The 72,089-nt window shown below is 46.0% G+C and overlaps 2 protein-coding genes across 2 annotated transcripts; both read left to right on the forward strand.

The window, feature by feature from the left end:
* The first annotated feature begins 257 nt into the window (after positions 1-257).
* Positions 258-52,246, forward strand: LOC141173114 (uncharacterized). The gene is made up of 7 exons (XM_073657756.1): positions 258-310; positions 31,807-31,956; positions 32,086-32,187; positions 32,271-32,391; positions 32,474-32,562; positions 32,759-32,849; positions 51,543-52,246. The coding sequence occupies exons 2-7, from the start codon at positions 31,876-31,878 to the stop codon at positions 52,103-52,105; spliced, it is 1,047 nt and encodes a 348-aa protein (XP_073513857.1). The 5' UTR covers positions 258-310; positions 31,807-31,875; the 3' UTR covers positions 52,106-52,246.
* LOC141172883 (uncharacterized) lies at positions 33,188-36,899 on the forward strand. Its single transcript, XM_073657506.1, has 2 exons — positions 33,188-33,195; positions 35,706-36,899. Exons 1-2 carry the CDS (start codon positions 33,188-33,190, stop codon positions 36,541-36,543), a joined length of 846 nt encoding a protein of 281 aa, XP_073513607.1. The 3' UTR covers positions 36,544-36,899.
* Positions 52,247-72,089: the final 19,843 nt, after the last annotated feature.

A 72,089-nucleotide genomic window follows, 5' to 3' on the forward strand; every position in this document is an offset into this window, starting at 1 on the left:
TCTGGTTATTCTGGAAACTATTCTGTTTTATATCATAAATTGGCACATGTGTAGATTTTTACTAAAAGGTATACAATCATGGGTTAAAACATACCAGAATTTGGCTTCAAATTTAAAGCCAAAGGTAATAGGAAATGAAGAGCCATTTTCGGAGCCAAAAGAGCCGGCTCACCAAAAAATCGCATTTTACCCATCACTACCACTGAGGCCCCTGATCATGTGACCCCTGACTCCTCCCCTCCTGTGACCTCATCACAGCTCCTGTGCGCACACAACAGCCATATATGTGGTGGCGGCTCAGCAGGTGGAGGTATGTGGAGACCCCATTACTGGGCGCAGGGGGCATTAACCCCTTCAGCACGGAGGCTCTCTGGGGGTCTTGTGTTGCCCCTTTATAAGAATCATAAGGTTTCTGTTTCCTGTAATAGATATATACGACCCAACTATGGAGACAGGAAGGGAGGAAACGTATTGTTCTCAGAGTACAGGACCCCCTCAGTGTAATGCCCCCATTATGCCCCTTATGCAGGATGTATGATGCCCCCACACAGTGTAATGCCCCCATTATTCCCCTTATGCAGTATGTATGATGCCCCCACACAGTGTAATGCTCCCATTATGCCCCTTATGCAGTATGTATGATGCCCCCACACAGTGTAATGCCCCCATTATGCCCCTTATGCAGTATGTATGATGCCCCCACACAGTGTAATGCCCCCATTATGCCCCTTATGCAGGATGTATGATGCCCCCACACAGTGTAATGCCCCCATTATGCCCCTTATGCAGGATGTATGATGCCCCCACAGAGTGTAATGCCCCCATTATGCCCCTTATGCAGGATGTATGATGCCCCCCACAGTGTAATGCCCCCATTATGCCCCTTATGCAGGATGTATGATGCCCCCACACAGTGTAATGCCCCCATTATGCCCCTTATGCAGGATGTATGATGCCCCCCACAGTGTAATGCCCCCATTATGCCCCTTATGCAGGATGTATGATGCCCCCACACAGTGTAATGCCCCCATTATGCCCCTTATGCAGTATGTATGATGTCCCCACAGTGTAATGCCCCCATTATACCCCTTATGCAGGATGTATGATGTCCACACAGTGTAATGCCCCCATTATGTTCCTCATGCAGGATGTATGATGCCCCCACACAGTGTAATGCCCCCATTATGCCCCTTATGCAGGATGTATGATGCCCCCCACAGTGTAATGCCCCCATTATGCCCCTTATGCAGGATGTATGATGCCCCCACACAGTGTAATGCCCCCATTATGCCCCTTATGCAGGATGTATGATGCCCCCCACAGTGTAATGCCCCCATTATGCCCCTTATGCAGGATGTATGATGCCCCCACACAGTGTAATGCCCCCATTATGCCCCTTATGCAGTATGTATGATGTCCCCACAGTGTAATGCCCCCATTATACCCCTTATGCAGGATGTATGATGTCCACACAGTGTAATGCCCCCATTATGTTCCTCATGCAGGATGTATGATGCCCCCACACAGTGTAATGCCCCCATTATGCCCCTTATGCAGGATGTATGATGCCCCCCACAGTGTAATGCCCCCATTATGCCCCTTATGCAGGATGTATGATGCCCCCCCACAGTGTAATGCCCCCATTATGCCCCTTATGCAGGATGTGTGATGCCCCCCACACAGTGTAATGCCCCCATTATGCCCCTTATGCAGGATGTATGATGCCCCCCACAGTGTAATGCCCCCATTATGCCCCTTATGCAGGATGTATGATGCCTCCACACAGTGTAATGCCCCCATTATGCCCCTTATGCAGGATGTATGATGCCCCCACACAGTGTAATGCCCCCATTATGCCCCTTATGCAGGATGTATGATGCCCCCCCACAGTGTAATGCCCCCATTATGCCCCTTATGCAGGATGTATGATGCCCCCCACACAGTGTAATGCCCCCATTATGCCCCTTATGCAGGATGTATGATGCCCCCCACAGTGTAATGCCCCCATTATGCCCCTTATGCAGGATGTATGATGCCTTCACACAGTGTAATGCCCCCATTATGCCCCTTATGCAGGATGTATGATGCCCCCACACAGTGTAATGCCCCCATTATGCCCCTTATGCAGGATGTATGATGCCCCCCACACAGTGTAATGCCCCCATTATGCCCCTTATGCAGGATGTATGATGCCCCCCCCACAGTGTAATGCCCCCATTATGCCCCTTATACAGTATGTATGATGCCCCCACACAGTGTAATGCCCCCATTATGCCCCTTATGCAGTATGTATGATGCCCCCACACAGTGTAATGCCCCCATTATGCCCCTTATGCAGGATGTATGATGCCCCCACACAGTGTAATGCCCCCATTATGCCCCTTATGCCGTATGTATGATGCCCCACATAGTGTAATGCCCCCATTATGCCCCTTATGCAGGATGTATGATGCCCCCCACAGTGTAATGCCCCCATTATGCTCCTTATGCAGGATGTATGATGCCCCCACACGGTGTAATGCCCCTTATGCAGGATGTATGATGCCCCCACACAGTGTAATGCCCCCATTATGCCCCTTATACAGGTTGTATGATGCCCCCACACAATGTAATGCCCCCATTATGCTCCTTATACAGGATGTATGATGCTCCCACACAGTGTAATGCCCCCATTATGCCCCTTATGCAGGATGTATGATGCCCCCACACAGTGTAATGCCCCATTATGCCCCTTATGCAGTATGTATGATGCCTCCACACAGTGTAATGCCCCCATTATGCCCCTTATGCAGGATGTATGATGCCCCCCACACAGTGTAATGCCCCCATTATGCCCCTTATGCAGGATGTATGATGCCCCCCACACAGTGTAATGCCGCCATTATGCCCCTTATGCAGGATGTATGATGCCCCCTACAGTGTAATGCCCCCATTATGCCCCTTATACAGTATGTATGATGCCCCCACACAGTGTAATGCCCCCATTATGCCCCTTATGCAGTATGTATGATGCCCCCACACAGTGTAATGCCCCCATTATGCCCCTTATGCAGTATGTATGATGCCCCCACACAGTGTAATGCCCCCATTATGCCCCTTATGCCGTATGTATGATGCCCCACACAGTGTAATGCCCCCATTATGCCCCTTATGCAGGATGTATGATGCCCCCCACAGTGTAATGCCCCCATTATGCTCCTTATGCAGGATGTATGATGCCCCCACACAGTGTAATGCCCCCATTATGCCCCTTATGCAGGATGTATGATGCCCCCACACAGTGTAATGCCCCCATTATGCCCCTTATACAGGATGTATGATGCCCCCACACAGTGTAATGCCCCCATTATGCTCCTTATACAGGATGTATGATGCCCCCACACAGTGTAATGCCCCTATTATGCCGGATGTATGATGTCCCCACACAATGTAATGCCCCCATTATGCCCCTTATGCATTATGTATGATGCCACCACACAGTATTATGCCCCTTATGCAGGATGTATGATGCCCCCACACAGTGTAATGCCCCCATTATGCCCCTTATGCAGAATATATGATGCCCCCACTCAGTGTAATGCCCCCATTATGCCCCTTATACAGTATGTATGATGCCCCCACACAGTGTAATGCCTCCATTATGCCCCTTATGCAGGATGTATGATAACCCCACACAGTGTAATGCCCCCATTATGCCCCTTATGCAGTATGTATGATGCCCCCACACAGTGTAATGCCTCCATTATGCCCCTTATGCAGGATGTATGATGCCCCCACACAGTGTAATGCCTCCATTATGCCCCTTATGCAGGATGTATGATGCCCCCACACAGTGTAATGCCCCCTTATGCCCCTTATGCAGGATGTTTGATGCCCCCCACACAGTGTAATGCCCCTTATGCAGGATGTATGTGTAGTATGAATATGAAAAATGGCTATTTTATATTTCAAATCCATATTGAAATAAAATAGGAATCAGACATGTCAGCATTTGTAGGTATCTTACCTCCGTAGACTAGGTAGGGGTCATTAGTCCTGACATACTAAAACATAGCTTTAGTTTAAGTTTGCTAACAGTCTGAGGTTTAATCTTTATTACTGAAGGGTGTTAGCCTTTTGTATATGCTGTGTTTGCTAGAACCAGAGACCGACGATTGCACAATATTGTAAATAAGACTACAGGCATATGGCTTAAGATGAAGAAGCTTATTGTAGGACCAAAAATATAAGTGGCTATCTGAAACCCATTATGATGTATCCAACCTTTAATTAAATATTCTTATATATTGTGTGTTAAGGTATACTTTATCTGTGAATGTATCTCACTGATACATAGCTTCTTAACACAATATACTGTCTGGGAAGAAAACCTTGTTCTGATTTATAACCCGGTGTAGAATTTACTCTTATCATATGTAAACATTATGACAGAAGTAGAATGGTCCGTGAACAGCATTGCTTATCTGTGATAGCTGGCCACTGTCACAGGATTGGAATGCTGGACAATAACCTATGAACTTTCATGCTTACGTAATATTAGGTTGGGTAAGCCTTTTTCTAAAATATAAAAGCTGTTGAAGAATTCAGTTATGGCAGAAGCATTGTGGACCTGTGAAGAGGATGCTCTTCACAGTGTAGGACCTAGGATGCATTCTCTGCCCATCGCTGAACGCTTCTCCAGCTGAAGTTTCCAGACAGATGATGTACATGCTACTAGGGAAATCTTTTTCTTCTGCTATCTAATAGTAAGTATGTAACCTTTAATCTACAAAAGTGTACGCAATATCATAATATCATACTATTCCTTTGATTCTGTATTTTATCTTTCAAATTAAATGTTATAAATAAAATTGCGTTATATTACAAGTGGTTGCCTTCTTTAACCCCTTCGCAACCTTGGGTTTTGTCGTTTTTGCTTTTTCGTTTTTTGCTCCCCTTGTTCCCAGAGCCATAGCGTTTTTATTTTTTGGACAATATGGCCATGTGAGGGCTTATTTTTTGCGGGACAAGTTGTACTTTTCAACGCCATTACTAGTTTTACCATATCGTGTACGGGAAAATGGGAAAAAAATTCCAAGTGCGGTAAAATTGCAAAAAAAGTGCAATACCACAGTTGTTTTTTATTTATTTTTTTTACCACGTTCATTGAATGCTAAAACTGACCTGCCATTCTTATTCTCCAGGTCATTACGAGTTCGTAGACACCAAACATGTATAGGTTCTTTTATATTTAAGTGGTGAAAAAAAATTCCAAAATTTGGTAAAGAAAACTAAAAAAAAATAGCGCCTTTTTCCGAGACCCGTAGCGTCTCCATTTTTCGTGATCCGGGGCTGGGCGAGGGCTTATTTTTTGCGCGCCAGGCTGACGTTTTTATTGATAACATTTTGGGGTAGATCCGATGTTTTGATCGCCCATTATTGCAATTTTGCGGCGACCAAAAAACGTAATTCTGGCGTTTAGAATTTTTTTCTCGTTACACCGTTTACCGATCGGATTAATTCTTTTTTATATTGATAGATCGGGCGATTCTGAACGCGGCGATTCTGAACGCGGCGATACCAAATATGTGTATGTGTTTTTTTTTTTTTATATTTTATTTTGAATGGGGTGAAAGGCGGGTGATTTAAACTTTTATATTTTTTTTATTTTTTTAATATTTTTTAAAACATTTTTTTTCACTTTTTGCTTGTTTCAATAGTCTCCATAGGAGACTAGAAGCAGCAGTTGTCTGATCGTCTCTGCTACATACAGGGGACGAGCAGATCCCCTGCATGCAGCAGAAATGGTCCTGTGCTATGAGCGCCGACCACTAGGTGGCGCTCATAACGACCAGATCATGATAACCACAGGCGTCTGCTGCAGACCCTGGGTTGTCATGCCCACCCATCGGTGACCCGCGATCACGTGACGGGGTCGCCGGTGGGCGGGGCTTATGACGCGCAACCCGGAAGCGCGCATTAAATGCCGCTGTCGGAGATTGACAGCGGCATTTAACATGTTAACAGCCGCAGGTGGATCGCGATTCCACCCGCAGCTGTTGGGGGCACATGTCAGCTGTAAGAATCAGCTGACATGTGCTCGGTTCAGTGAGGGCTCAGCGCAGCAGCCCTCACTGAACCGGGGTACGCAAATGTGCGTACTAAGACGTCATGGGTTGGAAAGGGGTTAAAGTCGTATCCGAACCTTATTGCTAAAAACTTGGCAATACAGTATGATGCCCCCAACACAATATAATGCCCCCATTATGCCCCTTATGCAGGATGTATGATGTCCCCACACAGTGTAATGCCCCCATTATGCCCCTTATGCAGTACGTATGATTCCCCCACACAGTGTAATGCCCCCATTATGCCCCTTATGCAGGATGTATGATGCCCCCACACAGTGTAATGCCCCCATTATGCTCCTTATGCAGTATGTATGATGCCCCCCACTGTGTAATTCCCACCACACAGTGTAATGCCTCCATTATGCCCCTGATGTAGGATGTATGATGCCCCCCACACAGTGTAATGCCCCCATTATGCTCCTTATGCAGTATGTATGCCCCACACAGTGTAATGCCCCCATTATGCCCCTTATGCAGTATGTATGATGCCCCCACACAGTGTAATGCCCCTATTATGCCCCTTATGCAGGATGTATGATGCCCCCACACAGTGTAATGCCCCCATTATGCTCCTTATGTAGTATTTATGATGCCCCACACAGTGTAATGCCCCCTTTATGCCCCTTATGCAGTATGTATGGTGCCCCCACACAGTGTAATGCCCCTTATGCAGTATGTATGATGCCCCCCGCACAGTGTAATGCCCCCATTATGTCCCTTATGCAGTATGTATGATGCCCCCCACACAGTATAATGCCCCCATTATCCCCCTTATGCAGTGTGTATGATGCCCCTACAGTATCGCCTGAGGTCCTGCAGTTGGAATAATCCCTCTGGAGTTGGTTTTCCCTCTGCCTGCTCCCCTCCATGTATACCCTCGAGCATGTATACATGCATGTAGGGGAGCAGCCGGCCTTACTAGATATCGAGGCTTTGTACAGTAATATACGGCCTGAGGATGGTATCAGAGGAGTAAGACATTTCTTTTAATCGAGATCAATACAGTGTAGCAGACATAATGACTTCATGGAGGATCTTCTAAAATTCACTCTTACTTATAACTTCTTTCTTATTGACAGGCAGTACTTCCTCCAGCTCAGGGGTACTGCGATGGGGAGCCCCTGTGCCCCCTCATGTGCTAACTTATCCCTGGACTGGTGGGAGGAAACCACAATATTCTGAGATGATTATAAGTGGTGGCATCCATATACTGGGGTATGGTAGAAATATATTGACTACATTTTTATCATCTGGTCGGGGACGAGTGAACAATCTTTTTAATTTGTCGGGGAACTCAACATCAATAGAGTAGGCCTTAGATTTGCATCTGAATTTAATTATAATAATAATTTTTATTTTTTTAGCACCAACATATTCCACAGCACTTTACAATTTTAGGGAGGACTTATACAGACAATACAGACTTTACAGAATAAGCTTAACTCAGATGTTAAAAGGAGTGAGGGTCGCAAGCTTACAGTCTATAAGGAAATAGGGGAGACACAAAGGTAAAATGTACATATATTCTATAATACAGCCTTAATATGCTAAATAGGGTAAGTACATAACACTATATGAACTGGTCGCCAGCCAGTATGTGTACAGTACAGAGGCTAATCAGTGCATGGATGGTATGAGCATGATTTTGAAGAAAATTTTAATATGGGCCAAACTGGGACAGTTAGATAAGTGTGTTGAGGCGATGGGCGAGTCTAAAGAAATGGGTTTTTATGGCACGCTTAAAACTGTGGGTATTGGGAATTAATCGAATTGTCTTCGGTAGTGCATTCCAAAGAGTTGGTGCTGCACGCGAGAAATCATAGAATCATAGAATCATAGAATCATAGAATGGTAGAGTTGGAAGGGACCTCCTGGGTCATCTGGTCCAACCCCCTGCTCAAAGCAGGATTCACTAGATCATCTCAGACAGATGTCTGTCCAGCCTCTGTTTGAAGACGTCCATTGAAGGGGAACTCACCACCTCTCGTGGCAGCCTGTTCCACTCATTAATCACCCTAACTGTCAAAAAGTTTTTTCTAATATCTAATCTGTGTCTCCTCCCATTTAGTTTCATCCCATTGCTTCTAGTCTTTCCTTGTGCAAATGAGAATAAAGATGATCCTTCTACAATGTGACAGCCCTTGACATATTTGTAGACAGCTATTAAGTCTCCTCTCAGTCTTCTTTTTTGCAAGCTAAACATTCCCAAATCCTGCAACCGTTCCTCATAGGACATGGTTTGCAGACCAGTCACCATTCTGGTCGCTCTTCTCTGAACTTGCTCCAGTTTGTCTATGTCTTTTTTAAAATGTGGTGCCCAAAACTGTACACAGTATTCCAGATGAGGTCTGACCAAAGAGGAGTAAAGACCGATAATGACTTCACGTGATCTAGACTGTATGCTTCTGTTAATACATCCCAGAATTGTATTTGCCTTTTTTGCTGCTGCATCACACTGTTGACTCATGTTCAGTCTATGATCTATTAGTATACCTAAGTCTTTTTCACATGTACTGTTGCTTAGCTCTATTCCTCCCATTCTGTATATGCTTTTTTCATTTTTATTGCCCAGATGTAGTACTTTGCATTTTTCCCTATTAAAAACCATTCTGTTGGTTGCTGCCCACTGCTCCAGTTTATTTAGGTCTTTTTGAATCCTCTCTCTCTCTTCTCTAGTATTAGCTATCCCTCCTAGCTTTGTGTCCTCAGCAAATTTAATCAGTTTACCCTCAATTCCTTCATCTAAATCATTGATAAAGATGTTGAACAATACAGGTCCCAGGACGGAGCCCTGTGGTACCCCACTTGAGACATTCATCCAGCTGGATGTGAAGCCATTTACAACCACCCTTTGAGTCCGATCACTAAGCCAGTTATGAATCCACCTAACAGTTGCCTGGTCCATTGCATACTTGGTCATTTTTTCAATAAGGATGATGTGAGATACTTTGTCAAATGCTTTGCTGAAGTCAAGATATACTATATCTACAGCATTTCCCTGATCCACCCAGTCAGTGATTCTGTCATAGAAGGAAATTAAGTTAGTCTGACATGACTTGTTAGTTACAAACCCATGCTGACTCTGGTTAATCACTTCATTCTTATCCATGTACTTACATACATGTTGTTTAATAATTTGTTCAAAGATCTTTCCTGGTATAGAAGTCAGACTCACCGGCCTATAGTTCCCTGGGTCCACCTTCTTCCCCTTTTTGAAGATAGGAACAACATTTGCTCTTCTCCAGTCTTCTGGGACTTCTCCTGTTCTCCAAGAATTTTCAAAGATTATGGAGAGTGGTTCTAAAATTTCTTCTACAATCTCCTTCAGTACTCTGGGGTGTAATTCATCTGGACCTGGAGACTTGAACTCATTTATGTTAGCTAAATATTCCCTCACAATCTTTCTGTTTACTGATAACTTGGATTCCTCTATTCCTTTAAAAGGACAGTGAAGATCAGTTGATGTTACATTTTCTTTCTGAGAGAAAACAGATGCAAAATAGGAATTAAAAAGTTCGGCCTTCTCAACATCCTCTCTTACCATTTCTCCATTTTCATCCTGTAAAAATCCTATAGCATCTTTGACTTTTCTTTTACTTTTGACATACCCCCAAAATCCTTTTTTATTGCTTTTGACATCTCTTGCAAGCCTTAATTCATTGTCAGCTTTAGCTAACCTGATACGTGCCCTACAGGATCTGCAGACTGCATTATAATCTTCTTTAGATATGCCTCCCTCTTTCCATTTAATAAACATTTCTTTCTTTCTTTTTAGCATGTGTTTAAGTTCTGTGTTCATCCATCCTGGTTTCCTTAAATGCTTCCCATTCTTCCTACTTTTCGGGATTGTTAACGATTGTGTTTTGAGAATCTCATTTTTAAAAATTTCCCATCCTTCCTGGACATTTTTGTCCTTAAGGACATCCAGCCATTGGATCCCTCCTATTCTCTTTCTGAGTCTCTTAAAATCTGCCTTTCTAAAATCTAACCTTGAAGTTTGAGTCTTCACATGTCTTCCTCCTCTAGTTATCCAAAATTCTATAATAGCATGATCGCTGCCTCCTAGGGTCCCAGCCACCTTTACCTCCTCAACCATTTCCTCCCTGTTTATAAGAATTAGATCCAAAGTAGCAGATCCCCTTGTTTTCTCCCCTACCTTTTGGAAGATAAAGTTGTCAGCAAGAGAGGATAAGAATTTGCTTGACCTGTTAGTTTTACTTGAGAGAGATTCCCAACAAATGTCTGAATAGTTGAAATCTCCCATGACCACTACGTCATATTTTTTGGAGAATTTGGTCATTTGATACATAAAGAGTTCATCCATATCTTCAGCTTGCCCAGGTGGCCTGTAGTAAATGCCTACAATGGTGTCCTTTCCGTTGTTCTCTCCTTGTATTCTTACCCAAACAGTTTCCACAGAACTCCCAGTCTCTGAAGCTTCAATCTCTGTGCAGATATACGCTTTTCTAACATACAATGCAACACCTCCTCCTCGTTTATCAAGTCTGTTTCTTGCAAATAAGTTGTATCCTTTTAGCCTTTTATTCCAATCATGTGTATCATCCCACCAAGTTTCAGTGATTCCAATGACATCATATTCCTTTTCCTGCATTAGTAGTTCCAATTCTCCTTGTTTGTTGCCCATGCTTTGTGCATTTGTATAAAAACATTTTAGTTTGTGATTGGTTTCTCTTCCTCCCATATTTTTATTATTTAGATTTTTTTGTCTTTGTTCTTCTTTTCCACTTCCAGTAGCAGAGATCTCAATAGTATTTGTCAGCTGTATGGCTTTTTCTGGCCTTTTGCTTCCCTTCCCACATTGTTCTAGTTTAAAGCTCTTCTGATGAGTGTAGCAAGGCGACTTCCAAATACATGTTTTCCAGTCTTCGTAAGGTGCACCCCATCTCTAGCAAGTAGTCCATCGTATAGGTAATTCATTCCGTGATCCAGAAATCCAAATCCTTGTTGACGGCACCATCGACGTAGCCAGTTGTTCACCTGTAGAATCTTATTCCACCTCATTGTTCCGTGGCCATCCACTGGGAGGATGGATGAGAAGACCACCTGCGCTCCCAATTCTTTCACTTTCTTGCCTAAGTCTTCAAAGTCACTGCAGATGGTTTCCAGGTCCTTTCTTGCGGTGTCATTTGTCCCCACATGTATTAGCAGGAATGGGTAGTGATCTGTAGGTCTGAAGAGTCTTGATATCCTGTCAGACACATCTTTAATTTTTGCTCCTGGAAGACAGCACATTTCTCTTGAGGTTATGTCTGGTCTGCAGATAGCGGCCTCTGTTCCTCTTAACAGGGATGGAGATGGGAGTGGGAGGTTCGAATTATGGAGGCTTTTAGTTTTAAGTCATTGGCAGAATGGAGGGCACGGGAAGGGTGGTAGACTGAGATGAGGGAGGAGATGTAGAGTGGTGCTGAATCGTGGAGCGCTTTGTGGGTGAGAGTGATGTTTATATTGAACTCTGTATTGGATGGGTAACCAGTGCAATGACTGGCACAGGGAAGAGGCATCGGTGTATCAGTTGGTGAGGAATATGATCCTGGCTGCTGCGATAAGGATGTATTGGAGAGGGGAAAGTTTAGAAAGAGGGAGACCGATTAGTTAAGAGTTGCAATAGTCTAGACGAGAATGAATAAGAGCTACAGTAAGAGTTTTTGCTGAGTCAAAGGTAAGACAATTTCTGATTCTAGAGATGTTTTTGAGGTGTAGATGACTCGAGTGAGCGAGTGATTTGATGTGAGGAGTGAAGGAAAGACCTGAATCGAGTATGACTCCAAGACAGTGGGCATGTTGCTGGGGAGTAATGGTGGAGCCACAAACTGAAGTGGCAATATTGGGCACAGGTAGGTTAGTGGATTGAGGAAATACGAGTAGTTCAGTTTTTGACAGATTCCGTTTTAGATAGAGGGAGGACATAGTGTTAGAGACGGCGGAAAGACAATCACTGGTATTTTGTAATAATGCAGGGGTGATGTCTGGAGAAGAGGTGTATAATTGGGTGTCATCAGCATAGAGATGGTACTGAAAACCGAATCTGCTGATTGTTTGTCCAATAGAAGCGGTATATAAGGAGAAAAGAAGGGCGCCTAGGACTGATCCTTGAGGAACAATAAGGGGAAGGTGAGAGGAAGAGGAGCCAGCAAAAGACTCAGTGAAGGAGCGGTCAGAGAGGTAGATCCACAGCGTCGAATGCTGCAGAGAGATCCAGGAGAATCAGCAGGGAGTAGTGACCATTAGATTTGGCTGTTAGTAGATCATTAGAGACTTTAGTGAGTGCAGTTTCAGTAGAATGTAAAGGGTCAAGAAGGGAGTTATCTGAGAGATAGCGTATTAGACTGGAGTGGACCAGGCATTCCAGGAGTTTAGAGATAAAAGGAAGATTGGAAACAGGTCTGTAGTTGGCCGTGCAGTTCTGGTCGAGGGATGGTTTTTTAAGTCGCGGATGTATGCTGGCGTGTTTAAAAAAGGAAGGAAAAATACCAGATGAGAGGTAGAGGTTGAATATTTTAGTTAGGTGAGTCGTGGTGACAGCTGGAGACAGGGACTGAAGGAGATGTGAGGGAATAGGGTCAATGGTGCAGGTGGTAGAGCAAGAGGAAGCAAGGAGCCTTGTCACTTCTTCTTCCATGACTGGTTCGAAGTCAGAAAATGAGCAAGATGCAGTGTGGGAGGGAGGAGCATGCATAACATTTGGGAATTGGGAGAAAATTTCCTGTCTGATATGGTCAATTTTTTTCTTTGAAATAATTGGCCAGATCGTCAGCGCTGAGGTCGGTGGTCGGCCCTTGTGCTTCTTGACACTTTTCACTCTCTCCTTAATCAAACAGGTGTTTTGGCTTATTGGGCTGTGAGATGATGAGGTTGTTAAAGTAGGTTTGTTTGGAGAGTTGAAGGGCGGAGTTATAGGTTTTAAGCATAAATTTATAATGGAGGAATTCTTCGGGCAGATTAGATTTTCTCCACAGCCGTTCGGCACCTGGAGCACCCCTGGAGAAGACGTGTTTACAGCGTGTGCCAGGGTTGTCGCCGTCTGTGCTGAGTTGTTCTCTGTCTAGGAGGTGCGGCTTCATCCAGGGCTCATAGCGATATTTCGTTATAATGCTTCAGTGCAGAGTCAGGACATGAGAGGGAGGAGATTGGGGCCAATGATGACTGCAACGTTTTCAGAGATTTCTGGGTGTTAATGGATTGTATATTTCTATAGGTGTGGAAAGTGGGGGTGTCTTGAGCAGGGTGACAGTTCTTGACAGAGAATGAAAGAAGGTTGTGATCTGAGAGCGGAAGAGGAGCGTTCGTAAAGTAATGTATTAAACAGAGCCAGGCGAAGATCAGGTCAAGAGTATTTCCATTTTCATGTGTAGGAGAATTAGTAAGCTGTGAAAGACCGAAGGAGGAAGTTAGCGATAAAAGATAAGCTGCAGATGGGGAGAATGGATCACCAATTGGGATGTTAAAGTCTCCCATGATGAGGTTGGGGATGTCATAGGATAGAAAGTTTGGAAGCCAAGTGGCAAAATGATCCATAAACTGACGGGAGGGGCCCAGAGGGCGATAGACAACCGGCACTCGCAGGGAGAAGGGCCGGTAGAGTCTGACTCTGTGGTCCTCAAAAGAAGGGAAGATAAGTGAGGGTACTGAGGATATAACCTGAAAAGTACATTTTGTTTAAAGGAGCAGACCAACACCAATTATTACCACTTGCCGTTCCTGTATGTACTGATCAAGAAAGATTGAAATGGGACTCTAGGGACACTCATCTACCATAAACTTTCAAGCACTAATAAACTATTGAAGTGGGATAACCACCACCCCCATCCCCATACAAAGAGGAAAACCCAAGGGCCAATTTTTACGGTTGAGAAGGTACTGCTCGAATGTCACAGATTTTAATATACAGGCAATAGACCTGAACACCAGATTAAGGGATAAAGGGTACTCATGGTACATTTTCGATTCCGCAACATCGTTTGCAGAAAAATGGGAGAGAGAGACACTCCTCCATACCAATCCAAGAGACCAAGAAGAAGATTGGACTACACGAGTAAGAAAAACTTATGACAATCAGAGTGACTGTATCTTTCATATTCTCAGCAAACACTGGGATATACTTGTGGTCGACGCAGACCTGAGGGTGCTGTGAAATCTACTTCCACTTTCCACTTCTACTTCTACTTTCAGAAAGGGTTGGTCAATTAGGGACCGTTTAGTGCACAGTGTCTATAAAAAACCTGCACCCAAGGGGACTTGGCTAGATAGAAGAATATGTGGTTTCTTTAGATCTGGAGAACGTTGTACATGTAATTGGATGAGACCATGTAAATCTTTCTCAAGTTCCTCCATGGTTAAAATCTTTTTCCAGTGGGATTATTCCAGCTGTAAAACCTCAGGACTAGTATATATGGCCACATGCTCCTGCCCCCTAGAATATGTAGACAAGATCAAGAGGGAGTCTAGGAGGAGAGTAGGGGAGCATTTGGGCGATATACGCCATGGTCGGGAGATCCCATTAGTGAGACACATGAACAGTGCACATTGAGGTGAACCCGGAGACCTCTCCTTTTGTATCATTGTTATGGTTAAACCCAATGTGAGAGGAGGTGATCACAATAGATCTATCCTCTGAAGGAAAGTGAGTGAATTGCTAGACTGGATTCTCGAGCCCCTAAGGGACTCGATGAGCAAATTTCCCATGCCTGTTTTGTGTGAATACAGCCCCATTCTGGATTATATTTTTGGATTTTATGCTCTACCCATTGCTAGTCAGTTCCCTGTGAATGGGGTTCACATATTGTTGTACTTCGCCGAGATATCTGAGCTTCTATATCAGAATTATTACTTATCAATTATATTCCACTTATACTATTTCGTCATTAACAAGTGTGGTGATTCTTGTGTATTTCTAACTGTGCAATAGAGGTCAAATTTGACCATTTAGGAATATACTGTGGACCACCATCCCATATTTTTTGTGGTGATAAAGTAGATCTACATGCCTATTACATGATGGGAGGATGTGCAGTACTTGTTTTTAGTCTCCCATGATGCTGATCTCAGAGATAGGATTTTATATGTTGGCGGTATGCAATCCAATACCATATGCGATCCGACGTGGAACGCATGCTTCCGGACATGCTCATGCGCAGGTAGGAGACCGTGATGCCCTCCGGCATGGAACGCACATGTCCGGGCACGTTTGAGCTTTCTGCCCGCCCGTTGTTTTGTGCTGGATTGTGGGGCGTTCTTGAGAATTTATTTTTGTTCCATCTGTCTTTAGTTGATCCCACTGATGCATCAGATAAGTCCTCAGAGGATTATAATTAGAGGAACCCATGGACACATTAGGATTTGTGAAGCTGACCTCCGCTCTCCTCTATTTCCTTTGAATTTATTGTGTGACCTGTACTTCAGAACAGTAGCTCCTGGTTTGTTTCATTTCCATGTGCAAATTGAATTTGACTCGTAGTCTTTGATATCTCTCTCAATCTTAGTTTTTTGATGTATGAGATGGCATCCTCCAGACTTTGTAAATACTTTTGCATATTTTAGTTTTGCATCCAAAAAGGCTTCTACACCAGGTGGAATAAGCAAGAAACAAGTATCAAACGCCATGTAACTTGGTTATCCTATAAGGGGTTTTTTAAATGTGGACATACACCCTGTAAAGCATGCAACTATGTTAATAAAACCGACACATTTGAAGAAAACCTAACGGTACACCAATTTCCAATACACAATTTCATCAATTGTAACACTATAGGGGGTCATTTATTTAATAGAGTGTATAGAGAGTTAACTACAATACGTGGGATGCACGTCAGGTCCACTAAAAAAATGTATTAGAAGACCTTAATCTATTAAGATATTTGGCAGTCGGCACTACACAATCTAAATCACTGATATATGATACGGGGGGCAATGGTAACTGTGCAACAAAGCACATAAAGAAGTAGGTAGAGAAAAGCTTGCACAGTGAAATAATGCACATCCAAAAATAATAAGAATTACTACAAATAATAAATAAAATAGCAACTTTATTTCATGTAGGGTCACACAAGTGGTTAAATAACATACGACCCCTAACGAAGCTACTTTAGTAGCGATACACATAGGACATGGATACCTACGGAGGGAGTCCACTGTAGAGAGGTAAGCCCTACACGTATCGTTACTACAGTAGCTTCGTCAGGGGCTGTATTTCTCTTGCTGATCAAAAAGGTCATAGTATTTGTGTAACGGGTCTGGGAGGCGGAACCTCTGAGCTACTATACAAGGGGGCGGTCCTTGTAAGGGAGCGGGTGGCGACCAGGCAGGCAGTCACAGCAGGTGACCGGGACAGTCTCTGGAAGAACGGGCAGTAGGTCACGGCAAGTGACCGGGGCAGTCTCTGGATGAACGGGCAGAAGGTCATGGCAAGTGACCGGGGCAGTCTCTGGGTAAAGGGTTGGTACGACCTGTGGCGGTTGATGGTAGACGTGAGCTCCCAGGTGAGCAGGCGAGAGTCTCTGGATAAACGGGTGGTCACAGCATGTGACGGCGGAGCCTCCAGGAAGACCAACAGACAGGCAGCAGATGAGCGCTCCCAGGTGAGCGGGCAGAAGTCTCTGGACAGGCGGGTGGTCACAGCACGTGACGGCAGAGCCTCCAGGTAGGCTAGCAGACAGGCAGCAGATGAGCGCTCCCAGGTGAGCGGGCAGGAGTCACTGGACAGGCAGGTGGTCACAGCACGTGACGGCGGAGCCTCCAGGTAGGCTAGCAGGCAGGTAGCAGATGTGCACTCTCAGGTGAGCGGGCAAGCTGGTCCATAGACAGACTGACAGGGGTTGGAAGGCAGACCGTCGGACCTCAGGCAAGCAGGCAGGTAGCTGATGTGCGCTCCCAGGTGAGTGGGCAAGCTGGTCCTTAGACAGACTGACAGGAGTTGGAAGGCAGACCGTCGGACCTCAGGCTAGCAGGCAGATAGCAGAGTATCAGGCAGGAATAAGACAGCAAGCTGGCAGGAATCTGGCAGGTAACTGGCAGGTAACTGGCAACGGGACCTGAGGGCTGAAGCAGAGTAGTGAACAGTGCAACAACATTGCTCGGGCACCTCCATTTTGGAGGAGGTGCCTTATATATGGTGAAGTCCTCCGGCCATTGGCCGGGGACTCCTTAGGACGGCGCGCGCGGCCCCTTTAAGAGGGAGGGAGCGCGCGCGCGTGCGCCCTAAGCACAGTGGCCGGGAAGGAGCGCGCGCTGCCAGCAGAGCGGGGGGAGGACGCCAGGCTCGGAGCAGAGAGGTGAGGGGAACAGCGTCCCTGCCTAGCAGAGGGCAGGGACGCCGGCGCTACAGTACCCCCCCCTTTAGGCCCCCCTTTTTTAGGCCAGACAGAAATTTAGCAAGGATAAGAGGGGCATGGATGTTCTCCCGGGACTCCCACGTTCTCTCCTCAGGACCAAACCCCTTCCAATCTACTAGAAAAAAGGTCTTTCCTCTTACCCTTTTGGTGGCAAGAATGTTCTCTACCTCAAACTCGTCCTCAGCAGAAACCGGAGCAGGAGTGTCACGGGTGTGTTGCCACGAAGATCGTCACGAGTACACAGCCTGACTTCTCGCAGCTGACTTGTTGGTGCTTTGTGTTTCTCGGCAGTGAGGGAGTTAATTCTCTCTCTCTCTCTGGGCTAGATGAGGTCCAGCCTCACCCAGCTGCAATCAATACTTCTGTAGTGAGACTCCTTCATATACCTGCTGGTCTGTTTGGGAGGTGTCGGTGAAAGCATTTCATTCAGACTGACAGAGCGGATCGTGGTGTTTGGAGTTGCTGAGATAAGTGTATTTGGAAGTGTTTTTTCCCTTTCCTCGCTTTATCATTTATCTCCTTTCCCGTTGGTTTTCCCTCTGTTGTAGTTGAGAAGTTGTTTGTATGCAAGGTGGTTTTGGTTTTTCCCTTGTACTGTCTCGTTCGTCTAAATACTGTGTTTGGGCATATTATTTCTTGTTCCCTTTGGTTGTGATCGGGGTCCTTCTCAGGACTAGATTACTGAGGTGCAGGGATCTTCAGGAGGTAGGGGTTACGCTGGTGGCCTGGACCTCTGTACCTTTAACAGTACCTCCAGGTTGAGGGATTAGTCAGGGCCCCAGCTTAGGGTCAGCTTAGGCCTCCTACCTCCAGTATACTGTGACAGCGTGACATTTTCACCGACCCACTTAGTTTTTCTCCAGCTACTATGGATCCAGTAGCCGGTCTAGCTCGGCAATTGCAGAGTTTGTCCATGGAGCTGGCGGACGTTAGGTCCAAGGTTTGGCATCCTCAGGAGCAAGCCGGACCAGAACCTAAAGTAGCTCTCCCTGATAGGTTCACTGGGGGGCGGGACAAGTTTTTTGTTTTCCGGGAGGCATGTAAATTGTACTTTCGGCTGCGGCCTCGGTCATCGGGGAGTGAAGAACAAAGGGTGGGAATTGTCATCTCGCTCCTACAAGGGGACCCACAATCTTGGGCGTTCTCTCTTCCCCCGGGTTCACCGGCTCTCCAGTCAGTGGATAGGTTTTTCGCTGCCCTGGGACTCGTATATGATGACCCAGATCGGATCTCCCTTGCTGAGTCTAAGTTACGTAGGATCCAGCAGGGAGATCGTCCGGGGGAGGAATTCTGTTCGGAGTTCCGTAGGTGGGCCACGGACACCCAGTGGAATGACCCGGCTCTTAGGAGCCAGTTTTGTCATGGTTTATCCGACAAATTACAGGATGTGTTGGCACAGTATGACTCTCCCGTGTCTCTGGAAGCCGCTATGGCCCTTGCTATTCGCGTGGACAGACGGCTTCGGGAGAGGTGCGGGATAACTCTACCCCCTGTGATGACTCCACCTCCTACAAGGTCCCCTCATATGGTGGTTCCCCTGGTCAGTCCTGAGGAGCCTATGCAATTAGGAGGGACATCATTTCGGGGGAGGGGACCGGTGGTGCGCCATAAGGCAGGAAGGTGTTTCTTCTGCGGGAGAAAGGGACATTTTATTGGGGGGTGTCCATCCCGTCCCTTGCAGAGTGAAGAGTCGTCGGAAAACTGTTGATCCCAGGTTGTGTGGTGGACGGCAATCTGGGAGTAGGTATTTCGTCCCTAGGTTCGTCTCAGTTTCTCGTACCGGCGGAGGTGGTGGTGGGTACGAGAACTGAGAGGATATCTGTTCTTCTGGATAGTGGGGCCGGGGCTAATCTGGTTGATGCTCGGTTTGCCCGGGTTCAAGGTATGCGGTTGAGTGAGTTGGCTAAACCCATCCCCATATTCTCGATCGATGCCAGGCCTCTCGGGCAGGGAAGTTTTTTGCAAGTTGTGCATGACGTAAAACTTCAAGTGGGGGCAATACATAAAGAACTGTTGTCTTGCTACGTGTTGGAGGGTCTTCCCACTCCTATTGTGTTGGGCCTTCCTTGGTTAGCTAAGCATAACCCGGTTATTAATTGGCAAACCAGGGAGATAAGCCAATGGAGTAAATTCTGTAATAAAAACTGCATGAACACGGTCATTGGTGCGGTTACTCCTTGGGTCTTACCTCCATTTCTGGCGGACTTTGAGGATGTATTCTCGGAGAAAGGGTGTCAGGAACTACCTCCTCATCGCGTGTATGACTGTTCTGTAAAACTGCTCCCTGAGGCCAAGTTACCTAAAGCTAGGTTGTATAACCTTTCTGGTCCTGAGAGGCAGGCCATGAAGGATTATATCTCAGAAAGTCTGGCTAAGGGGCATATTAGACCTTCATCTTCACCGGTGGCTGCGGGGTTCTTCTTTGTTAAGAAGAAAGATGGAGGCCTACGCCCTTGCCTGGATTTCCGTGAACTTAATCGGATTACGGTCCGAGATCCGTATCCGCTCCCACTTATTCCGATCTCTTTAATCAGATCGTGGGCGCCAAATGGTTCTCTAAGTTGGATCTCAGGGGGGCGTACAATCTGATTAGGATGAAGGAGGGGGATGAGTGGAAGACGGCGTTTAACACTCCGGAGGGGCATTATGAGAACCTTGTCATGCCATTCGGTCTGACTAATGCCCCGGCGGTGTTCCAACACTTTGTTAATGACATTTTTCGCCGCTTGGTGGGACAGTTTGTTGTCATATATCTGGATGATATCCTAATTTACTCGCCGGATCTGGTGTCTCATCAGGAGCACGTTAGGCAGGTGTTACAGATCTTGCGGGATAATAAGCTGTATGCCAAATGGGAAAAGTGTGTGTTCGCCGTACAGGAACTCCAGTTTTTAGGCTTTCTGGTTTCAGCGTCCGGTTTTCGTATGGACCCTGGGAAAGTGCGGGCAGTTCTTGAGTGGGATCGGCCAGAGAATCTTAAGGCACTACAACGTTTCCTGGGGTTTGCTAATTATTACCGAAAGTTCATTCGTAATTTCTCGTCCATGGTTAAGCCTCTCACTGACATGACTAAAAAGGGGACGGATTTTTCTAGGTGGTCTGACAAGGCTTGTCAAGCATTCTCCTCTTTGAAAAAATGTTTTGCCTCGGCGCCCATACTCATTCAACCTGATGCGTCTCAGCCATTCATTGTAGAGGTAGACGCTTCCGAGGTAGGGGTGGGAGCAGTATTGTCACAGGGTTCGTCCCCTGGTAAGTGGCATCCGTGCGCCTTTTTCTCTAAAAAATTGTCGTCCGCGGAGAGGAATTACGATGTCGGCAATAGGGAACTCTTGGCCATTAAGTTAGCTTTTGAGGAGTGGCGCCATTTTCTGGAGGGGGCAGTTCATCCGGTCACCGTCATCACCGATCACAAGAACCTGCTATATCTGGAGTCCGCGAAACGTCTGAATCCCAGACAAGCTAGGTGGTCATTGTTTTTTACCAGGTTTAATTTTGTCGTTACATATCGTCCTGGGTCAAAAAATGTAAAGGCGGATGCCTTATCTCGTAGTTTCCCGGGGGCCGGGAATACGGACGACCCGATTCCTATCCTTCAGGAGGGGGTGGTGGTTTCGGCAGTATGCTCTGAGCTGGAGGAGGAGGTATTGGAGGCTCAGGGGGACGCCCCTGTTGGACCTCCAGGGAGATTGTTTGTTCCAGATCAGTTGCGACAAAAGGTGATCGAGGCACACCATAACTCAGTTTTTGCAGGACACCCGGGGAGTAAAGCAACTGTGGATCTCCTCTCGCGTCGGTTTTGGTGGCCTAATTTACATAAGGAGGTGGTAACTTTTGTCGCGTCCTGTGGGGTTTGTGCGCGCTCTAAGACCTCACATACCCGTCCGTCTGGGGCCCTCTTATCTTTGAAGATCCCGGAGCGTCCTTGGACTCATCTGTCTATGGACTTTATTACGGACCTCCCTCCGTCTTCGGGTAAAACGGTCATACTCGTTGTAGTGGACAGGTTCAGCAAGATGGCACATTTTATCGCTCTTCCGGCTCTCCCTAATGCTAAAACTCTTGCGCAGGTGTTCATTGGGGAGATTGTGAGGCTTCACGGGGTACCCTCCGAGGTGGTGTCTGATCGGGGGTCTCAGTTTGTGTCTAAGTTCTGGAAGGCGTTTTGTGCACGGCGGGGGATGCAGTTGTCATTCTCATCGGCTTTTCATCCTCAGACCAATGGTCAGACGGAACGTATGAACCAGAGCTTGGAGACATATCTCCGGTGTTTTGTGTCAGAGAACCAGGAGGACTGGGCTTCTTTCTTACCTCTGGCAGAGTTTGCTCTTAATAATAGGCGGAGCGAGTCCACTGGTAAGTCCCCGTTTTTTGGGGCATATGGTTTTCACCCCCAGTTTTGTACTTTCAGTGGGGGGGGCTCTTCGGGGGTTCCTGAGGAGGAACGTTTTTCTTCATCACTCGCTTCAGTATGGAGAGGGGTGCTGAAGAATCTGAATACTATGGGGAACCGATACAAACGTATGGCTGATAGGAGGAGAGTGTCTGGTCCGGACCTAAGTGTGAACGATCGGGTATGGTTGTCTACCAGGAATATAAAACTTAAGGTTCCCTCCTGGAAACTGGGTCCCAGGTTCATCGGGCCGTACAGAATCAGTTCTATTATTAATCCGGTGGCATTCCGTCTTGACCTCCCCCCTACGTTTAAAATTCACAACGTGTTCCACAGATCGTTGCTTAAGAGGTATGTGGCGCCGGTGGTACCGTCACCTTTACCTCCCCCTCCAGTGGTGGTCAATGGTAACTTGGAGTTCCAGGTATCGAGGGTCATTGATTCACGCTTTAATCGCCGGTCCCTTCAGTACCTGGTTCATTGGAAAGGGTATGGTCCTGAGGAGAGGATGTGGGTTCCTGCGTCGGATATTAACGCAGACCGATTAGTTCGGGCCTTCCACACGACTCACCCGGATAAACCTGGCCCTGAGGGTCCGGAGGCCCCTCGTAGAAGGGGGGGTACTGTCACGGGTGTGTTGCCACGAAGATCGTCACGAGTACACAGCCTGACTTCTCGCAGCTGACTTGTTGGTGCTTTGTGTTTCTCGGCAGTGAGGGAGTTAATTCTCTCTCTCTCTCTGGGCTAGATGAGGTCCAGCCTCGCCCAGCTGCAATCAATACTTCTGTAGTGAGACTCCTTCATATACCTGCTGGTCTGTTTGGGAGGTGTCGGTGAAAGCATTTCATTCAGACTGACAGAGCGGATCGTGGTGTTTGGAGTTGCTGAGATAAGTGTATTTGGAAGTGTTTTTTCCCTTTCCTCGCTTTATCATTTATCTCCTTTCCCGTTGGTTTTCCCTCTGTTGTAGTTGAGAAGTTGTTTGTATGCAAGGTGGTTTTGGTTTTTCCCTTGTACTGTCTCGTTCGTCTAAATACTGTGTTTGGGCATATTATTTCTTGTTCCCTTTGGTTGTGATCGGGGTCCTTCTCAGGACTAGATTACTGAGGTGCAGGGATCTTCAGGAGGTAGGGGTTACGCTGGTGGCCTGGACCTCTGTACCTTTAACAGTACCTCCAGGTTGAGGGATTAGTCAGGGCCCCAGCTTAGGGTCAGCTTAGGCCCCCTACCTCCAGTATACTGTGACAACGTGACAAGGAGGCGTACCTGTAGACTTGGAAGGAGTTAGGGATCCGTAAGTTGGCCGGGAGTTTCAATTTATAGGCCACCGGGTTGATCTGACTGATGACCTCCAGAGGACCGATGAACCGAGGCCCTAACTTGTAAGAAGGTATCTTGAGTCGGACATATTTAGATGAGAGCCAGACTTTATCTCCAGGACGAAATTGTGGAGGATCCAGGCATTTTTTGTCAGTGTGTCTTTTCATCCGTTCGGACGACTGAAGGAGTGCGGATCGGGTACTCTCCCAAATGGAGGAAAATTTGCTAACGAGAGATTCCGCAGCCGGGTTGTCCACAGAGGTGGAGACAGGAAAAGGAATCCGAGGATGCTGACCGAAGACTACAAAAAATGGGGATTTGGAGGAGGATTCGCTCTCGTGATTGTTATAAGAGAACTCGGCCCATGGTAGGAGATCCACCCAGTCTGAATGATGGGCATTAACGAAGTGCCGGAGGTAACTGGTCAGGTTCTGATTGATCCGCTCCACTTGACCATTGGACTGTGGGTGGTAAGCGGAAGAGAAGTCCAGGGTGACGTCTAGCAGTTTACAAGTGGCTCTCCAGAAGCGTGAGGTGAACTGTACCCCACGATCCGACACGATGTGGAGGGGCAGGCCATGAAGACGAAAGATGTGACGAATAAAGTCTTTAGCTAGCTCGGGTGCAGACGGGAGGCCTGGTAGGGGAACGAAATGAGCCATCTTGGAGAAGCGGTCAGCGACCACCCAAATGACCGTACAACCGGCAGATACTGGGAGGTCAGTTATAAAGTCCATTGCTATATGCTGCCAGGGGGCAGCAGGTACAGAAAGCGGAAGGAGGCGACCGGCTGGCAGATGTCTCGGAACCTTGTTGCGGGCGCAGGACACACAGGCAGAAACAAAGTCTATTATGTCCTTGTGCAGGGTAGGCCACCAGTAGTGCCGGGTAATAAGCTGGAGGGTCTTTTTCTGACCGGCGTGGCCAGCCAGTTTAGACGAGTGACCCCAGTGAAGGATCTTCTCCCGATCAGGTACTGATACGAACGTCTCTCCGGGAGGGAGACGATTTAGACTCACGGAAGCCACCTGCATTACTCTGGCGGGATCGATGATGTGTTTCGGATCTTCCTCGAGATCAGACACCAGAAAGGATCGAGACAAGGCGTCCGCCTTGACGTTTTTGTCAGCCGGGCGAAAATGAAGAACAAAATCAAAGCGAACAAAAAACAAGGACCACCGGGCTTGGCGCGGGTTAAGTCTCTGGGCATGCTGGAGGTAAGCCAAGTTCTTGTGGTCAGTGTAAATTATTACCGGGTGAAGAGCCCCCTCGAGCAGGTAACGCCACTCCTCCAATGCCAGTTTGATGGCCAATAACTCTCGGTCTCCTATGGAATAATTGCTCTGAGGAGGAGAAGAGTTTAGAGAAGAAGCCGCAAGTTACCATCCTCCCGGAAGATGATTTTTGAGTAAGTACCGCTCCGGCTCTAGAGGAGGAGGCGTCAACTTCCAGGAAGAACTGCTTGTTGCCGTCTGGGCGATGCAGCACCGGGGCAGAAGAGAAGGCCTGTTTTAAGGAAAGAAAGGCCTCCTCTGCTTCGGGCGGCCACTCTTTGGGATTAGTACCCTTACGGGTGAGCGCGGAAATTGGGGCAGTCCGGGAAGAGAAGTGTGGTATGAAGAGGCGGTAGTAGTTGGCGAAGCCCAGGAACCGCTGAATGGCCTTCAACCCCTCCGGTCGAGGCCATTTCTCGATGGCAGACAGTTTCTCTGGATCCATTCGTAGACCGGTCTGAGAAATAATGTAGCCCAAAAACGGAAGCGAGGTCTGCTCAAAGAGGCACTTCTCGTATTTAGCGAAGAGGTGATTCTGCCTGAGCCTGAGCAGGACCTGACGAACGTCCCTCCGGTGAGTCTGGAGATCCGGAGAGAAGACCAAGATGTCCTCCAGGTACACCACTACGCAGGAGTAGAGAAGGTCCCGGAAGATGTCATTGACCAACTCTTGAAAGACGGCAGGAGCGTTACAGAGACCAAAGGGCATTACCAGATATTCATAGTGGCCGTCCCGGGTGTTGAATGCCGTCTTCCATTCATCCCCCTGACGGATACGAACCAGGTTGTACGCCCCACGGAGGTCCAGTTTGGTGAAGATTCTAGCCCCCCTCAGACGATCAAATAACTCTGGAATGAGCGGAAGGGGGTACTTATTCTTCACCGTGATCTGGTTAAGGCCTCTATAGTCTATACAGGGACGGAGAGAGCCGTCCTTCTTTTTGACGAAAAAGAAGCCTGCTCCCGCCGGGGAGGTAGATTTCCGGATGAATCCCCTGGCCAGATTCTCCTCAATATATTCGGACAACGACCGGGTCTCAGCAGCGGATAATGGATAAATACGCCCACGGGGAGGAGTAGTACCGGGTAACAGGTCGATAGGGCAGTCGTATGGTCTATGAGGGGGTAGTGTCTCTGCCTCCTTTTTATTAAAGACATCAGCATAAGACCAATACGGAATCGGAAGTCCAGGTAGATTAGCTGGGGTAGGAGAAGGACGGACGGGAACCAGACAGGTCTTATGGCAGTCCTGTCCCCAGCGAAGGACTTCTCCGGTCTGCCAGTCAAGCACGGGTGCATGTCTCTGGAGCCAAGGTAGACCTAGCAAGAGGGCGTGAGAGAGTCCAGGCAGAACATGAAAGGAGATACTCTCAGAATGCAGCATTCCCACCTGCAGAGTAATGGATTCGGTGATGAGTTGGATGGGGCGTGGTAAGAGACCCCCAACCACGGCAGCAACAGACAAGGGTACAGCCAGAGGTTTGGTGAGGATGCGGTATTTCTCTACCAGGGACTGTGAAATAAGATTCCCGGCTGCTCCAGAGTCAAGTTGGGCTAGTTCGAAATAACGGTTCTCCCCGCAGGCGATTGAGACTGACAGCAGCAGAGATGGAGAGGATTTATTCTTGTCTAGGTCGACCTCTCTGAGCGAACCTAGACACAGGCGTTTCCCGATCTCTCCGGGCAGGCACGGATCCGGTGCTCCTTACTGCCACAGTAGAAGCAGCTCCCCTCGGCACGGCGTAAGTCCTGACGGGTTTTGACCATCTTGGTCTGGTCGACCTGCATAGGCTCAGGAGAGTGTACCTGGGGAGAGACGGAGGGAGTGACGGGTTTCTGAAAAGTAGGAGCTAGACGTGGAAACCTCCTCTCACGGGTGAACTCTTTGGCACGCTCCTGGAACCGTAGGTCAATCCGGGTGGCAAGAGTTATTAGGTCATCGAGAGTGGTAGGAATGTCCCGACCGGCAAGTTCATCTTTAATACGGCCGGACAGACCCTCCCAGAAGACGGATACCAGAACGTCGTTATCCCAGGCCAGCTCCGAGGCAAGGGTACGGAACCGTATGGCATATTGGCCCACGGTGAGACTTCCCTGACGGAGGCGTAGCAGTGATGATGCGGATGAGGTCTTCCGTCCGGGTTCGTCGAAGACTTTCCGGAAAGCCGTGAGAAAGGCAGGCAAGTCGGACACCAGGGGGTCTCCTCTCTCCCATAGAGGATTTAGCCAGGCCAGGGCCTCCCCGGTGAGATGGGACATGATGAAGGCAATTTTGGCCCGGTCGGAGTTAAACTGGTGGGACAGGAGTTCAAAGTGCAGGGTGCACTGATTTATGAAGCCCCGAGCCTGGGCGGAGTCGCCTCCGAAGCGAGGAGGTGCAGAAAGCCGGGGTCCGGGGTAGGATACCATGGTATTAGTGGGCAGCGGAGCTGCCGGATTGCGAGTCATGGCACTGGCGGAGGTTGTTGGTGGAACAGTCAGAGTGTCCAGGCGAGAATTGACATTCCGCAGGTGACCCAGGATGGACTCCTGTTGGGACCTCTGACGGGACAGTTCATGACACAGGTCCGAGAGCGAGGGAGCTTGGGTGCCACCGGGTTCCATGGCCCGAGCAAACTGTAACGGGTCTGGGAGGCGGAACCTCTGAGCAACTATACAAGGGGGCGGTCCTTGTAAGGGAGCGGGTGGCGACCAGGCAGGCAGTCACAGCAGGTGACCGGGACAGTCTCTGGAAGAACGGGCAGGAGGTCACGGCAAGTGACTGGGGCAGTCTCTGAATGAACGGGCAGAAGGTCACGGCAAGTGACCGGGGCAGTCTCTGGGTAAAGGGTTGGTACGACCTGTGGCGGCTGATGGTAGACGTGAGCTCCCAGGTGAGCAGGCGAGAGTCTCTGGATAAACGGGTGGTCACAGCATGTGACGGCGGAGCCTCCAGGAAGACCAACAGACAGGCAGCAGATGAGCGCTCCCAGGTGAGCGGGCAGAAGTCTCTGGACAGGCGGGTGGTCACAGCACGTGACGGCAGAGCCTCCAGGTAGGCTAGCAGACAGGCAGCAGATGAGCGCTCCCAGGTGAGCGGGCAGGAGTCACTGGACAGGCAGGTGGTCACAGCACGTGACGGCGGAGCGTCCAGGTAGGCTAGCAGGCAGGTAGCAGATGTGCGCTCCCAGGTGAGCGGGCAAGCTGGTCCATAGACAGACTGACAGGGGTTGGAAGGCAGACCGTCGGACCTCAGGCAAGCAGGCAGGTAGCTGATGTGCGCTCCCAGGTGAGCGGGCAAGCTGGTCCTTAGACAGACTGACAGGAGTTGGAAGGCAGACCGTCGGACCTCAGGCTAGCAGGCAGGTAGCAGAATATCAGGCAGGAATAAGACAGCAAGCTGGCAGGAATCTGGCAGGTAACTGGCAGGTAACTGGCAACGGGACCTGAGGGCTGAAGCAGAGTAGTGAACAGTGCAACAACATTGCTCGGGCACCTCCATTTTGGAGGAGGTGCCTTATATATGGTGAAGTCCTCCGGCCATTGGCCGGGGACTCCTTAGGACGGCGCGCGCGGCCCCTTTAAGAGGGAGGGAGCGCGCGCGCCCTAAGCACAGTGGCCGTGAAGGAGCGCGCGCTGCCAGCAGAGCGGGGGGAGGACGCCGGGCTCGGAGCAGAGAGGTGAGGGGAACAGCGTCCCTGCCTAGCAGAGGGCAGGGACGCCGGCGCTACAATTTGTATAACCCTGAATGCTGAATTCTATTCTTTTGGAAGCAATCATGTTTACTGTGCTAATGACAAATTGTACTAAGTGAGCTGAAAGTTTATTTACAACAGCCCCTGTGATACCAACTATGTAAATAGATTAGCTCAAACAATGATAGGTGATCCCTGAACCCTTACCTCTTTTACCTGGGCTTTATAACCTCACACAGATGTAAATATAAACAGGGGTGTCTGTAGTGCTGTAGACCGAATGAAATTTGGGACAGAGACTCACTGAACATCAGAAGGACTTTGGAAGGAGAATGGGAGACATCCTTCAGGAAAATAGATGGATTGCATGGCATCTAAATAGAGACAGATTTGTATTCTACATGATTCTAGTCTAAGGGTATCAGCCCTCACTGGAAAGTTTCAGATCTGCTCCATTAACCATTAGAGAGACCATGGATACTTTTGGGAAGTCCAGGAGAGGACGAAAAAGTCACTTGGCCCCATGGATATGCTGTTTTGGTGTTGCTAGGAGGGACCCACCGGGCACCTAGAACCCATGGAGACATTTGGAGTTGCCAGGAGGGACCCACCGGTCATCTGGTCCCATGGAAACTCTCGGAGAGGCCAGGATGGGACCATCGGGTCTCCTGGTCTTGTACCTCGATGGACTGTTGACTTCCTAAGCTTGCTGCTACCTTCTCTCTGTGGGGGCCCGCCAAAAGCGGAGGGCCACTGGTTGAGGTAGTTGGCCCTGAAAGTCTCCAAAGTCGCAGCTGTTCTATCCCAGGCGGGCGGAGATCATAGAATCATAGAATGGTAGAGTTGGAAGGGACCTCCTGGGTCATCTGGTCCAACCCCCTGCTCAAAGCAGGATTCACTAGATCATCTCAGACAGATGTCGGTCCAGCCTCTGTTTGAAGACGTCCATTGAAGGGGAACTCACCACCTCTCGTGGCAGCCTGTTCCACTCATTAATCACCCTAACTGTCAAAAAGTTTTTTCTAATATCTAATCTGTGTCTCCTCCCATTTAGTTTCATCCCATTGCTTCTAGTCTTTCCTTGTGCAAATGAGAATAAAGATGATCCTTCTACAATGTGACAGCCCTTGACATATTTGTAGACAACTATTAAGTCTCCTCTCAGTCTTCTTTTTTGCAAGCTAAACATTCCCAAATCCTGCAACCGTTCCTCATAGGACATGGTTTGCAGACCAGTCACCATTCTGGTCGCTCTTCTCTGAACTTGCTCCAGTTTGTCTATGTCTTTTTTAAAATGTGGTGCCCAAAACTGTACACAGTATTCCAGATGAGGTCTGACCAAAGAGGAGTAAAGACCGATAATGACTTCACGTGATCTAGACTGTATGCTTCTGTTAATACATCCCAGAATTGTATTTGCCTTTTTTGCTGCTGCATCACACTGTTGACTCATGTTCAGTCTATGATCTATTAGTATACCTAAGTCTTTTTCACATGTACTGTTGCTTAGCTCTATTCCTCCCATTCTGTATATGTTTTTTTCATTTTTATTGCCCAGATGTAGTACTTTGCATTTTTCCCTGTTAAAAACCATTCTGTTGGTTGCTGCCCACTGCTCCAGTTTATTTAGGTCTTTTTGAATCCTCTCTCTCTCTTCTCTAGTATTAGCTATCCCTCCTAGCTTTGTGTCATCAGCAAATTTAATCAGTTTACCCTCAATTCCTTCATCTAAATCATTGATAAAGATGTTGAACAATACAGGTCCCAGGACGGAGCCCTGTGGTACCCCACTTGAGACATTCATCCAGCTGGATGTGAAGCCATTTACAACCACCCTTTGAGTCTGATCACTAAGCCAGTTATGAATCCACCTAACAGTTGCCTGGTCCATTGCATACTTGGTCATTTTTTCAATAAGGATGGTGTGAGATACTTTGTCAAATGCTTTGCTGAAGTCAAGATATACTATATCTACAGCATTTCCCTGATCCGCCCAGTCAGTGATTCTGTCATAGAAGGAAATTAAGTTAGTCTGACATGACTTACTTAATTAGGAATTTAATTTGGAAGAATGAAACTGTGTAATGTACCATCTTGGGTATTTGCTGGACTGTTCTGTATGTTTAATGTCCGCTTTGTGGTTCAATAAAGTATTGCCACTCTGTTTTACCCTCACGCTGTGTTGTTTGAGTAGCGTTACGCCCACAGAAGACCCCGGGTCTTCACAGTCCCTGACCAGGGCGGCTCATGCTGTATTCTTCAGACAAGGTGCATTAAATAAACAGTGAGCTGACCTCCCTCTCCATTTTCTCATTATATGCATGTTTTCCTTATAGTGACAAATATTTATTTTTGCTAAAACTGTGATATTTTCACTTTACAACTTTTTTTAAACCTTTTTTATAAACTTTTTAAAATAACTCTCATTAGTGCGATCATACAACACAGAAGCCTTTGATTGCTCAAGTGATGCACTGTACTACTGTAGTGCCGTGTATTATCTCTGCCTGTCAGTGTAATACTAACTGCCCTATACACATGAGATAAGTGTTGGCTGAACGATCATTTGGCAGACGGCTATCTCTCCAGACTCCCCCATACACAAATATTCCAGCTTTTCTGTGGTTTGTATGACTGACTGCATCTGTAGGGAGGTCCCCAAATACATTATATAGTCGACCAAAATCAGTGCTTCCATGTAACTTAAGTCTAATGTTTATGGAGGCGTTAAAAAGTAAGTTATGGAACTCTGCCTCTGGCCCGGCCTAATAGACTTTTGTACATTACAGGCCCAGTACTTGGGGGAGGAGGGCATTCAGCCGAACTCTGTCACACCTTCTTAGATGCCATGTTTGCTTTTTGCAGGAGCAAGTGGTTAAACTGCCAGGGATTTTATTGCAGCCGCACCTCTGCCATCCCTGAGGTGTACATCTATGTTCTGGTGCCCAAAAGAGTTCATAACATGTTAAAAAATTACAAAATGTGTCTTCTGCTTTTTGCATTTTTTTTCTTTTTACAAGAATTGTTGGTGCAAGTTTTCTTTTGAAACATTTTAATATCTGCTTTTTTCTGTTTTTTTTCTTGTAATATAGGAAGGCCTAAGGCTAGAAATGAAACCCATAATACACTGTACATGTAGACTTTAGTATCAAATAATTTTTGTCCGCGGTGTTTGTGCAAACAAACCAGCTTTTATAAAAGCCTCAAACTTCTGTGTGTGAATCAGACCTGAGATCTAACTTGATAGAAGATTACAGTTCGGGGAAGACGGGAAACATTCATACAGACGGCCAGTGGAGATGTAGTCAGTGACGGACTGTCTCAAAATACGGTTTTAGATCCGTAGTAGAAGATGTTGCCTCATCATGAAGTAGTTATTTCTCATGTCACATGAAATAAATATCTCCTGCATTATTGCTAATGCCAAATCCAGTGACGGAAAATGAGACGAAAATTAGCGTTATGGAAGGTGAGTTTATGAGAAACGTATTCAGCTGCAGACTTCGAGGAAGAAACTGCTTGTTGTCTGTGGCCTAAAATTTGTAGGTTTTATTACTAGATGTAAAGAAAAACTAAATACTGAAAAATAATAAAGCTCCTCATATGTTTCCCCTTATTGTCTCCAGTAATTGTATTATTACACAGGATTTTTATGATGTTACATCGGCTCATCTTCTTCTCATTCAGGTCTCTACAATACCGGATCCTCTCAGTGAAAATCGTCTATATAAGAAAATTTTCCTGATTTACCCATCAATGATGGATATAGACAGGGACAAGATGGTGGAGAGGATATTACATGTCACCCTAGAGATCCTCTTCCGGCTTACTGGAGAGGTGAGAGATTCTGATGACGTCACATTACATCATTCTTATCTATGGGAATAACAGATGGACAGAACTGGAGAGGTGAGGACTCTGGAAATGTCTGTATTGAGATTTATTAATGTGTCTCTCCATAACTAGAGATTAATCACGGGGCCTCCACCTCACCCCCTGATACATGAGGACATCAATGACCAGATCCTAGAACTCGCCTACAAGATGATTGAGCTGCTGACTGGAGAGGTGACACTGCTGGGAATGCTGGGACATTATACAGTAACGCTATGGAGGGATCAGGGGGATGACGGTATCATTGTATGTGTCAGGTTCCTATAAGGTGTCAGGATGTTGCTGTCTATTTCTCCATGGAGGAGTGGGAGTATTTAGAAGGACACAAAGATCTGTACAAGATCATGATGGAGGTTCCCCAGCCCCTCACATCACCAGGTAATAGACAGGACTAAATACACACTGTCTATAACTATCTGTATGTAAAGAATGAATTCAGTCCTGTATGTGTTTCCTCCAGATCTATCCAGTAAGAGGACAACACCAGAGAGATGTCCCCGTCCTCTTCTTCCACAGGACTGTAAACAAGAAGATCCCAATGTTCCTCAGGTAGATAGAGAGAAGATGTCATGAGATTTCCCCTATGATGTGTAGACGGTTGTAAAAGTCATGTCTTCAGTCTTGTTTTATCCACCATTAATATGTTTTAGATTTGTGTAATGAGAACGTTGGAGATGACAGGATTAGAGCTGATCATAGATGTGACTTCTCCATTTGTCTGTGACTTTTATAATATTTGTTTCAGGGTGAAGATCTGACCCATATTAATACTACAGAGACATATGTGAGGGGTGATGAGCGGTGTAAGGAGGAGATTCCTACATATGACTACCCAGGTGAGTAGTGACCACTAAATGCAGAGAAGTCACAGATTCTTCTCAGTCACCGGCTGTGGCTGCTTTATCAGTCATGTAGTCCGGCCGTATCACAATCGTGTGATCACCATTTTGCCGCTAGACCACAACATTCTCCTGCGTCCGAAAATATTCAATTTACTTTGTGTAATTGTGAAAGCCCTTTTCTAGAGAACTTACAACCTGGAGGATCCACCTATACCACTGGGATTAGTAGATGCTGATCGTTACCTGCCCAGATCTGTAAACTACAAAGCCAAATGACAGCATACGTAGAAAGTGCTGACAAGTGAGAAAATCACTTGGAGAAAAATATTTTAATGAGCCTGTAAGAGAAAGCGGAGGGTAATGATGCTGTTGGCTTCCTAGATCCCTGATACCTTATTGGATGAATCTACCTTCTCTCCCTTCTGTGCTGCTGAATGTGCTCATATGGTCCCTACAAGACCAGGTCCAGCCTTTCTGGCCAAACTTCACTTTTTTGATCAACAACATTAAATGTGCAGTGAGGACCATGTGTGAATTTCTGTATAATAACAGAGTTTCCCTTTATACTTTTCAATTTCTTTTAAAACCGACTAACTTCAAGCAGGATTGCGATAACCTACACAAAAAACATTACACCTGTGCCATGATATATCTCTAAGCTGTGCGTGGCTGATGGCTGTAATATACATTTATTCACGCCTGTGGGAGATGTGGTGGCATGGCTCGAGCCCTGGTTTCATGGATTCACTCCACATCATAGTGTTGAGTGAATTTGTTCGGCATTTCAAATTCTGGTTTGTGTTCGGGGTTCCGGCTTGTTTGCGAACATCTGCGTGACAGCATGGCAAATCAGGGATGTTCGTGGGTGGAGCCGATTTTTTTGGCGCGAACAAGCCGGATCTCCGAACACGAACACGAATTTGAAATGCCGAACAAATTCACTCAACACTAATCAGAAATTCCATTATATTTTCAATCCTAAGGAATTCAGATTCCTGCACAATCGCTCCTGAAATGGGGGCACTAATACTTTCTCTACTCTTCTGGTCAGGACTCATCATACCTCCAATGGTCCACCATAAATGAGTGCATCTCCGGTTTAGTGTTGGATTTCTCCCTTCATACATATGTTGTGGTTGGGGATGTTACATGTTTATATATTCTTTCTTTTTTTTACAAGTTCATTCTGTATGATAGTTTGATTGTGGTGGGATCGGCCGGCCTCACTTATGTGTCTCTGTAACTCCCTGGTAGTCTTTCAAAAAGATCTCCATTGCCTCTTCCAAATGCCAGAGATCTAAATTTAAGACACCTCAGCTCTGCAGTATTGTAAAAAACTTCACTGTAAATGTCTAATATTTCTTCTTGACACTCATCCGACAGAAAATATTGTCCCTTACGATAGTTTAGATGATGAAGAGCCACCGAGCCCCAGACTCTAATTACCCCAGAGAGGTTTCTCCACTAGTTACTCTTTTTTCTCTGATGGAGACTGTTGAGTTTGATCATTTCAGTAGATGTTATTGTCTATACTCAGTTTTTGACTTCAGTAATCCTCTAGTTTAACCCCTTCCCACGGACAGTTTTATGTTCCTAATCAGGCCCCATTTTTCAAATCTGACGTGTGTCACTTTGTGGTGATAATTCTGGAATTCTTCACAAAGGATAATAGGAAACAAATGGACCTTACAAATTATTTTCCAACTTCTTTTGAATCTGACAATCCCCTATATACGGTTGTACACTACTGTCTGGGCACATGGCAGGGTAAGAAGGGAAGGAGCGCCATTTAGCTATTAGGAATGCAGATTTTCCTGGAATAGTTTGCAGACACAATGTATTGGGGGCGCTGTTCATGGTCACCTGGCAGCTCAAAAGATGGCCACCACAAACAGTCTTGTCACTATCTACCCTGTTTACTGATTTCACAAATTACTTTGCTCATCACCCTTTAACTCCTCTACATGGATCTGGACTTACACAGACCCCTAGGCTTGGGCCACAGTGTTACCTGCTGTTCTGTGGAGTGAGATGGGAAGAAGAATAGTCAGGTAGCCGGGTCAGAACCAGGAGCGCAGAGAAAGTACAAAATCAGAAGACACAAGAGTAGTCAGTAAACGGGCCGAGGTCACAACCGGAACCAAATACACAAGCCGGGAGCTGAGCACAGAGGACTGAACCAGAGGAGAACAAGGCTGGATCTGGCAGCTTCCGGCAATATGCTTCCAGCTTTAGTAGGGTGCGGTGCTTTCCAAATGGCTAAAGCAGGGAGCCGATTACTCCAGCTGGACAGCACACACACCCATACTGCCAGACTGAAGGGTACTACTGGTCCCAGGCTACCTAATCTTAGTGGCTGGACAGAGCCTGCGCCTTTTACTCCATATTTGGGAGGCAGAATGAACAAAGGTTGAACACCACGCTCCACTGGTTCATCCTATGAGGTTTTCTATTAGATGGTCATTGTCCTGGTGAATAAGTGAATTTTTTTTATATAACTTGCCTTTTTTTTTACAAACAGTTTAAGTAGAAATGTTCAAAAAGATAAAATTCAAGGCTTTTTTATTAAAAAATAATAATTGGTTTTATTCTTGGCAGATATCTGTACCAGGAGATCAGAGGGACAGCTGACATCTTCAATTTTCAAATCAGACGTTTTTCAGATCCCACAGGATACAATTGAAGTGAATGCCATTACTCCAGATTTACCATCATCCCTTCACAGCAAAGATCTGTCATCTGATCCTGTGAAACAGGTCCTGTCTTCTGATTCATTACCGACTACTAAGGAAAATCATAGTCACAAAATAAGCATTAAAAAACAAACTGCTCCTAATGCAAAGAATATAGAATTAGTTTTCCTCTCAAAAAGTCTTTTCTTAAACATCAAAAAATACACACAGTGAAGAATAGATTTTCTTGCTCCAAGTGTGGGAGATGTTTTAATCGGAAATCAAATCTTGTTAGGCATGAGATAACTCACACAGGGGAGAAGTCATTTTCCTGTTCAGAATGTGGGAAATGTTTTCTACAGAAATCAACTCTTATCAAACATCAGAGAACTCACACAGGGGAGAAGCCTTTTCCATGTTCAGAATGTGGGAAATGTTTTGTACAGAAATCAAATCTTATCGCACATCAGAGAACTCACACAGGGGAGAAGCCTTTTCCATGTTCAGAATGTGGGAAATGTTTTGCAAAGAAATCAAATCTGATCACACATCAGAGAACTCACACAGGGGAGAAGCCTTTTCCATGTTCAGAATGTGGAAAATGTTTTAACCAGAAATCTAGTTTTCTTAAGCACCAGAGAACCCACACAGGGGAGAAGCCTTTTTCATGTTCAGATTATGGGAAATGTTTTGTACAGAAATCATATCTTAATATACATCAGAGAACTCTTACAGGGGAGAAGCCATTTTCATGTTCAGAATGTGGGAAATGTTTTACAGACAAATCAACTCTTATCAAACATCAGAGAACTCACACAGGGGAGAAGCGTTTTCCATGTTCAGAATATGGAAAACGTTTTAACCAGAAATCTGATTTTGTTAAGCACCAGAGAACCCACACAGGGGCGAAGCCTTTTTCATGTTCAGATTGTGGGAAATGTTTTAACCAGAAAGCACATCTTGATAACCACCGGAGAACCCACACAGGGGAGAATGCTGCAACTACACACAACTAGTCTCTGTACAGACAAGAAAGGCCCTAGCTGCACAACTAATAACGCCACCACAGACCTAACTCCCTAATAAGCCTTTGAGGAGTTTCTCATACCTCCTGAGGAATCAGAGGGGAGGCTGCAACACGCTGTCAACAAGGGGAAAGTAAAGTATGAAGACCCATGACCTAGGACACAAACCCAGCTTTCTGACACTAGGCACTAAACTGTGACCCAAAATCCTTTGCTAATCTTCAGATTTCATGATGTCTTGCACACAGTCAAGGCACCTAGTGCCAGAGGCAGCAAAACAACCCCAAAACACCTTTGAACCTCCACCATATTTGACTGTATGGGTTGTAAATTTATTGATTATGCTGCGCACCTTGGACAAAGGTACATGCGGATCTCTAAAGATGGACTTATAACCTTGAAATTGTTGATATTTTTCAACAATTCTGGTTCTCAAGTCCTCAGACAGTTCTCTTCTCTTTCTGTTTTCTTCATGCTTAGTGTGGCATACATGTGCACACAATGCAAAGATTGAATCAACTTCTCCCTATTTTATCTAGTTTTAGTTGTAATTTTCATATTGCCCACACCTGTTACTTGCCATAATTGCGTTTGAACGAGCTTCACATGCTTGAAACAAAGTCGTTTACCCACAATTTTGGCAAGGTGCCAACAATTTTGTCCGGCCTATTTTGTGTGAGATTATGTTTAATTTGCCTTTTTCTCTCAGTTTTCTTGTGTTGTTCCAATACACGCAAAGGAAATAAACGTGTATAACAACACATGTAATTGCAATAATTTTCTGGGAGAATTACTTCATTTTCTGAAACAATTTCAAGGGAGCCAACACTTTTCACCATGACTTGTTTTTGTTGCCTTTTTAATTTGTTGCAGCATTTCCTCCTCTACGTGTTCAGCTATATTAGGAGACTTGTAGCAAAGTCCAGTTAGCAGCTTTCCATTATTTCCATGTACATTTACCCAGACTGATTCTACATCAGGAATGTAAAACTCAAAACATGAAAACTGACAAAGTCGTGGGCCAACCAGTATACAGTATAATGGGCCCCACATCCTCCTCCATACATAAGAAACCAGAGGAAAAACCTTCAAGTCAGAGTCCCATATAATAGTGAAAAAATTACTAAATGTTATTAATTATAATTTATACAGGAAAAAAATATGAATCGCAGAAACAGAGACAGTTAATAGTAAAACAATGGAGGAGCACTAATGAGGAGCATGAGACAAATTACCATGATTCTTTTCTGATGTAAATACATAATTGGGCTGCCAAAAAATAAGAATATATTGTTAAAATGCAGAGAAGCATTCAATAAAAGTGCAGGTGCTTATGAGGTAGGTCAGAAGTAGTTGCTATATAAGAGGTTAGTTATACCGCTGTCTATATATAGGTACTAATATAGATAGCTCATACTGGGGACAGCAGATCTTTATAAGTGGTATCAGTGCCCTGACTCTTAGGCTACAGGGTAAAAGTATATCCTAATACATATTAAAGCCTAGAAAATGCATCTAAGTAGGAAAAAAGATTAAAGAACGGCAGCAAAAAGAGTGTAGCATGAACCCTATAGAATACTTACAGCCAGTGGATGTGAACACGCTCCTCAATTGCGCTCACCCTGATGCGCGTTTTGGCATAGCTGCCTTCGTCAGGAGGTGGCGTCAATGAAGGTGGGTAGGGTTTAAAAAGGGCCCTTGAGCTAATAGAAGAGGGGGGTGTAGTCTCTCCGCCAATGGGTGTGGGGAGGGCGTGGCATGACACATGGCAATCACTGCTACACCGCCGCATCCATGACTAGCGTGTCATATGATCCATCATGCCGCAAGCACGTGGGGAACCACGTGATCACGCGTCATGGAGCACAGACTGATACGGCCAGCGAGGACACCATAGAGAACAGTGAAGCCATGCGTACCGCCCAGTCCACAGACATATAGTCAAATACAACCGGAGAGAAAAAGAAACAAGCATAATGGGGTAAACTGTCAATAATAGCATAGCCCAAATGTATATATGTATCTAAGGGCTATAGGCAATAGACAATTATATATAAGTCAGGGAAGTTAATTGGCCATGACAAAACAAAGTATATATTTAAGAAAAGCATGAAGTATAACATGATTATATGAGATCATAGTATAAATGCATAATAAGATATACGAAAATATCTCTCAAAATATCGATCTATAAATGCGAAATATATACAATAATAACTGGACAAAAGATGCCCACACAGAAAAAAAGTTACAGATCTTGAGAGACAATACAGTGCCAGCAATTATGTCCATGTTATCCAATAGCAGAATGGAAGTCCTCAACGTCATTGACAGATAGAAATTATTAACTACTACCCAACCATACTAGATAAAAAGGTAAGACAAATAAAATAGCTAAAACAATGTGGATATAGGTGATCAAAGTCCAAATCCATCTTCTCTCTTTCTGGGCTAATAGTTGGCTCACTCGACCTTCCCTAATATTAGTGGTGATCATGTCAATACCCCGAACTTTAAGTTTAGATGCGTCACACTTATGGTGTATTCTCAAATGCTTGGGAGTAGTTTTAACGTAGAAATATCCGTTTCATTTACCGCTGCTTCAATACCTAGGACGTGTTCACGTGTTCTTGTCTTAAGTTATCTAGTTATGAGCCTTCCATAGATTTTAGGACAGAGGCATGTCGCATAATAGACCACCTCTTTAGAGGTATAAGTTATCGGTTTGGTGATGTTATAGGTCCTAGAGCCCTGGAAATCTGTGAAAGAGTTAGCATGTTCGACATTAGGACACGCCACAGATCAACCACATGGTACACATCCATTTACTGGAGGTGGTCTTTTCAAAAAATTAGGGAGAGTGGTAGGATAATAGTGGCTTCTCATAAGATGATAAGAGATTTTTTCCCCTCCCCCATGACAGAACACCTTGAGAGAGGATCCGCCCCACCAAGGACAGGAAACCGTCTGAAATAAAAGGGCGGCACCTCTCCCTCGCTTCAGTTGGTTTCCTGTCCTTGATGGGGAACCTGTCTGGAAGAAAGAAGACTTACCTGGGGCTGTCCCGGTGTGGAAGAGCGGGCACTGGCCTGTGCACTGGGTTCAGTATCCCAGAAGCGCCGTCCGCAGCTTCCCCTGGGGTCTCTGCGCCGAGCGGGGCGCACTCGGTGAGGCAGGCTCTGTCCTCCCGGAAACCGCGGCGCCGTCCTCCCCCTGCAGTGTGGAACGCTTCCGGGTGTGACGCGCCTGACGTCACGGCGCAGGGCACGCTGGGAGCGGCGCGCTGGGTGACGTCAGGAGGCGGCGCCGATCCAAGATGGCGGCGCCCATCGGAGCGTCCCGGGCCGTTTTTTTTTCAACAGAGCTCCGGCCTGAGGAAGGGGGAGGGCCCACAGACCGGAGGAGGCTGGATGGCCCTGTATTTAAGGGGGGGGAGCTATCCTGGAAGCGTGGTGCGCTTCTGAGACATGGCTGATCCAGATAGCCAGGAGCAGCAGCTTACCCCCCCCCCACCTCAGCAACAGAAAAAGCAGAGGAATGCATCTTATACAGACAGCCGCTCGAGCAATCGTAGTGGCAGCCGCAGGAGTAAGGCTTCGAGTGCCTCGGGACCATCCAGAATGGAATCATCGGTTCCGCGACAGCCTCCGAATCCGGAGCCTAAGAAGAGTTAGTGCCAAGCAAAAGCATAGAATATGTGCCCTTTGCCAAGCTTCTCTCTCAGTAGAGTGGCAGAAACCACTTTGCCAGGGCTGTGTGACCAAAACCATAGCTGAGAATTCCCGGGATTTTGCTGCAAATTTAAAGTCCATAGTACATGCAGAAGTTCAGGGGTCCCTGAAAGGGTTCCTTAGAGGGAAGAAAAGACCCCGTAGAGAGGTTTCCTCTGTCTCTGATTCCTCCCAGTCTAAGGAGCAGTGGGATTCATCGTCCTCTTCCTCATCGGGGGGCGGTAGACCCTGCTTCCCCATTGAGAATACAGACAGACTGGTTAGGGCAGTAAGATCAACCATGGGTCTGGAGGAAGAGAGAGCATCTAAATCCTGGGAGGACATCATGTTTGCGGGCTTGGGAGAGAAGAAGAGATGCTCATTTCCGGTTAACAGTAAAATTCAGGGCCTCATTGACCGGGAGTGGAGGAGACCTGAGCGATCAGGGGCTTTACCCTCCTTCTCCAAAAGAAGGTACCCCTTGGAAGAGAAGGATGCGGAACCTTGGGATAAGATCCCCAAGGTGGACGGGACTGTGGCAAGGTCATCGAAAAGATCTTCCCTGCCCTTGGAGGACTCTGGCGTCCTAAAAGATGCCCTGGATAAAAGAGCTGACTTCTTCCTGCGCCACACGTGGGAGGCGGCAGCAGGCGGCCTAAAACCAGAGGTGGCTAGCACCTGTGTGGCGAGGTCCTTGATGGTGTGGCTCCAACAGCTGGAAGACCAGCTTAAAGATAAAAAGGTCTCCAGACAGACAATACTTGCAGAGCTACCTCTAATACAAACAGCATCGGCCTTCCTGGCCGACTCTTCAGCTGACTCGGTCAGACTGTCAGCTAGGGCAGCGGGACTATCCAACGCAGCCAGGCGGGCCTTGTGGCTCAAAGGTTGCCCAGGTGACCTACCTTCGAAACAGAAACTGTGCTCGCTCCCGTGTGACGGTAGACTCCTGTTTGGCCAAAAGTTAGAAGACCTGTTAGAAAAAGCAGGCGAGAAAAGCAAAGGGTTCCCGGGATTTTCGGGGGGACCAAGAAGATTTAGTTTTCGGAGGAGAAAATTTAACCGGGGTCGTCCTCCGGGAGACAAAAAGATATGGGAAGCAAACGGGTCTTTTAAGGACCATCATCAACCTCAGGAGTCTGAACCAAGTAGTAGAAAACCAGACTTTCAAGATGGAGTCAGTAAGCTCGGCAGTGAAGCTCTCACATCGCAACTGCTTTATGGCTGTAATAGACTTGAAGGACGCATATTATCACGTCCCAATCCATCCGGAGTATCAGAAGTATCTGAGAGTAGCCCTGTTTATTCAGGGGAAGCTGAGGCATTTTCAGTTTGCTGCCCTACCCTTTGGCCTCTCCATTGCCCCGAGAATATTTACGAAACTAATAGCAGAAGTGACAGCCTTCCTACGGATCAAGAATGTAGTGATCGTGCCATATTTAGACGACTTCTTGATAATAGGGAAAACAGAAGCCCACTGCTCCAATCAGCTCCTAGTGGTCACGGAAGTGTTGCATCAGCTGGGGTGGTTAGTAAATTTCCAAAAATCAAGACTAACCCCCTCCAGGACTCAGACCTTTCTGGGTCTAATCCTAGACTCTCGTCGCCAAACCTGCTTCCTCCCAGAGGACAAAATCTGCAGGTTGATTGCATTAGTCTCGAAGGCCATTCAAGCTCCAGAGATGTCTCTGAGAGAGGCAATGTCCCTCCTGGGTTCTATGACGGCCTGTCTCCCAGCAGTAATGTGGGCCAAGGGGCATATGAGGCGGCTTCAGTGGGAGGTCCTGTCCGCACAGAGGTCCTGCAACGGGCATTTAGAAGGCAGGCTCTCTCTCTCCCCAGAAGTAGTAGATTCCCTTTCGTGGTGGACAGTAACCGCAGGCATTCAATGGTCCAGACCAGTAGATCGGGTAATTACGACCGACGCAAGCAGTTCCGGATGGGGGGGTCATCTGGCAGAACTCTCAATACAGGGTCACTGGGCTTACCACGAGAGGGGAGCATCCTCAAACTTAAAGGAGCTTTGGGCAGTAGAAAGATCCCTCAGGGGCTTCCTCCCTCACATCCAAAATCACCATGTCCAGGTCAGGTCCGACAACCGGACAGTAGTAGCCTATGTGAATCACCAGGGAGGGACAAGGTCATGCCCTCTGATGGTGGTGGCAGACAGGATCCTTGGTCTAGCAGAGCGAAACCTCCTATCCCTCAGCGCCCTTCACATAAAGGGGGTAGAAAACATGAAAGCAGATTTTCTAAGCCGCCATACCCTAAGACAGGGGGAGTGGGGGTTGAACCCGGAGGTCTTCCATCAGATTGTCCAGTTATGGGGGCAGCCAGACATAGACCTGTTCGCCACAAGGGCAAACAGAAAGGTGCAGAGATTTTGCTCCCTAAATCCGGCAGAAAATCCTCATGCCGTAGATGCCCTCCAGATTCCTTGGGGGTTCAGGAAGGCCTATGCCTTTCCGCCATTAGTGATGATTCCAGTAGTGGTGAGGAAGATCCGGGAGGAAGGCGCCAGGGTGATTTTGATAGCCCCTTTTTGGCCCTAGAGGCCTTGGTTCTCTCTGCTTCGACTAATGTCGGTGTCAGATCCCTGGATTCTACCAGAGAGGCCGGACCTTCTCATGCAGGGCCCATTATTCCATGCCCAGGCCAGGGGGTTCCATCTTTCGGCATGGAATTTGAGAGGTCGCTATTGAGTAGCAAGGGGTTTTCACCAGGCTTAGTTTCTACTTTATTGGGGAGTAGAAAACCAATTACAACCAAGATTTATAGCAGAGTTTGGGGTAAATTCCTAGAGTTTATAGATATCCCGCTATCGAGCAAACCTCCGATTAGAGGGATCCTGGAATTTCTGCAAAAGGGGCGGAACCTGGGTCTAGCTACAGGGACCCTTAAGGTTCAAGTTTCAGCTTTGGGAGCACTCTACAATTGTAATCTGGCTGGGAATAGGTGGATCTCGAGGTTTATCAAGTCCTGTGCCAGAGCAGGACCGATTAGGTCCATGGGTGCTCCTCCTTGGGACCTGAATTTAGTCTTGAACGCTCTTACTAGTGAACCATTTGAACCCCTACACAAGGTTTCTCCAAAAATTCTCACCCTTAAGACCATCCTCCTAGTGGCCTTAACGTCAGCCCGTAGGGTGGGTGATCTGCAGGCCCTCTCGGTTAATTCTCCTTACACACAAATCTTTGAGGATAGGGTCACCTTGCGGCCAGATCCAGCGTACCTTCCCAAGGTGGTATCTAGATTTCACCGTAGTCAGGAGATTGTGCTACCCTCGTTCTGCAGCAATCCCAAGAACTCAGGGGAAGTCAGGTTCCATAGCCTAGATGTTAGGAGGTCCCTGCTACAGTACATTCACATGACTAGTCTGTGGAGGAAAGACTGTTCTCTGTTCCTGGCCTTTCAAGGGTGTAGGAAAGGTCACGGGGTGTCCAAGGGTACCATCTCTAGGTGGCTCAGGGAGGCCATTTGCTTAGCCTATACGTCCACAGGGGTTCCAGCCCCGGACAATGTGAGGGCTCATTCCACCAGAGCCGTTGCAACCTCCTGGGCAGAGAGAGCAAGCGTCTCGATCGAGCACATATGTAGGGCTGCTACTTGGTCTACACCATCCACCTTCTTTAAGCACTATCGGTTGGATCTGTCCTCTTCTGATCTCACCTTTGGGAGAAGGGTACTTCAGGCTGTGGTCCCTCCCTAGGGTGCTCATAAATTCTCCAAAATTCTCTCAAGGTGTGCTGTCATGGGGGAGGGGAAAACACCAAGGTTACTTACCGGTAGCCGGTTTTTCCTGAGCCCATGACAGCACCCGTAGTTTCTCCCCCTTATTTTTTCTATGTTTCTCACACCCTGGTGTGCACTGTTTGGGGTGGTGTGTATATGTATATTGTGGTGTTGGTTATGTGCCTAACCTGTTTAGGGAGGTCCTCTCAATGCTCTGTAAACAACTGAAGCGAGGGAGAGGTGCCGCCCTTTTATTTCAGACGGTTTCCTGTCCTTGGTGGGGCGGATCCTCTCTCAAGGTGTGCTGTCATGGGCTCAGGAAAAACCGGCTACCGGTAAGTAACCTTGGTGTTTTGCCTTTCTGAAGGTGATTTGCTATCTCTCTGGTAGATATTTTGCCAATATGGGGTCAGCCATTAAGATGGGCCATGATTTGTTAAGACAGTCACGTAATTCTGTAGCTTTAGAGTGGAATGTTGTAATGAACCGTAACTAGTGATGAGCCAGCATGCTCGCAACTGCTCGGCGCTCGCCCGAGCATCTCACTGCTCGCAACTGCTCGCCCGAGCATCTCACTGCTCGCAACTGCTCGCCCGAGCATCTCACTGCTCGCCCGAGCATCTCACTACTTGCAACTGCTTGCCCGAGCATCTCACTGCTCTCAACTGTTCGGCGCTCACCCGAGCATCTCACTGCTCGCAACTGCTCGGCGCTCATCGAGTATTTCCGGGGTTGCTCGGTGGGAGCTCTGGTCCCCTCCCTGCATGTTTGGCGCTCTTTAGAGTGCCAATCAACATGCAGAGATTGTCTGCCACACACTGTAAAGCCGCAGCCATGTTGGTTGTGGCATTACAGTGATTGGCTGGCCGCACAGGGTCATCAGGTCTATATCAGAGCTAGCGCCCCCATGCTAGGCAGGCAGGGTATATATCAGACTGCAGTGCACATAGCAAAAGGCTCCATTCCAGTTCTGTCTGATATTTGTAGAAATCGCCCCAGGTATTAGGGACCAGGAATCATTTTTTTTTTATCTTTATCCTGACTATTTGCTTAAAAGTCAATCCAGAGAACACCGTTTTTTCTGCACCATTTGCTTGTTGGCACTGCAGAATACAGCCAGGTCCTTTCCATATTACAGCGCTAAAAATCCTGCTATTTAAAACGGTGGTTTGTCCATCACACGGATCACATATAATTGCACTGAAAATATTGCCATTTCTGGCCTCCATTGAATTTTTGTTTCAGTGTGTCAGTGAACTTACTGACACAAGGTCGGCACTGTTAAAAATAGTTACCTAAAGGCCAGCTATTTAAAACTGTGGTTTGTCCGTCACACGGATCACATATAAGTTCGCTCCAAATTCAGCCATTTGTAGTGAGCGTGGAAGATATTGTCCTCCATTTAAAATGGGCAAGGCATGTGGCAACGGACAGGGAACTGGACATGATGGTGATGGTGCATGCAGAAGCCGAGACCGTGGGCAAGCTGAAATTGTGCCACAACAAACACCCACATCTTGTCGCTTGACCTTCCTGTCCCAATTAATAGAGGACCGCAGTACACCACTATTGAACACAGAGCAGTGTGAAAAGGTTATTGGTTGGATAGCACATAATGCTTCCAGTCACTTAGCCACCACCACCCTGTCTTCCACACGGTCAAGTCTCAGTAGCCGTAAGCCTGGACCGCATATTCCTCACCCTGATCCTCCTTCCTCCCACTATGCCTAGTGTCTGGAGACAACTGATCTCACACTTGGACACTCCGAAGAGCTGTTCACTTTTCCATTTATAAATTTGGGCCGCTTGCCTGGTCCACTTGAAGCGGGGCAAGAGCAGCCAAGGTCATACGAAGGCGGCGGTGGGAAAGTGTCCCAAGAGGTGGACAGTGATGAGACACAATTGCCAGAAAGTCAGGAGGAGGACCAGAGTGCGGAAGTGGAAGACAAGGTGGTGCATGATATAGTAACTGACCCAACTTGGCAGGAGGACATGCAGAGCGAGGACAGCAGCAAACAGGGGAGGGAGGTAGAGCACCCCAAAAGGCAAGAAGAAGCAGTGTGGTGGCCACAGACAGAAGGTGGGCAACCGTTCCCCATAACACCAACACGATGGAAGTTGCGAGTACAACTGTTAGATCTTCCCCAGTCTGGTTGTTTTTAAAGACTCTACCGATAACCCCAAAAAGGCCATTTGCACCACCTGCCAGGTCAGCATCAGCAGGGGTAGCAAAACTACCAGCCTGACCACCACCAGCATGATCAGGCACATGGCAGCAAAGCACCTGACTTTGTGGGCCGAACCCCAGGGTCCAGGAACAGTGTCTGCGGGTGGCACCATTGCTTCTCCCGCTGTTGTGCGTGCAAGCCAATTCCCTGTTCATGGTGCATGTGAAGATGCCTCCTGCCCTGCACCTGTCGTTACACACTCTCAAGTAGCAGCATCAGGAAGCACGTCCTTGTCCCAGTGCAGCGTTCAGTTGTCCATACCCCAGTCCTTGGAATGCAAGCGCAAATACGCAGCCAACGTCCCACAGGCCACACTACTAAATTCCCACATTTCACGACTGCTTGCGCTCGAAATGTTGCCTTTTAGCAACCTGCATTCCGCAAGCATTTCGCAACCTGATGGCGGCGGCTGTCCCTTGGTACTCGGTCCCCAGCCACCACTATTTCTCCAAGTGTGCCGTCCCCGCATTACACAAGCACGTGTCCCAAAACATTAGCTGTGCCCTCAACAACGCAGTTACCGGGAAAGTCCACCGAACCACGGACACATGGACAAGTGCTTGTGGGCAGGGACGGTACATCTCGCTGACGGCACACTGGGTTAACATACTGGAAGCCGGGACCCAGTTGGACCTTGGGACGGAACACATCTTCCCGATGCTGAGGATTGCGGTCCCTAGGTCAATCAGGGTTGCCCCCATGGTCTACAGCTCCAGCACCTCATCCTCCTCAGCCTCTTCCTCCTCTGCAGCCTCCATCTCCGAAATGACCGCATCAGTCACAAGCTGGAAGCACTGCCTTGGCCAAGCGGCACCAGGCTGTGCTGAAGCTAATATGCTTAGGTGACAAACCGCACAATGCTGAAGAGTTGTGGACAGCTCTGATCGACGATGGTAATCCAAACCAAATATTGAAACATTCACTCATCTCTAGTCATGAGATCTCCCCTATGATGTGTAGATGGCTGTGAAGGTCTTGTGCTCAGTCTTGTTTTATCCACCAGTAGTAAGTAACGCCTTTCCACTTGGCATTATATGCCCCTGTTCCCTAGCCCTGCTTACTACTGGTGTCCTGCTTCACTAGCAATCCATCTGATGAAGGTCATGGTTTAACGACCGAAATGTTACATTTATGTGGATTGCTCTTCTTATATTCCTGTTGCACTATTAACTATACAATTAAAATGACACTTTCTGCAATTTTGAGTGTTGGATTCTATCTTTGTGTGTGTTTGTTTTATCCACCAGTATTATATATTTTATACTTGTGTAATGAGACTGGTGGAGGTGGCAGGATTATAGCTGATCATAGATGGGACTTCTCCATCTGTCTGTGACTTTTACAATATTTGTCTCAGGGTGAAGGTCTGACCCATATTAATACTACAGAGACATATGTGAGGGGTGATGAGCGGTGTAAGGAGGAGATTGCTACATATGACTACCCAGGTGAGTAGTGACCACTAAATGCAGGAAAGTCACAGATTCTTCTCAGTCACCGGCTGTGGCTGCTTTATCGGTGGTGTAGTCCGGCCGTATCACAATCGTGAGATCACCATTTTGCCTCTAGACCACAACATTCTCCTCCACCCTAAACTGTTCAAATGACTTTGGGTATTTTAAGTCCCTTTCTAGAGAACTTACAACCTGGAGGATCCACCTACCCCCTGGGATTAGTAGACGCTGACTGTTACCTGCCCAGATCTGTAAACTACAAAGCCAAATGACAGCGTACGTAGAAAGTGCTGACAAGTGAGAAAATCACTTGAAGAAAAATATTCTGATGGACCTGTAAGAGAAAGTGGAGGGTAATGATGCTGTTGGCTTCCTAGATCCCTGATATCTTATTGGATGAATCTACCTTCTCTCCCTTCTGTGCGGCTGAATGTGTTCGTATGGTCCCTACAAGACCAGGTCCAGTCTTTATGACCAAACCTCGCTTTTATGATCAATAACATTAAATGTGCAGTGAGGGCCAAGTGTGAATTTCTATACAATAACAACAGAGTTTCCCTTTATCCTGACTTTTGAATTTCTTTAAAAACTGACAAACTTCAAGCAGGATTGCTATAAAACTATGCAAAAAACATTACACCTGTGCCATGATATCTCTCTAAGCTGTTCATGGCTGTAATATACACTGCTCAAAAAAATAAAAGTAACACAAACAACAGCATATAACTCCAAGTAAATCAAACTTCTGTGAAATCAAACTGTCCACTTAGGAAGCAACACTGATTGACAATCAATTTCACATGCTGTTGTGCAAATGGAATAGACAATAGATGGAAATTATTGGCAATTATCAAGACACTCTCAATAAAGGAGTGGTTCTGCAGGTGGGGGGACCACAGACCACATCTCAGTACCAATGCTTTCTGGCTGATGTTTTGGTCACTTTTGAATGTTGGTTGTGTTTTCACACTCGTGGTAGCATGAGACGGACTCTACAACCCACAGAAGTTGCTCAGGTAGTGCAGCTCATCCAGGATGGCACCTCAATGCGAGCTGTGGCAAGAAGGTTTGCTGTGTCTGTCAGCGTAGTGTCCAGAGGCTGGAGGCACTACCAGGAGACAGGCCAGTACACCAGGAGATGTGGAGGGGGCCGTAGGAGGGCAACAGGCCAGCAGCAGGACCGCTACCTCCGCCTTTGTGCAAGGAGGAACAGGAGGAACACTGCCAGAGCCCTGCAAAATGACCTCCAGCAGGCCACAAATGTGCATGTGTCTGCACAAACAGTTAGAAGCAGACTCCATGAGGGTGGTATGAGGGCCTCACATCCACAGATGGGGGTTGTGCTCACAGCCCAACACCGTGCTTGGCGCTTGGCATTTGTCACAGAACACCAGGATTGGCAAAGTCGCCACTGGCGCCCTGTGCTCTTCACAGATGAAAGCAGGTCCACACTGAGCACATGTGACAGACATGACAAAGTCTGGAGATGCCGCGGAGAGCGATCTGCTGCCTGCACCATCCTTCAGCATGACCGGTTTGGCAGTGGGTCAGTAATGGTGTGGGGTGGCATTTCTTTGGAGGGCCGCACAGCCCTCCATGTGCTCGCCAGAGGTAGCCTGACTGCCATTAGGTACCGAGATGAGATCCTCAGACCCCTTGTGAGACCATATGCTGGTGCGGTTGGCCCTGGGTTCCTCCTAATGCAGGACAATGCCAGACCGCATGTGGCTGGAGTGTGTCAACAGTTCCTGCAAGATGAAGGCATTGAAGCTATGGACTGGCCCGCCCGTTCCCCAGACCTGAATCCGATTGAGCACATCTGGGACATCATGTCTCACTCCATCCACCAACGTCACGTTGCACCACAGACTGTCCAGGAGTTGGTGGATGCATTAGTCCAGGTCTGGGAGGAAATCCCACAGGAGACCATCCGCAACCTCATCAGGAGCATGCCCAGGCATTGTAGGGAGGTCATACAGGCTCGTGGAGGCTACACACAATACTCAGCCTCATCAGGAGCATGCCCAGGCATTGTAGGGAGATCATACAGGCACGTGGAGGCCACACACAATACTGAGCCTCATTTTGACTTGTTTTAAGGACATTACATCAAAGTTGGATCAGCCTGTAGTGTGTTTTTCCACTTTACTTTTGGGGGTGACTCCAAATCCAGGCCTCCATTGGTTAATAAATGTGATTTCCATTGATAATTTTTGTGTGATTTTGTTGTCAGCACATTCAACTTTATACAGAACAAAGTATTCAATGAGAATATTTCATTCATTCAGATCTAGGATGTGTTATTTCAGTGTTCCCTTTATTTTTTTGAGCAGTGTACATATACATCACGCCTGCAGGAGATGTGGTGGCATGGCTCGAGCCCTGGTTTCATGGATTCACTCCATGTTATAAATTGCATTGTATTCAGTCCTAAGGAATTCAGATTACTGCAAAATCTCTCCTGAAATGAGGGCACTAATACTTTCTCTACTCTTCTGGTCAGGACTCATCATACCTCCAATGGTCCACCATAAATGAGTGCAACTCCGGTTAAGTGTTGGGGCTCTCCCCTCATACATATGTTGTTGTTGTTGAGCATGTATCATAGAATAAAAAAATGTCTCTTTTTTTACAGGTTCATTCTGTATGATAGTCTGATTGTGGTGGGATCGGCCGGCCTCACTTATGTGACTCTGTAACTCCCTGGTAGTCTTTCAAAAAGATCTCCATTGCCTTTTCCAAATGCCAGAGATCTAAATTTAAGACCCCTCAGCTCTGCAGTATTGTAAAAAACTTCACTTTAAATGTCTAATATTTCTTCTTGACACTCATGTGACAGAAAATATTGTCCCTTACGATAGTTTAGATGATGAAGAGCCCCCGAGCCCCAGACTCTAATTACCCCAGAGAGGTTTCACCACTAGTTACTCATTTTTCTCTGATGGAGACTGTTGAGTTTGATCATTTCAGTAGATGTGTTATTGTCTATACTCACATTGGCACTACAGTAGTTAGTACCCAAAATACTCTGATTTAACCCCTTCCCGCAGACAGTTTTTTGTTCCTAATCAGGGTCCAGTTTCCGAATTTGACGTGTGTCACTTTATGTGGTGATAATTCTGGAATTCTTCTCAAATGATAATAGGAAACAAATGGACCTTACAAATTATTTTCCAACTTCTCTTGAGTGTGACAATCCCCTATATACGGTTGTACACTACTGTCTGGGCACATGGCAGGATAAGAAGGGAAGGAGCGCCATTTAGCTCTTTGAATGCAGATCTTGCTGGAATAGTTCGCAGACACAATGTATTGGGGGCAATGTTCATGGTCCCTGGCAGAATGAAAATTGCAAATATGCCATTTTATTGCCCAACACATAGTGCCCAGATTGTGCTCCAGGAGACACACAGCGTAAATGAAGAGGGTTCTTCTCACTATAGTAATGCAAAATACATGGAGGCTAAATGTGGTTTGGGCGCACTGCAAGGCTCAGAAGAGAGGGGGAGATCTGACTTTTGGAGAGCAGATATTGCTGGATTGGTTTATAGAAGCCATGTTGCTTTTCAAGAGCCTTTCAGCCACTAATAATGTGGAAACCTCTGTTTTTCCGCTGACAGATGATGGACCTGAGTGGGGTTTTGTTTTTTTGTGAAATGAGAGAAACAGAATGAACAAACAGTTGAACACGACGCTCTACTGGTTCATCCTATGAGGTTTTCTATTAGATGGTCATTGTCCTGGTGAATAATTGATTTTTTTTATATAACTTGCCTTTTTTACGGACAGTTTAAGTAGAATTGTTAAAAAATATCAAATTCAAGGATTTTTTATTAAAAAATAATAATTGGTTTTATTCTTGGCAGATGACTGTACCAGGAGATCAGAGGGACAGCTGACATCTTCAATTTCTAAATCGGATGATCTTGAAATCCCACAGGATACAATTGAAGTGAATGCCATTACTCCAGATTTACCATCATCCCTTCACAGCAAAGATCTGTCAACTGATCCTTTGAAACGGGTCCTGTTTTCTGATTCATTACGGACTACTAAGGAAAATCAAAGTCACAAAATAAGCATTAAAAAAAAAACTGCTCCTAAATCAAAGAAGCCATTTACTTGTTCAGAATATAGAATTAGTTTTCTTCTCAAAAAGTATTTTCTTAAACATCAAAAAATTCACACAGCGAAGAATAGATTTTCTTGTTCAAAGTGTAAGAAATGTATTAATCAGAAATCAGATCCTGTTAGGCATGAGAGAATTCACACAGGGGAGAAGCCATTTTCATGTTCAGAATGTGGGAAATATTTTACAGAGAAATCAAACCTTAACAAACATCAGAGAACTCACACAGGGGAGAAGCCATTTTCATGTTCAGAATGTGGGAAATGTTTTGCAACAAAATCAAATCTTGACAAACATTAGAGAACTCACACAGGGGAGAAGCCTTTTCCATGTTCAGAATCTGGAAAATGTTTTAACCAGAAATCTGAATTTCTTAAGCACCAGAGAACCAACACAGAGGAGAAGCCTTTTTCATGTTCAGATTGTGGGAAATATTTTACAGAGAAATCAACTCTTATCACACATCAGAGAACTCACACAGGAGAGAAGCCATTTTCATGTTCAGAATGTGGGAAATGTTTTGCAAACCAATCAAATCTTATCACACATCAGAGAACTCACACAGGAGAGAAGCCGTTTTCATGCTCAGAATGTGGGAAATGTTTTGCAAACAAATCAAATCTTATCGCACATCAGAGAACTCACACAGCAGAGAAGCCATTTTCCTGTTCAGAATGTGGGAAATATTTAGCATCAAAATCAAATCTTAACAAACATCAGAGAACTCACACAGGGGAGAAGCCTTTTCCATGTTCAGAATGTGGAAAATGTTTTAACCGGAAAGCGCATTTTGATAGCCACCGGAGAACCCACACAGGAGAGAATTCCGCAACTACACTCAACTAGTCTCTCTACAGACTAAAAAGGCCCTAGCTGCACAACTAAAAACACCACCACGGACCTAACTCCCTAATAAGCCGATGAGGAGTTCTCTCAACAGGTGTTCAATGGGATTTAGATCCAGATTCATTGCTGGTCAGAACTCTCCAGCACTTTGTTTCCATCCATTTCTCGGTGCTTCTTGAAGTATGTTTGGGATCAGTGTCATGCTGGAAGACCCATGACCTAGGACGCAAACCCAGCTTTCTGACACTAGGTACTACATTGTGGCCCAAAATCCTTTGCTAATCTTCAGATTTCATGATGCCTTGCACACAGTCAAGGCACCTAGTGCCAGAGGCAGCGAAACAACCCTAAAACATCTTTGAACCTCCACCATATTTGACTGTATGGGTTGTAAATTTATTGATTATGTTGCGCACCATGGACAAAGAAACATCCGGATCTTTGAAGATTGACTTATAGCCTTGAAATTATTGATATTTTTCAACAATTTTGGTTCTCAAGTCCTCAGACAGTTCTCTTCTCCTTTCTGTTTTCTCCATGCTTAGTGTGGCACACATATGCACACAGTGCAAAGATTGAATCAACGTCTCCCTTTTTTATCTGGTTTTAGTTGTGATTTTCATATTTGTTTACCCACAATTTTGTCCGGTTTATTTTATGTGGTTTTATGTGAAATTATGTTAAATTTGCCTTTTTTCTCTGTTTTCTTTTGTTGTTCCAATACACACAAAGGAAATAAACGTGTATAACAAAACATGTAATTGCAATAATTTTCTTTGAGAATTACTTCATTTTCTGAAACAATTTCAAGGGATCCAACACTTTTCACCATGACTTGTTTTTGTTGCCTTTTTAATTTGTTGCAGCATTTCATCCTCTACGTGTTCAGCTATATTAGGAGGCTTAAAGAACCTATAAATGTGACTCATGGTCAGTATAAAATGAACATTTATTGAAAAATTCATAAAAACACATAAGAAACAATGATACAAAAGAGGAAAAAAGTAAACAGAAAAATGGGCATCTGAGGGTAGGTAGAAACATAAATCGATATTTTAAACCATGTACAAAAACACAGTGACCAAAGTCAGCCTAAGGTAAAGATACATATGGAGACCATCATTTAAGTAAAGTGCAAAGTGCAACACAGATGTCCCAAGTGGGTAAGTACTTAGACTACATAGAAAAGGGGTCAGTAAGTGAATAAATGAGACAGCTGATACAAAGGTCAAAGGTACTAAAAAGTAGACATGAAAGTATCAAATGAGCTACCTGAAAATCCCTCAGAGTCCTCAGAGTCTTTCCTTTCTTCGTCTACTTTCCCTAATTATAATGATAGATACTGATTGTAATTTTATAACTTTATATTTATACATTGTTTTATGTTGTATGTAAAAATTATTATTATTATTTTTTTTTTATAATATAAAATATAGGGTGGTAGATGACAATATATCCTATGAAGTATTAAGATTATAGGATTCACAAGTTTTTATACAGCAAACCTTTTTTTATAAGAACCCTATATGTTTCATTAGGCATTAATTTATAACAATCCTTTTTACTCTATTGAGCATATATGAACTCAAGGGGTTAATATAGAGGTATTACTCTGTACTTGGCCCCGCCCCTTTTAAGTAATTGTATACCTAGTCAAATGTATATAAGGATCAATTGTTTGCTGCTTGTCACACCTGATGAAGGTGACTGTGTCCACCGAAACGCGTGGTGTGTATTAATAAATCAGTCCTTTTAATATTTTTGCCCTGTTATTGGCGCTCTGGTACCGCTATTCATATTCACTGATTGTCCTTTTCCCCCTGTTGGGGGACGATTCAGTTTAGCCGAAGGAGAGCACTTCGATTGATTTGGCAGCTTCGGTGAACGTGACTCCTGCTTACATGAAAATATACATGAGCAAAGATCAATATTCGGCTTGATCTTTTATGCCAAAGTGGCCCCTGCCCACACACTCCCCTGTGATGACCTCACATGGGTTGGTCCCCGCCCTTCATGGTTTTATTAAATCTCTAATTTCTGTAATATCTCCTCGCTCGATGATCGCAGAAGTTAGCAAATGATGCCATATTTTTTATTACGAATTTACCTTTCCTTAGAGATCAAACATGATATGACTGCTGTCGGTTATCTCTGCACTGTTGAGTTACAGCTCACCGGCAATACGGAAAAATATGCATACTGTTAGTTATTTAGCCCGTCACTAAAAATATATGTCCTATCACAATCGGAATTAAAGAAATGTCGCTATTCCATATTTCATTTCGGTGCCTCAGAGCCTGGAGATCGAACTCATGTGCAGCCGGTAATGATCTGGCTATTGTAAGGAGTGTGATAGTTTGAAGCCTTAACAAGATGTTTACTATCTCTTTCAGGTGTCATACTTGTTATTTCTGATCAAATGGACAACTCAGTCAGTCTCTGATCCATATGTTCGAAGGTGTCTATTTGTCACACATGTCTCCTTTACCAGGAGCACCATTTAGTATGGTAATTAGCCTGGATAATTAAGTTTGTCATTTCTCTTGTACACTGCTATTTTGCATAGAAGCAGCTTTTTAGTTTGCTAGCTCTTCTTTCTCCAAATGGGATAGGGGAGGGGGAGGCTGAATAGTTTGGAGGGAGAAATTTTAGAGATTTTTAATATTTCCTGACAGTCAACAACAACTCAGGGTGTTCTGCTGCGGCTAAACATTTTACTATAATACATAAATGGGATACTTCGTGTTTATAATTTTTCAGACTCGAAAAGGTCGATCTTGCGGCCCATGGTGGCAGCTGGTAAAAGCAGCCGACCCTCAGGGAACCATACTGGATCTTGACTATAAACACGCAATCCCCCATGGCATGAACTGCAAAAATGATTTGTTTTTCATCTACTAATATTTTCTTGTTTTTCAGCTTGGCGATGCATGTTTAATTTACATTTTACATCAAAACAATGCGTTTCCTTATTCAGGAATGTGGACATATAATTTACATAATGTTTAATGATCATTTGTGATTCACTATATGTATCTCCCAGTTGCACCCTGTGCACACGTTCAGTTTTCTTTTGTAAATGATGTATCTGCTTCCTGTGAATCACTATATGATATACCATTCACACTTGTTTTTCCTCCTAATAATTATCTGGTAATGTGTTAAGTAAGAGACGAAAAAACTCCTTTATGAACTTAATGAAAGCTTTATACATTTCCATCTGTGTCTATTGCAATCGTATAGAGGCCAGTCCACCTGCATCGTTGGCTTTGCATTGTCGGCCATGTCTGCTGCAATTGGTAGTAATGGTTAGTCAGCCAGGACACCTGGGACTAGTGATGAGTGAGCATGCTCGCTACTGCTCAGTGCTCGCCCGAGCATCTCACTGCTCGAGATGCTCGGCGCTCGCCGAGTATTTCCGGGGTTGCTCGGCGGGAGCTCGGGTCTCCTCCCTGCATGTTTGGCGCTCTAGCGCCTATCAACATGCAAGGATTGCCTGCCACACACTGTAATTCCGCAGCCATGTTGGTTGTAGCATTACAGTGATTGGCTGGCCGCACAGCGTCATCCGGTGTATATCAGACCTGGCGCCGCCATGCTCATCACAGTCACTCCGGAATCAGGCATTGTACGGAGAGATGCTGCTGTGTCAGGGAGAGATTTGCTTGTTTATTAATTAGTGTAGGTATTCTACAAGATTCTCTACATATCCATCTCAACTAACAGTCCTTCTGAGGACTAATCCATCTGCAGAGATATCAGGCAGGCAGTGTATATAGGCAGGCAGGGTATATAGCAGACTACAGTGCACATAGCACAAGACGCTCCATTCTAGTTTTGTCTGCTGCTGTTGTTAGATATTTCTAGACATAGGCCCAGGTCTCAGGGGCCAGGAATAATTTTTTTTATTTTAATTCTGATTATTTTCTTAAAAAGCAATCCAGAGAACACAGTTTTTCTGCGCCATTTGCTTGTTAGCACTGCAGAATACAGCCAGGTCCTTTCCATATTACAGCGCTAAAAATCCAGCTATTTAAAACTGGTTTGTCCGTCACACGGATCACATATAATTGCGCTGAAAATACTGCCATTTCTGGCCTCCATTGAAATTTTGTTTCCGTGTGTCAGTGAAGCTATTGACACCAGTTTGCTGTTAAAAATAGTTACCTACAGGCCAGCTATCTAAAACTGTGGTTTGTCTGTCACACGGATCACATATAATTGCGTTGAAAATATTGCCATTTCTGACAAACAACAAACACCCACATATTCTTGCTCGACCTTCCTGTCCCAATTAATAGGGGACAGCAGAACACCACTATTGAACACAGAGCAGTGTGAAAAGGTTATTGGTTGGATAGCGGATAATGCTTCCAGTCACTTAGCCACCACCACCCTGTCTTCCACACGGTCAAGTCTGGGAACATTGTTTTCAAGAGGCCCTCCTCTAAGTCTCTTCAAAGGGGTATTGGGGTGCGTTCAAATTTTGGGCAGCCCTGCTACTCACTGCATACGCAATAATAGTATAGGAGACCCACTCTTTAGTAATGGGAACAACAAGGCATAGCCGGCTGATGGCTCTCTAAGAATAGTGAGGGCCGACTGATGGCCCTATAAAAATAGGCTTTGTGACTTTCAGAGTCCCTCCTTCATAAGTGAAGCAGGATGTGTCTGATGATGTCTCACACACCACATGGCCAGATAAGGTTGTAAAATGTTAAAATGACATCTCCCGGTGAATGCATTTGTCATGGTTGAAAGCAATGCAAAAGTGCAAAAGCGCATCAAAAACACTACGTGTGAACATAGCCCAAAGTGTGGAGGAGTATTTTGTTTTGGTTATTTATTTTGCTTTATATACAAGTCATTACCCTGGAAAGGATGTACCTTAACATATTTCCAAGTAAAATCCATTTTGGTTTCCTTTTTATATGTTTTATTGTGAGTCCGTAAAAGTGGCGTAATACTCTGACAACGTTGTTGACAGCAGTGACCTGGGAGTCAGAAATGCTTCCAGGGGTCTTCCCCATGCTGTTCCCATGTCATTTGAGCACTGTTCCCATCGATTTGGGCAATTTCTAGGCTTCTGCAGACCTCCAGGGGGAGCCGCCGGAAAAATGCTCGAGTTTCCCATAGACTTACATTGGGCTCGTTGCTCGGGTCGAGCACCCGAGTATTCCAATTTGTTCGACCCAAGCAACGAGTACCCGAGCATTTTAGTGCTCGCCCATCACTATTTTTCAATGCAAAAAGTGAAACTCATATATATTATATAGAGTCATAACAGAGTGATCTATTTCAAGTGTTTATTACTGTTAATGTTGATGATTATGGCTTACAGACAATGAAAACACAAAAGTTATTATCTCAGTAAATTACAATAATTAACAAAAAACACCTGCAAAGGCTTCCTAAGCGTTTAAAAAGGTCCCTTAGTCTGTTTCAGTAGGCTCCACAATCATGGGGAAGACTGCTGACTTGACAGATGTCCAGAAGGCAGTCATTGACACGCTCCACAAGGTCCCAGAGTCTTGAGGAAGAGTGGAGAGGCCACAATCCAAGCTGCTTGAGGTCTAGTGTGAAGTTTCCACAGTCAGTGATGGTTTGGGGAGCCATGTCATCTGCTGGTGGAGGTCCACTGTGTTTTATCTAGACCAAAGTCAGTGCAGCCGTCTACTAGGACATTTTACAGCACTTCATGCTTCCCTCTGCCGACAAGCTTTATGGTGATGGAAATGTCATTCTCCAGCAGGACTCGGCACCTATCCACACTGCCAAAAGTACCAATACCTGGTTTACACACAACAGTATCACTGTGCTTGATTGGCAGCAAACTCGCCTGACCTTAACCCCATAGAGAATCTATTATAGAGAATCTATGGGGTATTGTCTAGAGGAAGATGAGACCCCAGACCCAACAATGCAGACGAGCTGAAGGCTGCTATCAAAGCAACCTGGGCTTCCATAACGCCTCAGCAGTGCCACAGGCTGATCGCCTCCATGCCACATTGCCGCATTGATGCAGTAATTGATGCAAAAGGAGCCCGACCAAGTACTGAGTGCATTTACTGAACAGACATTTCAGTAGGATAACATTTTGGATTTAAAATCATCTTTCAAGCTGTTGTTATAAAGTATTCTAATTTACCGAGATAATGACGTTTGTGTTTTCATTGGCTGTAAGCCATAATCATCAATATTAACAGAAATAAACACGTGAAATAGATCACTCTGATTGTAATGACTCTATATAATAGATCCCTCTGCGTGTAATGACTCTATATAATAGACCCCTCTGTGTGTAATGACTCTATATAATAGACCCCTCTGTGTATAATGACTCTATATAATAGATCCCTCTGCGTGTAATGACTCTATATAATAGATCCCTCTGCGTGTAATAACTCTATATAATAGATCGCTCTGCGTGTAATGACTCTATATAATAGATCTCTCTGTGTGTAATGACTCTATATAATAGATCTCTCTGTGTGTAATGACTCTATATAATAGATCCCTCTGTGTGTAATGACTCTATATAATAGATCCCTCTGTGTGTAATGACTCCATATAATAGATCCCTCTGTGTGTAATGACTCTATATAATAGATCCCTCTGTGTGTAATGACTCTATATAATAGATCCCTCTGTGTGTAATGACTCTATATAATAGATCCCTCTCTGTGTAATGACTCTATATAATAGATCCCTCTGTGTGTAATGACTCTATATAATAGATCCCTCTGTGTGTAATGACTCTATATAATAGATCCCTCTGTGTGTAATGACTTTATATAATAGATCCCTCTGTGTGTAATGACTCTATATAATAGATCCCTCTGTGTGTAATGACTCTATATAATAGATCCCTCTGTGTGTAATGACTCTATATAATAGATCCCTCTGTGTGTAATGACTATATAATATAGGAGTTTCACTTTTTGTTTTGAAGAACTGAAATAAATTAACTTTTCGATGATATTCTAATTTAGTGAGATGCACCTGTATCTGCCATACCAACCTTCGTGGAATATCTTAACAACTCTGCTGGTTTCAGAGTCGGAAGGGAATTTTTCCTCAGGTGAAGATTGGCCAAATCATTTGGGGTTTTTGCCCTCCTCTGGATCAACTTTAGCAATTACAGAACTTACAGGTCGAACTTGATGAACGCAAGTCTTTATTCAGCTTTACTAACTATGTAACTATGTAACATGTTTGACACCTAACTCTTTTGTTTGGTGATGACAAGGTGTGAATCATCACCAAAGTAAAGTAAAGAGTTAAATAAACACACAGACACAGAGTAAACACTTTGTTTGAAATACAACAGACACATTCTTTAATCATTTAAATTAATCAATATACTCGCCCCAGTTCTGTAATCCAAAAAGAAGATCCCATCAAATAACTTAATTTTAGCTCCAAAAGCGTCATTGATGTACAAAAACCGCTTCAAAAACCGCATGAAAAATGCATCAAAAACACGTCAAAACTGCACGGTTTTTCCACACCAATTTTTCCTGCCAAGGAGATACAGAAACAGTCAGGAAAATTCTGCTTCAAATCCTGACCGTGCGCACATAGCCCAAAACTGTGTTGATGCTACTTCTATATAGATAGATAATAGGTAGATTATAGATAAATATATTATAGATAAATATATAAATGGTAGATTATAGATAATAGATAGATAAATATGTTTTTACCACCATTGTCTTATATAATATAATATTGCTATATACAGTACAATATGTGAACTTGTTGTGCTTCATATTTGATTTGCGATTAATGAACTGACTTGGCACCACATCTGTCACATGGATGACGGTCTGATGATGCAGGACGGCCAGGTGCTGTTTACATTTGGGTTTTGCGCCAAAATGTTTTATGCAATTGAGGATGTTGGTCTCTGCCTGCAAGTAAAGAACAAAGATCATAATGTTCCCAAATAAAGTTAGGATTATAGTTCATATAGAACTACAGATGCCATTGGCGCTTACAGGAGACCCTTCCCCACCAGCAGCCCTGCACCCACCCATCCAACCGGCACAACTTGTATATGATGCAAATGTAAACAGGTACACGGATGCAACAGCATAGATAATGAGGAGACAGTAGCACTTAACAGACACTTCTATCTATGTACAGTGGGGAAAATATGTATCTGATAAACTTATTACAGTTACAGAGGTCAATAGACACCAATGAATCTAATGGGCCAAACAGACCTAGAATACAACAAAAGCAATAAGGGCAAAAAAACAAAGTTGAAAGTTGCCAATACTTTAATGAAAACATTTAAAAAGTACATACAACAATAATAAAAACAAGGCACACCACAGATGAAAAAGGTGGTAGGGTGCCTGGACCCATAATATGTATAAGCTAACAACTATGTCATTCAAGTAGCTAACATAGGCATATAGTTGATAATCAGTACAAAATAAGATATTAAATACATCGAGCAACAGAGAAAATATATATACTTGTTACAGAGAATAATAACAATCCATAAATATATAAATTAATAGTTAATAAATAACCTCTGTTGGTCAATCATCCCAGTACAATTACATGTATAAATATCAATGCCCAAAGGGACTATTAAAGAGACTAAGATATAACCATAATTACCAACAAGCTCAGGTCAGTGGTCCAGGCACCCACCACGCACCCGACGCGCGTTTCGCATGGGAAATGCTTCGTCCAGGGGTGATGGGATGCTGGAATGGGTAGGTATATATAAGGATCCCATATATATCTTTATTAAAACCGATCCCCCGTCACTTTAAAGTGACTCACAATTCTGACCCAACTGGATTGGTGTTTAGAGGCATTGATCGTGTTTTTTTGAGCCCCAGAGGGGGTAACTGGAAAAAACTATTGGCCCAAAAAGAAACAAAATGGATTTATAAATTGAATACTATATCCCCCCACGGACTCAATAATCATAACAGCTTTGTGCCTTTCCTCTAAATTGCCTTGTACTTTTATGGATGTCCTTTCCACCTTTTGACCTGAATCCTATGTATGCTGGTTTTATTCCATTTTTATCCCCCCTTTTTTATTGTCTTTTATTGTATGTTGTTGTTTTTCCTTGAGGTTGTTGGATTCCCAGGCCTTCCTGTGATGGATGCCATATGCTGTCTGTTTGATTGATTCATATGCATTTTTTTGCTGCTGTTTTTTGTCTACTGCACTATGTTGTGATGTATTAGTTATTTTATGCACATAACATGCTCCTTGTCAATAGGCATATATGTATAGCACATGTCACTTTTAGTACATGAGGTACTTCTTAATAATATATTTGCATATAGTTTTATACTATTATGGATTGGTGCTATATATGTATTTTTTGCACAGGAGGTCAGCATATGGTCCCCGTGCCGAAGGAACCGTAGTGAAGTTCAACCTGGACGGAGGTTGGGGCTTCATCCAGGACCCGCAGTCTGAGACGGATCATTTTGTAAACCGGAGGGACGTGGAGTCCCAGCTAAAAGAAGGTCATCCGGACTGGAACTTGTACCCGGGTGATTACGTCACCTACACGAGGCACAGAGGTGAGAGGGGCTGGTATGCCCTGAATGTCCACAGGGTGGAGAAAAGGAGCAGCTCTTCACCCTACAGCGCTGAAGACCCGGCTGGGCCAGCCTACAGTGGACAAGAGCTTCCCCGGAGGGAGCACCACTACTAAGCACAGTAGACGGAAATGACTTGCCCAGGGGATATGGGGAAACTCGGTACCCGGGCCTTTACCTTCGTTGTAGGTTATCACAGCAGTCGGCTCCTGGGCCCGTACTCTGGGGTCTCTCTTGAAAAAGGGGCTGTCATTCGATGGAATGATTAGTAGTTCTGTTTCGTGACGCCATCTGTGGTTTCCGGTAATCGGTACCAGCGCTGCTGCAGACCTCTCGGGCAGTTGACAGGGCAGCTTGGTTGGAACGGCTCCCCACAGGTGGAGCGGGCCCCAGGGCAGTGTAGAGTGGGTGGTGGAGATGCTGGGACTTGTAGTGCAGGGGGTGATGACACAGAGGAAATAACTGACGGAGGCAGTGGGGTGCAGTCATCCGATTTTACTCACAATTCTGTTCTAGTTCCTCAGGTACTCTGTATTAATTAAAAATTAATTTTTTTGGTCGCCTCAATATTGCAATAAAAAGCAATAACGGGCGATCAACACATAGGATCTACCCCAAAACGGTATCAATAAAAACTAAAGCTCTGCGCACAAAAATAAGCCCTCACCCAGCCCCAGATCACGAAAAATGGAGACGCTGCGGGTCTCATAAAATGGCACCATTTTTAATTTTTTTTTTTTTTGCAAACTTTGGATTTTTGTTTCACCACTTAAATAAAAGTGAACCTATACATGTTTGGTGTCTACGAACTCGTAATGACCTGTAAAATAATAATGGCAGGTCAGTTTTATCATTCAGTGAACGTGGTAAAAAAAAACAAACAAAACAACTGTGAAATTGCGCTTTTTTTTGCAATTTCACAGCACTTTTTTCCAGTACACGATATGGTAAAACCAGTGATGTCGTTCAAATATACAACTCACCCTGCAAAACATAAGCCCTCACATGCCCATACTGACCGAAAAATAAAAATGTTATGGCTCCGGGAACAAGGGGAGCAAAAAACGAAAAGGCAAAAACGTAAAATGCTCCAGTCATGAAGGAGTTAATGCTGTAGGACTCCATGTCCGGATGGTACTGGACAGACAGTCCTCTCATTTCCCAGTGGAATGGGAAGAATTTTGGTTTACTTGTAAGGAACAATTTGTCCCTTCCCAGTCTCGGAGGACTAGTGTCCATGAAGCGTATGACAGCTGATGGATGACGCTCCACCATGAGACATCTGCATGGATTATGGAGCAGCGTCTGTGCTCATGTCTCAGTCCATGGGTGTCTTCAGTGTCTGATATTCATCATCTGCAAAGTGTAAAGAGGCGCTGGGCAGTATTTTGTGATTCAGGGAAATTGAATTGCACATTTTTAGAATTCTCTGGCATTTGCAAATTTCATGAACTTCAACACGAACGTGATTCCCATTGAATAAATTCTCTCATCTCAGATAGATATGTGGCACCCCAGGGGTCCAGTTTCCACAGTGGCATTGCCTCCCTCACAGGAGTTGATGCCATATCTGGAAGCAAGCAGGGGTCCCCTAATCAGGTACAGTAGCATGCAACACTTTCCTGGCTCCAGACCAGCAAGGGGAGCTCCTCCCCTTAGCAACTGGGATCTGGAGGTGGGGTTAGTTAGAGTTAGTGAGAGTTGAAGACAGGACAGCGAAGAGGAAAGACCTGGGGAGTGGAGCTGCACGACAGCTCACCCCAGAGAGGAGCGTAGAAGAACCGGACACCGGAGTCTGAGGTTGTGGGGCACTGAAGGCCCAGCAGCAGAAACCGGAGGGCAGAAGACTGCAGGTCTCCTGGCCCCATCAGATGCCCGGAGGCTCTGCAGCACAGAGGGCCCAGCACCACCACGTGGGAGCGACACTCCAGGAAGGCCTGAGCTGCCTGCCATACGGGTGAGCACAGAGACGTTTTACTCAGGGACGAGGGCTACAGCACAGCTATAAGCAGCAGGGCCAAAGAGATTAGCGCAGAGGGAAGGCCTCCAACTTCACCTGGCGAGTTGGATTCCCAACTTGCTTTCAGGCCGCCCGGACCTCTACTACAAGCTAGTACCCGTGCCCCGGTCTGCCTAACCACCGCAAGTAAAGATAAGAGGTAACCACCATTAAGTTGTGGACTGGTTATTATCTGTGCCATCCCCTGCATTACACTGCACAGCAACATCTATAACATCACCATTTCCTGCCCTGGAGCTAAGCTCTACCTGTGGAGAGCTGTCCCAACTCTGCTGTGTCACCATCAGCTCCAGAGGAACTGTACCGCAGCGGCGGCTCCATATATCCCCATACCACAGGCGGCGTCACAAACATTAAACTATAAAAACTATAATCCCCTTTTTATTGACTGTCCTGGGTCACGGACCGGGTCACCGCCACTGTGACATCCCCCAGCACCGACCGGCCCGGCTACCTCATACCCCATGGCCCAGGGGGAGCGTCAACTAGGCGTCACAAACAGGATTCACGAAGCCAGGTATAACCGGGTACTGTGTGCCATAGACTTTACCGAACTATATCATCATGTCATTTGCCATCAGCCGAGGGGAAGCAGGAGGCCCCGATCTGGAAACTACAGGTAAGCGATCCCTTCTGCCTGCAGAGCAGCATATTGGTACGTCAGCAGACGCCCAGGACCTGGCTGAGTTTCACTAGGGGGGGGGGGAGATGCCCAACCTGGGAGAGGATTCAGCTGCGGGCTCGGCAGCCGCCACTGTAATGCCGTTATCAATGCCGCACATACTGGGGGCGGCGTGGTTGCCTCAGTACTCAAGGGAGTCGCACACTCTGAGCGACTTTGAGGAGAGACTGTGCAGTTTGTTTAAAGTGTACCCCCTGTCTGAGGAGCAAAAAGTCAGCATCTTCATCGGCCAGCTAATCAGTGCAGCCCAGAGAGAGGTGAAGTCCTGGCCGGGCAGGGACAAAGGCACTGTTATGGAAATACTGGCCCGGTTGAAGGATACCTTTGACACCCGTAGAACAGCAGTGAATAAAAGGAAGTTCTATAGGTGCAAACAAAGGGTGCAGGACAGTGTATGGGACTATGCTTTAAACCTGAAGGAGGCGTTGCAGTAGGGGCAGTCCTGGAAGAGAAGTGAGGAATGAAGAGGCGGTAGTAGTTGGCGAAGCCCAGTAACCGCTGAATAGCCTTCAACCCCTCCGGTCGGGGCCACTTCAGGATGGCAGAAAGTTTCTCAGGATCCATTCGTAGGCCTGTCTGGGAGATGACGTAGCCCAGAAATGGAAGTGAGGTCTGCTCAAAGAGCACTTCTCAAATTTTGCGTAGAGGTGGTTTTGCCTGTACCTGAACAGGACTTGACGAACGTCCCTCCAGTGTGCGGGAAGATCCGGAGAGAAGATCAAGATGTCGTCCAGGTACACCACCACGCAGGAGTAGAGAAGGTCACGGAAGATGTCATTGACCAACTCTTGAAAGACGGCGGGAGTATTACAGAGGCCGAAGGGCATTACGAGGTATTCATAGTGGCCGTCCCGGGTGTTGAATGCCGTCTTCCATTCATCCCCACGACGGATACGGAACAGGTTATACGCCCCATGGAGATCCAGCTTGGTGAAGATTCTGGCACCCCTCAGACGGTCAAATAATTCAGGAATGAGCGGAAGGCGGTATTTTTTCTTCACCGTGATCCGGTTAAGACCTATATAGTCAATACAGGGACGGAGTGAACCATCTTTTTTTTTAACGAAGAAGAAGCCTGCTCCCGCCGGGGAGGTAGATTTCCGGATAAATCCCCGGGCCAGATTTTCCTCGATATATTCAGACGTGGCCCGGGTCTCGGCAGCGGACAACGGGTAAATACGCCCATGGGGTGGAGTAGCGCCGGGTACCAGGTCGATTGGGCAATCGTATGGTCTATGAGGGGGTAATGTCTCTGCTTCTTTCTTGTTGAAAACATCAGCATAAGACCAATAAGGGACCGGTAGGCCGGGTAGATTGGCTGGAGAATGAGAGGGACGAGCAGGACGAACAGGAACTAAACAAGTCTTATGGCAGTTCTGCCCCCAGCGTAGGACTTCTCCGGTCTGCCAATTCAGCACGGGTGCATGTCTCTGGAGTCAAGGTAGGCCTAACAAAAGGGCGTGAGAGAGTCCCGGTAGAACATGGAAGAAGATGCTCTCAGAGTGCAGCATTCCTACCTGCAGCGTTATGGGTTCGGTGATAAGTTGGATGGGTTGCGGTAAGAGACCCCCATCCACGGAGGCGACAGATAAGGGTTCAGCCAGAGGTTTAGTGGGAATGCGGTATTTCTCTGCCAGGGACTGAGAAATGAGATTTCCGGCAGCTCCAGAATCAAGTTGAGCTAGTTCAAAGTAACGGTTCTCCCCGCAGATGATAGAGACTGACAGCATCAGAGATAGAGAGGGTTTACTCTTGTCTAGGACGACCTCTCTGAGCGATCCTAGACACAGGCGTTTCCCGGCCTCTCTGGGCAGGCACGGATCCGGTGCTCCTTACTGCCGCAGTAGAAACAGCTCCCCTCGACACGGCGTGACTCTTGACGGGTTTTGACCATCTTGGTCTGGTCGACCTGCATGGGCTCTGGCGAGTGCGCCCGGGGAGTTACAGATGTAGGAGCAAGGCGGGGAAACTTCCTCTCATGGGTGACCTCTTTGGTACGCTCCTGGAACCGGATGTCAATCCGGGTGGCAAGTGTCACCAAGTCATCCAGGGTGGTTGGAATGTCCCGACCGGCAAGTTCATCTTTAATCCGGCCGGATAGGCCCTCCCAGAAGACGGACACCAGGGCCTCGTTATCCCAGGCAAGCTCGGAAGCAAGGGTACGGAACCGTATGGCATATTGGCCCACGGTGAGACTCCCTTGGCGAAGATGTAGCAGAGAGGAGGCAGAAGAGGTCTTTCTTCCTGGTTCATCAAAGACTTTCCGGAAAGCCGTGAGAAAGGCTGGCAAGTTGGACACCAGGGGGTCTCCTCTCTCCCATAGAGGATTTAGCCAGGCCAGTGCCTACCCAGTGAGATGGAACATGATGAAGGCCACCTTGGCCCGGTCGGTGGTGAACTGGTGTGCCAAAAGTTCGAAGTGCAGGGTTCACTGGTTAATGAAGCCCCGTGCCAGGCCGGGGTCTCCACCAAAACGAGGCGGGGCGGAAAGGCGGGGACCGGGAAGGGATGCCATGGTATTGATGGGCAGCGACGCTGCCGGGGTAGTAGTTGTGTGAGTGGAAGCAGCTCCCGATGAGGCAGTCAGTGTGTCCAGGTGGGAGTTAACACTACGCAGGTGACTCAGGATGGGCTCCTGTTGGGACCTCTGACGGGATAGTTCATGGCATAGGTCCGAGAGTGAGGGAGCTTGGGTGCCACCGGGTTCCATGGCCCGAGCAAACTGTAACGGGGCCGGGAGGTGGAACCTCTGAGCTGCAATACAAAGGGGAAGTCCTTGTAAGGAAGCGGGTGACTCCCAGGGAAGGCAAGCAGGTAGCCACAGCAAGTGACGGGGACAGTCTCTGGGTAAGCAGGCAGGTGGTCACGGCAAGTGACGGGGACAGTCTCTGGGTAGACAGGCAGGTGGTCACGGCAAGTGACGGGGACAGTCTCTGGGTAGACAGGCAGGTGGTCATGGCAAGTGACGGGGACAGTCTCTTGGTAGACAGGCAGGAGGTCACGGCAAGTGACGGGGACAGTCTCTGGGTAGACAGGCGAGGCAGATACCTGACAGGTAACTGGCGGGCGCTCCCAGGTGAGCGGGCTGACGGAGACAGCAGGTAACAGGCAGGTAACTGGTGGACGCTCCCAGGTGAGAGGTCTGGCAGACAAGGCAGGTAACAGGCAGGTAACTGGTGGACGCTCCCAGGTGAGCGGTCTGACAGACGAGGCAGGTAACAGGCATGTAACTGGTGGACGCTCCCAGGTGAACGGTCGGACAGACGAGGCATGTAACAGGCAGGTAACTGATGGATAACAGGCTGGCAGGCAGGACGAGAAGTCAGGCTAGCAGCGGGACCTGAGGGCAGAAGCACAGGAAGACACAGTGCAAACAACTTTGCTCGGGCACCTCCATTTTGGAGGAGGTGCCTTATATATGGGAGATCCTCCGGCAATTGGCCGGGGACTCCTTAGGACGGAGCGCGCGGACTTCCTGCATACCCTATAACTGCAGAGCAGACCCTCTCCTTTCTAATGGGAATTCGTCGTTACTGTGGCCCTAATCTATGTGTCTTTAAATTCTTCATGGGATTTTTCCTACAATTGTTCAGCCGTCTGACTTATTGCATACCCTATAACTGTATAGCAGACCCTTTCTTATGGGATAATAATATATTTAATAAACTTAGAGATGTTTCTGTATGTCTTTTCGTGCGCTTCATATTTGCTTTGCAATTACGTAAATTACTTGGCGGTCGTCTCTGTCACATGGATGACTGTCTGTAGACACAGGAGTGGTTTACTTCTGGATTCTGTGCCAGTACATTTAATGAGGTTGAGGATATTGATCTCAGCTTAAAAAGTTAAGAGCAAATATTGTCACGCTGTCCCCAAGATTGCAGCTCACGCAATGATTTGTAAAGTACGAGAGACGCCACATTGACCATCTCTGCCCCCTGATGACATTGGAGCACCAGACCCAGAAATGTACTGACAGGCGATCCACTTATCTGCAGTAATTGGTATAGACTCCAATACTGAAAAGTCAGGGTGACACCAAGAGGGAGCATTCTCCAAGAACATGACACTCCTTCCCCATGAATGAGACGTCTCTGATACCGTTCATCGTATATAATTCTGGTAATAGAAATATGGGAATGAAATTGATGCAAATTGAATTTGTGTTAAATTTTAGGAATCCACCTAACTTGGCAAATTCAAAAAACAATATGTGATTGTCTTTGTGTAAGTCTCCAAAGATGATTTTCTACATTGCAGAAGACAGCGTCCCCCAGAGAAGGATCACATGGCCTCGCATGGTGCCGCTGGGTTTCCCTTGCAGCATTTTTTTTTTTTTTTACATTTATGCAGAAACAAGCCGCAAATATTGCTGAAAGAAAATCAAATAAAAAGAGCATTTACCTCTATGACGCCTCACAAAGTGTTCATGTCACAAACAGGACGAGTTTTTGAACACCTGTTTTATTAATCTAATTTGCCAAATATTCACAGCACAATGATAATGCGGACTGCTGCTGCTGTTATTTAATTGTGTACCTTGTATTCCTTGGTCGCTCCTTTATGGGAAGTGGATAATGGTGTTAAATAAATGCCATAGAGAAGTGAATATCAATTTGTGACGGATTCATCGTGGTTAGCACTGCAGCCTTGCATCGCTGGGGTCCTGGGTTCAAATCCCACCAGGGACAACATCTGCAAGGAGTTTGTATGTTCTCCCCATGTTTGTGTGGGTTTCCTCCGGTTTCCTCCCACACTCCAAAGACTGATAGGGAATGTAGATTGGGAATCCCAATGTGGACAGTGCCGATATTGTCTGTGAAGCGCTGTGGAATTAATGGCGCTATATAAGTGAGTAAAATAAATCGTGCGCCTGTCACATAGCAATATCAGCTTTTCACACCTATTATATTAGTCTCATTCGATGTGTGTACATGACACACTAATAAGGCAGACTTTTGCTGCTGTTATTTTTTTGGACATTTATCTACAATTTCTTAGTCTCTTTTTTTTGGAAAGTGGAAATTGTGGCTGTAAAAACAAATATTAATTATAATGCAATAAAAAGTATGGTAAAAGAAAAAGAGGCAATGGACATGGATGGGGAAATGTGAAAAATAAGGAGAAGAAAAACAAGAAACTATGAGCCGTATACCCTTGTTTGGAATGGGAAGTGGTGCATGGGAATTGGCTTTATGTTACGCTGCTGTCATCCGGTGGTGTTGAGAAGTCTGGCCCAATCCAGCCCTTTTTCAGTTTGATAAGAGTCAGCCTGTCAGCATTTTCAGTTGACCTGCCTTTGTTGGACCTGGTGTGTGTCTCCCTCATCTCTCCTCTTCGGTTGCCCAATGAACTATGTCCTCTGCCACCAGCGTTGTCAGATGGTAAATTTTTTATTAATTGTTTGACTAGGGAATTCTGGTATTGCACCATTTTACTAGTCCTGTTCTCCGAAAGGAAGGAGAGATGGAAAGTTCTCCTTGTAAACTGGGTCGAGAAGGGTGAACAACCAGTAATCAGTGTTGGACAAAATGCATGTAACGCGAGGTTCACTGAAAAGGTAGCGAGACATAAAGTCAGCCATGTGTGCCAGACTCCAAACAGGCAAGACTTCACTGTCCTCACCAGGAGGACGACTCTCCATCTACTCCTACTCCCTCTCTTTCTCCCCCTCTTCAGCTCATCCACGCTGAACAGACTAAATGAAGATGGTTTGGCTGGTATCCTCTGTAGTGCAGACAACCATCTGCTGTTCCTCCTTCTCTTCCTCAGCCTGCTCCTCTTTATTACCCATTCTGTGCTGAGATGAGGCTGGGCTGGGTAGTATCACCCTGGGTATCATTCTGTGTACTTTCTTCAAAGGACACCAGGGACAAAATTGTAGACCTGCACAAGGCTTGGATGGGTTATAGGACAGTGGGCAATCAGCTTGTTGAGAAGGCAACCACTATTGGCACAATTATTAGAAAATAGAAGAAACACAAGATGACTGTCAATCTTCCTCGGTATGGGGCTTCATGCAAGATCTCGCCTCATGGGGTAATGATAATTCTAAGAGAGGTCGGGAATTAGCCCAGAACTACATGGGAGGACCTGGTCAATGACCTGAAAAGAGCTGGGACCACAGTCTCACACATTACCGTTAGTAACACACTACGCTCTCATGGATTAAAATCCTGCAGGGCACGAAGGGTCCCCCTGCTCACGCCAGCACATGTTCAGGCCCGATTGAAGTTCACCAGTGACCATCTGGATGATCCAGAGGAGAAATAGGAGAAAGCCATGTGGTCAGATGTGACCAAAATAGAACTTTTTGATATCAACTCCACTCGCTGTGTTTGAAGGAAGAAGAAGGATGAGTACAACCCCAAGAACACCGTCCCAACCATGAAGCATGGATGGGGGTAACTTTGAGGGCGTTTTTCTGCATAGGGGACTGGATGATTGCACCGTATTGAAGGGAGGCTGGATCGGGTCATGCATCATGAGATTTTGGCCAACCACCTCCTTCCTTCAGTTAAAGCATTGAAGTTTCTCGGTCTTCCAGCATGAAAATGACCCAAAACACACAGCCCGGGCAACTATGGGGTGGCTCCGTAAGAATCATTTCATGGTCCTGGAGTGGCCTAGCCAGTCTCCAGACCTGAATCCAATAGAAAATCTTTGGAGGGGGCTGAAACTCAATGTTGCCCAAGGACAGCCCCGAAACCTGAAAGATCTGGAGAAGATCTGTATGGAGGAGTGGACCAAAATCCCTGCTGCAGTGTGTGCAAACCTGGTCAAGAACTACAGGAAACGTCTGAGATCTGTAACTGTAACAAAGGTTTCTGGACCAAATATTAAGTTCTGTTTTCTTACTGTCTCAAATACTTATTTCATGCAATAACATGCAAATTAATTATGTAAAATTCATACAATGTGATTTTCAGGATTTATTTTTAGAGGGAAAACTTGCAAAGTCGGCAGTGTATCAAATACTTATTTACCCCACTGTACATAGTTAGAAGTGTCTTGTAAGTGCTACTGTCTCCTCATTATCTGTGCTGTTGCATCCGTGTACCTGTTTACACTTGCATCATATACAAGTTGTGCCGGTTGGATGGGTGGGTGGAGGGCTGCTTGCGGGGAAAGGTCTCTTGTAAGCGCCAATGGCAT

This window comes from Phyllobates terribilis, unplaced genomic scaffold, assembly GCF_046119375.1.
Source record: "Phyllobates terribilis strain yellow unplaced genomic scaffold, ASM4611937v1 Scaffold_12__6_contigs__length_324123572, whole genome shotgun sequence".
NCBI lineage: Eukaryota > Metazoa > Chordata > Amphibia > Anura > Dendrobatidae > Phyllobates > Phyllobates terribilis.

Coding starts and splice junctions, on each gene's coding strand:
- LOC141173114 (XM_073657756.1), top strand. CDS start 31,876: ATGATGGATATAGACAGGGACAAGATGGTGGAGAGGATATTACATGTC. Junction 32,188..32,270: donor TTGAGCTGCTGACTGGAGAG/GTGACACTGCTG, acceptor TGTATGTGTCAG/GTTCCTATAAGGTGTCAGGA. Junction 32,850..51,542: donor TCCTACATATGACTACCCAG/GTGAGTAGTGAC, acceptor TATTCTTGGCAG/ATGACTGTACCAGGAGATCA.